The 54,230-nt window shown below is 40.0% G+C and overlaps 2 protein-coding genes and 3 pseudogenes across 4 annotated transcripts; all 5 read right to left on the bottom strand.

Annotated features, from left to right (window-relative positions):
* Positions 1-290: 290 nt before the first annotated feature.
* Positions 291-2,528, bottom strand: LOC143605457 (2-isopropylmalate synthase A-like). The gene is made up of 7 exons (XM_077081556.1): positions 2,005-2,528; positions 1,477-1,690; positions 1,293-1,373; positions 985-1,074; positions 646-732; positions 457-557; positions 291-324 (listed from the first exon to the last, which is right to left on the bottom strand). The coding sequence occupies exons 1-7, from the start codon at positions 2,526-2,528 to the stop codon at positions 291-293; spliced, it is 1,131 nt and encodes a 376-aa protein (XP_076937671.1).
* A 5,584-nt stretch (positions 2,529-8,112) lies between these two features.
* On the bottom strand, positions 8,113-14,044 carry LOC143605458 (kinesin-like protein KIN-12A). The gene is made up of 15 exons (XM_077081557.1): positions 13,745-14,044; positions 13,271-13,405; positions 13,089-13,172; positions 12,865-12,990; positions 12,722-12,781; positions 12,494-12,640; positions 12,280-12,375; positions 12,059-12,201; positions 11,810-11,959; positions 11,365-11,494; positions 10,303-11,055; positions 10,110-10,208; positions 9,868-10,020; positions 8,528-9,244; positions 8,113-8,439 (listed from the first exon to the last, which is right to left on the bottom strand). The coding sequence occupies exons 1-15, from the start codon at positions 14,042-14,044 to the stop codon at positions 8,227-8,229; spliced, it is 3,306 nt and encodes a 1,101-aa protein (XP_076937672.1). The 3' UTR covers positions 8,113-8,226.
* A 13,377-nt stretch (positions 14,045-27,421) lies between these two features.
* Positions 27,422-29,927, bottom strand: LOC143605460 (pyruvate kinase, cytosolic isozyme-like; annotated as a pseudogene). The gene is made up of 3 exons (XR_013148543.1): positions 29,471-29,927; positions 28,949-29,411; positions 27,422-28,288 (listed from the first exon to the last, which is right to left on the bottom strand). The product of XR_013148543.1 is annotated as a pyruvate kinase, cytosolic isozyme-like (transcript).
* Positions 29,928-32,595: 2,668 nt separating this feature from the next.
* Positions 32,596-40,166, bottom strand: LOC143605459 (putative UDP-N-acetylglucosamine--peptide N-acetylglucosaminyltransferase SEC; annotated as a pseudogene). The gene is made up of 27 exons (XR_013148542.1): positions 39,785-40,166; positions 39,556-39,701; positions 39,383-39,481; positions 39,244-39,294; positions 38,611-38,727; positions 38,461-38,517; positions 37,958-38,077; positions 37,803-37,865; positions 37,633-37,711; positions 37,441-37,550; positions 37,316-37,369; positions 37,170-37,237; positions 36,955-37,057; positions 36,671-36,873; positions 36,492-36,588; positions 36,325-36,396; positions 35,515-35,591; positions 35,311-35,427; positions 35,141-35,225; positions 34,902-35,069; positions 34,648-34,758; positions 34,475-34,561; positions 34,207-34,394; positions 33,995-34,100; positions 33,147-33,249; positions 32,926-33,046; positions 32,596-32,852 (listed from the first exon to the last, which is right to left on the bottom strand). The product of XR_013148542.1 is annotated as a putative UDP-N-acetylglucosamine--peptide N-acetylglucosaminyltransferase SEC (transcript).
* A 1,892-nt stretch (positions 40,167-42,058) lies between these two features.
* Positions 42,059-44,084, bottom strand: LOC143605456 (2-alkenal reductase (NADP(+)-dependent)-like; annotated as a pseudogene).
* Positions 44,085-54,230: the final 10,146 nt, after the last annotated feature.

The raw sequence follows: 54,230 nt of genomic DNA, 5'->3' as shown, positions 1-54,230 counted from the left end.
CTTTTTCTAACCCAGTTAGCGTAAAGGACAAAACTTGTAGGAAAAAAAAGTTTAAAGTACACCGCCTGCAAGGAAACTTAGAAAAGGACACGAACCGTAATTCGTCTTATTTTAAAGGACAAAATTTGTAATTCTGTCTTAATCTATAGATATATATATATATATTAAAAAATAAAAATTTTGTTCCCTACACCGAAACCGTGCCTTAAACGGTCGCCGAGCCCAGAATGGGATCTAAGCCGGCCCTGGTTACCTGATGGATCAAAATGAGTCGAGCAACGCATATTACCTTAAAAGAGTTTCATTTTTAAAGCATGGCTTCCACTGCATGCAAAATAACAATATATATATTTGAAATTATAAGTAAATAAAATAAAAGGCAAGTGCTACCTAGCATTAAGAAGTTGGGTCATAGAACAAATACATTAATAGATCAGAGATCAGGTAAATTATAACCTAAGTTTTCCGAGTGTAAGTCCGAACTCGTTAGATCGGTGAAGTCCAATATCTTCAGGAGAAATGAATTCATAGGTGCTTTTGTTCTTTAAGACACCATCCTATATACACCAAAAAGCATGATGCATGGGTGATTAATTATACAAATAATTGAAGCTTATTTGAATTTGTGAGTGACCGAAGAAAGACCTGATGGATCCCACTTTGATGAGCAAAAGCATTAGCACCAACAATGGCCTTATGCGGTTGCACCTGCATCCCAGTGTACTCTTCCACCTAAGTAATTATAATAAACAAAGGCACAAAAATATAGCTAATTAATCATGTTGACACATACACAGCTATACAATATATACACACTGGGGCGGATCTAGGGGGGTGTCCGGATAGTGTAAAATTAGTGCAAATTTTTTTCTTCTTTATTTTATGTATCCGGGATACCCTGAGCAAATGTTATGATACCTCGAGGTCCAAAAATCCTTTTGGGGTACCCCTGAATTTTTCTTATAAATCGGCCACCACACATACCATTTTGCTAGCCATGATGATGTGCTTTGTATTTATTCCCGTGTAGAGATGATCCAATAACTCTCTCTTACATTTTACAGCCATCACTACCTATACATATACACTTAACAAGGTTAGTATAGTTTTTATAAAATAATGTAAGGTCTAATATTGCTTATTATTTATTAACTATTTAATTAATCACAATGAGGATAATTATATTGAGACCTAATTAATTGAATCATATCTAATAGTTTTAAAGTTCGCATGCATGGATCTGGTTACATTATCTTTGAAGAACAAGAACATTCACTGCTCGATCGACCTACCTCTTCCAATGAAGCATTACCAGCTCTCTCTCCGATTCCGTTGATTGTTACTTCTAGTTGCCTTGCACCAGAAGAAGCCCCCTGGAATTGTTAGAAGCTAGGCACATAAGTTACTACTTACTAGAACACAAAGATGGCTAGAAATTAAATTAATAAAAACATATGCATGCATGCAAAATATTACGAGTAAAGTATTCGCAGTGGCAAGTCCAAGATCATTATGGCAGTGGGTAGAAATGATAACATCCTCAATCCTAGGGGTATTGGCTCTTATGTCCTCATTGAGTTGCCCAAACTCGTTGGGCAAGTTGTAGCCGACAGTATCCCCAATGGCAACAGTCGTTGCACCTGCATTAATAACCTCGCCAAGGACCTCATACAAAAATTCTCTTTCCGATCTGCCAATAAGAGTTTAGCCAAGAATCTCATGAATCTCGTGCATAAGTTAACCAATGACACTCTAAACTTTCACTTTCGTTGTCAAGGCCAGGCTAACCCACTTAGATTCGTTCATAATCATTTTTATGAGCAAAATTGTGTTGAAATCAAGTGTAAATCTATGATTATTACGTGAGTTATATTATCCAACGAAAGTGAAAGTTAAGAGTGACTGATTAAACTGTCGGTACGAATTATTATTGATAACTGGCTCACGAATTGCTATAGTAAATGAAAATAAAAATAAGTAAAGTTAATATAATAATGTACGTACCTTGTAGCATCTTCAATGCAAAACTGAATGTCATGACACCCTAAACTCTTGGCATATTGCACCATACCTTTAGCCTTTTCAAGCACTTCAACATTGGTCATATTTAGCTTATACTTCATATGAATCTCACTTGTTGCTATAAACATCATTATTCTTGGATACTTCGCATATTTCACAGCCCCCCATGCAATGTCTATGTCCTTCTTGGTGCACCTTGCTACACAGCAAATCACAGGCACATGATCACCAAAGTTGTTGTCGGCAATGCTCGTATTTCCGACTTCTTGTGCTATCAACTTAACCGCTTCTGCCTCGGATTTAGATGCTACGGGGAACCCTGCTTCAATGACATCTACACCCAATTTGGCAAGTTGACGAGCGATATCAAGTTTTTCTTTTGGTGTTAATGCAACCCCAGATGATTGTTCCCCGTCACGAAGAGTTGTATCGAGAATGCGAATGTATTTAGGGTCAGAGATGCGGTTAGGGATGTAGTTAGGACGACGAGCCGAATTGAAAACCATATTAATTATCGGTGGTGGCGATCAAAGTGAGGAGATTAGGGGCATGCCACAATGACTAGCCATAATTCTAGGAGAGAGATGAGGTTTAATGAGAGGGGGCATGACTATATATATACAAACACTTTTATATTTTCTCACGTGACGGATCTAGAGGGTATCCATGTGGTACTCGGTATACCCCCTAGCTCTTAACTTTCATATGAAGTGCAAAATTAGTGTAATTTTTGTTCTTCTACATGTCATATATGTATTCCCTGGCCAATTTTTATGATACTCCTAGGTTCAAAACTTTTTTGGAAACTCCTGAATTTTCTTCTAGATCCGTCACTACTCACATTAATTTATGCCGACCATAGCATCTTAATGTCGCATTGAAGCTAACTACGGTTGTCCTTTGGAAAAGCTCATGACTTCCAAACAAACAACGTACGATTGCATGACTAGGACAACTGAGGAAAAGCAAAGCAAGAACTTTAAAAAAACACTTTTAAGTGTTACGTACCTGAAATGACAACACAACGCGTAAAACCATACAATGAGACTCTGCATAATGTGTAACACCCCGTCCCAACATGTAACAGTTTACCAAGAAAACATCTAAGTCCAGCTAGATATAAAATAAATCTTCAGCTTACAAAAGCTAAACTAATCCAACAAACACGTTAAATGTTACATGACATTAATGACAATATGCATGTAAATTACCATATGAGACTCTATATAATATATATATATATATATAGGGGTGGGATCTAGAGAGAACTCTTCTTAAAGAGAGAACTAGAGAACTAGTAAACAATTATTTTTAACTATTTTAAAAAAATTATTTTGTGATTTTTTTTCTTTCCTCCTTCTAATATGATGATATTGATACTAAAACAAAAAAAAAACACTTGTCGGTGTAGTACTGTAGTGCATATGTGCACTAATGCCTATTGTATACATACAATAAAATTTTATTGCATATAATACGACACAATTGCATTATCCAATACACACTATTGAATATATGCAAATACGACACTAATAATTGTATGCAAAATACATTATCGCATATATGTAATACAACACTAATGCACATATGCACTATATCGATTTTTTTAAATTTTTGTATATAATATAACACTATTGCAAATAAACAATACAAACAACTATATATATGTTATTCAACACTATTTCAAATATCAAAATGCACACTATTGCACATATGCATTATAAAAAAAGTCGGTGTATTGCATATATGCATTACTCGTTAATTTTTTTTTATTTTTTTTTATATTTTTTTGTTGTGAAGAATAACAACATATAAGAAGGATGAAAGAAAAAAAATTTTAAAAATATTTTTTTAATTAAATTAAAAATACTTTATTATTAGTTCTCTAGTTCTCTCCATAAAATGAAGTTCTCTCATGATCTTCTCCCTATATATATATAGCGTGTAACACCCCGTCCCAACATGAAACAAAATGCAAAGTCTCACCCGCGAGTATATAATCACATAACAAAGTGGAGATGTGGTGAACTAATCACATGGTTACGGAGGTGTCATGTCATTGACATTGCAGTGACATGTATGCGTAACATGCATCCAGATGTCGTTGACTCGGTATTCCTATCTCATGTCTACAAATATAGGATTCTATACGATCCAACGTACGTTCACCAATCACCATGCATAAGGATTTTTAAGATACATGAAATCAAACAATGACACACAAGCGATTTTCAACAGCTTATCATAAACATTGCATTTCTCAAAAGTTTCAAAAATGTTATAACTTGCACACAGCACACGCGACAGTTTTAACTCAACGACGGAAAACAAATCATACGAAGGAGCCAAAAGGATTGAACTTTAATTTTCGAAAGTAGCAATATATTTCCATTAGAGTCTCTCAATAATTTCACTCCACATGATGCATATGACATCTTAAAACGTCCCCACAACTTCTAGTCATCAGGTTTATCACATTTACGTAGTCGTTTATCGTGCCTTTAATTATCAAAAGGCTCTTAAAATCTAGGTGACTGAAAGGATCGCTTCATGTAATTAATGTATCTACTTTCATTCTTGCAACCATGTCGGAGCCATGATTTTTTTTCTTAATTATGGGTTATTTTCCGTTGCTTAGATCGCTAACAAACAAAAGTTTGAACTTTTGTGTTGCCTTAGTTGGATTAAAACACGATATTGTACTACATATACATCGTCATTAGAAAAATACAGAAATGAAATTATGGATAATATTTCAACTTGCTAATTTTAATACTTGAAATATAAGGTACTAATAAATAAATGCATATAATACTTGGAAATTTTTGTTTGTCGGGTACAAATTAAATATAAGTCAGTAAAATCTGAATAGGCCAAAAATTATAAGAAGTCAGTGTAAAAAAGAAAATAACTTAACCAAACGAGTCAGGACAACACATAAGCAAATAGATGGAAAGTAACGTTAATGACGTGGAAAAAAAGTTAAAAAAAATAAATAAAAGAGGATTTAATGCAAAAAGTAGGAAAAAAAATTAAGAGAGACTTTGAGGAAAGCCGAAGGTAGGTTGATTTTATAGAAAACGTGGGGGCCCCAACTACTAAACATACAACATACCCGACTAAAGGTGTACAAACCGGTTTAAAATTCAAAACCGGTTTGGGTTGAAACCAGTTTAAAATGGTTAACAAAAATGAAAACCAGTTTATAATCGGTTTCAGATCATGTTAAAATCGGTTTCTTGACCAGGTTACGATCGATTTAGGTTCGGGTTATGATCGGTTTTGGTTCGGGTTTTGACCTGTTTTTGGCCGGTTAACCGGTTTTTATGGAGAAAATTACAAACCGGTTCCGAAACCTTCGGTTTTAGTCAGTTCCAAACCGAAATCGGTTTCAAACCAGTTCAATTTCGGTTGGATTTTCATGTCGTTCAATTAACTGGTTTATTTGCCCACATATTTCCCTTACTACCCTCAAAAGTACCAGCATTCGAGTTCATAATTATTTTCATAGAATTATTGGATTCAAATTTTATTTTATATTTTAAGACGAGAGAGAAAATTACGGGTCCTTTAGATTTGATATCTTTTTGTTGATTATATCTATAAAAATAAACAATTACATAAACTCTAATTATATAGAAATAATCAGAGTCATAAAGTTAGACATCAAGCTAGAACTAATTGTGGGTAGGGGCGGATCTAGGTAATCGGTACCGGTTCACGGAATCCACTGAGTTTTAGATTTTATATAAAATGCCTATATAAAATATGATAGTGAACTCATATATAAATTGTGAGTGAACTCATAAACAAAGTTTTTATCATGGCCTAGTGGTAGATATCCTGCTTTGTCATGTTGAGAACCCAGGTTCAATTCCCATCGTTGGATCTATGACTATGACATTCATGTTATTAGCTAAGATATGTTTACTCTATGTGACTCTTGTCAACTAAAATCAACTTAATTTGAATAATTGCTATATGTAGTAGCAACTTAGCTAGCATGCAGTTATATGAATCGTGTGATTGTTATGTATTACATGTTATAAGAAAGAGAGATAGACTAGCATTTCTAAAGAACGTTTTGTAATTATTTTGAGGAATCAAAGGTGATCTTTAGTAAAATCTCAATCTTTGTACACGAACCAACCCGATCCATCCATCCGACCTAAACCATCGAAACGATCCAAACAATCGGAACGGCCTGAACCGACAAACCGACCCGAACAGTGAACCCTGTTATAAGAAAGAGAGATAGACTAGCATTTCTAAAGAACGTTTTGTAATTATTTTGAGGAATCAAAGGTGATCTTTAGTAAAATCTCAATCTTTGTACACGAACCAACCCGATCCATCCATCCGACCTGAACCATCGAAACGATCCAAACAATCGGAACGGCCTGAACCGACAAACCGACCCGAACAGTGAACCCACTTGACAAAATTCATGAATCCGCCACTGCTTGTGGGAATTGAAATCTTTGGTGAAGAAGATGATGCCATGTTAATTGAGAAATATTGATCCCGTTATAATGTCTTAATCGATGGAATATTGAGACGAGAGTGTTAGTCTTGTGTTCATATTGTATTCGTAACTCTCAAAATCCAGACATCTAAAGGTGTATCAGTTATATCTTTTAATACTTTCAATTATATCCAAGTTCATACACCATTTATATCTTATTTATGTATGAGTTGAGCACTTTCGATATATTGCTTTCGGTGAAAAACATATGTGTGTGATTAAGTACGATAAAGCAACCAATTAGGTTGGTGGCCTATTAGCAAAAACAAAGCATTTAAAACGCTAAATGGTTGAAAAGTCTCAAGTTCAAATCTTCCAGATGATAAAATTCGCCGTTAAAAGAGTATAACAAAGCAAATGTAGAAAATTGTAGCACTTCAGATATGAAGTCAGATAGTACACGACACATTTAATATGTTGCTTAAGTTATAAATAAAAATATAATATATATGTTGTTATTTTATAACAATAAAAACTATAAAAAGTGATTCTCTTGATAATGTTATATTCATTTTTCTACACATGTAATTTAATGCTAGTGTACATACGTTTGTGAAATAAAAATAGTTTTCAGTTACAACATGATATGAGATACACCGTTATAATTACACAATTCGTTCATACGTTGACATATGTAAATGCATTGGTGTGCGTTACATGCACTATTTTAATTGGTTTAGACACATTGTTATAAATAAGTTGATAATATTTAAATAGCAGCGCTTTTTATTAATCTCATAATCAACAATACAATATACATATGAAAACTGAATAATAACTTAAAATCAAGTTGGTGAAGTAGTTAGGTGTGATGTTGTTAAAGCCTTTGAAAAAGCTACATGGGTTCAACTCTTGTTCTATGCAACTTATTTTTAAAGTTTGCATTATAATGCTGTCGCTTTTATTAAGTCCCCTAAATTAAACAATTTGATTAAATTATTTAAAAACTTGAATTAAGTATTTAATAAGAATAATTATTAACTTTGATTCTTAAATAAAATAATAATAACATTTTCTAATAAGAATAATAATGAACTTTGATTAAAGGCATTATTCCGATAAAAATTTTTATCCAAGGTTCTTTTTAAAAAAATTATATGATTTTTTCTATTTTATTAAAAGAAAAAAAAATCATGATTTTTATATATATTATTTTGATAACATTATGACTTTATTTTTTGAGTTTTCTTATTCATCTGCTTTCATAACGTATCAAACCAATACCAACCGACTTTCCACTACGTCCCCATCACAACGCAAAGGTTTTAGGAACACATTGTTAGATTTTATATGTTAAAGTGTTAGGAGTTCTAAAAGCCATAAACGTAAATTGCATATATACATGCGAATGTAAATTAGATGAATGGTTTATGTAATATACTTATTTATCACTATGTGTCCCCATGGGATATACACATGTAATACTAACTTGTAAAAGAGAATTAGGGCAAGTAATATGTTAAAAGATGTCTAATTTCTTACATACACATGCAAGAGATCAAATGAAAAGGAACTAGAATTAATGCATAAAGTTCACTAGGAATACAACTTAACCACAATAGATTTTGTCCTCACAAATGGTGAGAACACCCCAAAAGACTCAACCCTGAAGGCTATACAAGACTGCTAGTATTCAATTAATAATAATACAACACATAATACTCTAACTTGTCACCTTATTATATGTTGCATGTGTCATAGCCAGATAACCAAGAAGATGGTTCTGATAACTTTTTCAATTCTCCATCTTCATTGTAAAAATTGTAACTTCCACTTTTCCATTGCAGGTCACCATGTGACATGTTAGAAACCGGAGTCTCGTGTTTTTTCTTCAAAATTTCCATCTCCTTGTAAGCTTTCTCCTTTTCTTGTTCGGCTTCTCTTGCGTGCGCCTGCGTTAAAGTATTAAACGTACGTATATTGTTAGTTTAATAATGATCTATCTTTTAAATAAAATCAAATTTTCTATAGCTATAATACCTCAGCAGCAGCAACAGCATCTTCAGCTTCTTTAAGTCTAACAAGTAGCTCACCAGCAGCCACAACCGCTTCATCAGTATCCTTTAACTGTGCTTTAAGCCCGTTACTCTCGTCTCTATAATAACGTCTCTCTTTCTCATTCTCTGCCTTCAAAATCGAAATTTCTTCAGCAAGTGCATTAATAAATTTAGATTCAGGCCCCTTAACACCAGCTTTAACAGCTGCTTTTTTAACATCAATGATCCCGTCTTCGATTCGCCTTTGCGTTGTAAGCAGATTAATATGTTTTTCTTCCAAATCAGCATATTGTTCAAGCATCTTTGCATGTCCTTCCATGGCCATTTGCATTGCATCTTTTAACTCTTTGGCACATTTTCGCTCGGTTTCGAGTTCGTGTTTTTGTTTTTCAATAAGATACTGACTTTCTTGTAGTTTATGTTCTAAATCTTGTACAAGAGTGACCCATTTGCTCTCGGCTTCAAGTCTGTGATCGGCTGACTCAGATGGATAGGTTATTTGCAAGACATTAGTTTTTTTGGATGAAGAATCGATATAAAATTGTAGTTGTGTTTTTAGATCTTGGATTTCTTCCAATAACACATCTCTTTCCCCTAAATCAAAGAAGTTTTGGTATCGTTCTACTTCGTCTTGAAATCTTTGAAACTCTATTTCCGTCCTTAAAACTTCCGGATGGTTCACATAATTTTCCTTCAAAATCTGTAAAAATAGACAGTTTCAAATAAACTTACGCTTGTAAGCGAAACAAACAAACATGAACGGAGCATGTTTGTGATTGTTCTTTAAGAAAATGATTAATCGAGCATGCTCATGTTAGGTTATATCCGTACATAAAAGAACAGATATTACTGCAAATATGACTGAGCATAACTGAGCTAAAACCAGTTCAAAGTAATGTGAAGAACAATGTGTCGGGCTTAAAAAGTTATTAAAACTAGACTAAGTAGTAACTGGCCAAAAAAACTTTAATGAAAATATTAATGAACATTAACGAACGAACTTAAACAAACATAAAATAACAAACATAAATGAATGTAAACGAACAAATTAAAATGAACAAACATAAACCATTCACACGCATAAATGAATGAATGAATGAGACATGTGTTATTGCGTTCTTTCTACTAAATGAACAATTTCTTTGTTCATGTTCATTTATTTATATAAACGAGCATAAACAATGTTCATTCGTTCATTCATAGGAAAAAAGAGTCTTTATTATTATATTAATTAAGTTGTATTGACTTATTGTCTAATCATCTTTTACAGATCACTAATGCAACGTTTACTGTCAAAACAGCTAAACAGAAACGGAATCCCACCTTAATCTCGTTTTTCAAAGAAACCAGTTCATCATCTTTGAACTCCTCGGCAGACAAAATACCATCCATCAAGCTCTCAAGACGAGCAATTTTATCATCCCGAATTTGCCCAATTATTAAATTGCACTCTCGTTCATGTTTGTATTGTTGCAGCTGTTGTAACATATTAGTGTGATTAGAATTCAGAAAAGTAAAATTCATAAATATTACTATTTTGTATTTAGATATGAAAACAAACAAACCAAGCGATTAAGTTGGTTTATTTCCGAGTCTTGTCGGGTGCAGAGCTCTTCTAATGCCATCTCTCTCCTTATTGCTCCTGCCAACACCTTCTCAACTGCCTGCAGAATAATAAGATTTTTAACCCTTTTGTTCAAACGAACATATATATCAAACGAACATAACCAGTACTTTATGTTAATTGAAAACACATACTTTGGGAACCAATTGCTTATTATGATTATTATTAGCCGATTGTGAGCCACCAACAGGAACTAACTGCAAGTTTGAACTATCGGTTCCATCTTTCACATCTTGAGAACTCGAACCGTTGCAGTTACTACACAAATACACAACATGCTTTTCTTCTTCTAACTCATTCTCGTTAACAGCTTGTACACCAATATCTTTTTTAACCACAAATGGCTTACTGTCTAACGGCTTGTATGAAAACCTGAATGAAGGTTGTGTAAAAGCAGAACTTTTTCTATTCTTCTTAATTACTTCAAGACCGCGTTGAAGACTGGTAGTCAAACAGCCATTAAACGATTTAGGAGGAGATTTTTCCAAATGGTCCTTCTGAGAAGCGATTAACATTGAAGAAGTCTTTAAACTTTTTCGGCTGCTGTTAGTAGGTATAGGCGAAACGCTTAAAGGTGGTGACTTTAGGACTGCGGATGGTTCAGATGATTCCAGGGGTAAATTAGTAATAACACATTCCTTAACAGGTTCTTTATTATCTTCATTGTTTTCAAGATTCTGATCTGATATATCTTCTTGCATATTAACATCTTGAATTTGTTCACTTTCTTCAACTATTTCCATTTCTGCGTCCCCGTCATCATCCACGTGAGGTAGAATTAATGGACGGTTGAGACTGAATTTCAAAAGATGTATACTTCTACTGGCATTCCACCCGGCGTTCGGGTCAACTTGGTTTCCAGTTGACTTCATTCGCTGTAATTCATCCTGTGAAATGTTGTTGGTGTTAACACTTAAGATAAAAATATATTAATTCAAATATTTGAATTAATATTAAAGCATATCCTATGCAGAGAATCATGTTTCTATTATAGGCATTAGTTTATAGTTATTATTTCATTTATTTGTACAAAATCGCATCCTTGATTTCAGCCTGTATTTCTAGTATATATTGTAACTTCACAATCAATAATATTCACCTTTAAAATATCAGTTACTATCTTATTGTCTAAAGTTGGTCCACAAAAGTTAGTAGCTGAAGCGAAAAAAGAAAATCTCAAAATTAAGAAAATATACCTTTAGTTGGCGTATCACTTCACGCAATGTGTTGACATCATTTTGTAATTTCTCATTCACGATTGCTTTATTTTTTATAGCCTTGGCTCGCTGGGCAAATCGTAACGTGCTAAATGTCTCGCTTTTACAACTGAAACATTGAATTTACAGTCATGTTAGAAAAGCGGGGCAAAATGGAGGGTTGGTTAACAGATCAAATGGGTAGCTTTTAGAATAGGCCGGGTGGGGCCGGTTTGACTTTGACCCCAAAAGTTTTTGCCTAAACTGTTTATAAACACTTAGTATGCCATATATGATTTTAAAAATTATTACCTTCCAATAACAATCTGTGTATTTGAATAAAATGATTTAGGAGATTATATGTATTAAGCTTTTAGCTTGTCAAACCGTTTGTTCTTTTTTAGTTCTTTTTTTACCCATATAACCCGTTACAAAAAAAAAATACCTTTGAGCCGGAGAAATGGCACAAATCATTGCCAGCTTGGCGTTTCCACCAAGGGATTCCTGTAACAAAAATGTCAATTTGGAATCTCTGTAAGGAATGTGCCTTGGCTTTCCAGTTTGCAAGACTTCAGCTAAAATGTTAATCAAGTTTCTGCAAATCCAATAACAAAAAGAAAAACATTTTATAAATGTAATCAGACAATTACAAAAAAAGAGATCATTTTTATATGTAACAAAATAAATGACTTACCCTAGTTGTGAAAGTGAACGGTTAATATTACCAGCTTCTTTCAAACGCTCTCCTGCTGCACCCGTAGACTTTTGTCGTTCTGACCCCGCAAGGTCAACAAGATTCATTCGACTCGTTTTAAAGCATCTCAGACCATCTACACTCTAATAGCATTGAAAATTCAACTAATGTCAGATTATTTGGTAACCATAATATTTATTAGCTTCTGTAATATATATTACCTTGCAACTTGACTCCACAACACATGTAAACACACTGTGTGAGCGGGAACTCTCAGAGTTTAAACTTGTTGATCCAGTCTTCCGGTTCGATAAACCCTGCATATTTGTTAAGAATCATCAAAAAATATTATACCGGAGTTCAATACTTCTGTTTGACTGTTATTCAAATGCAAGTGATAGTCAAACATATGAATCTGGTTGACCAATTCAATACCTTTTTGAGGAGCTGAGTCACATCTTTCATACTGCAAATAGTTTCCTCAGTCAAATTTTCAATGTACACCCCGGTTTTAGTATCCTCTCTTAGATGAAGATTTCTTTGAGATGGATTCAGCAAGTCAGTGATTTGTTCATTATAGATCTGTATATAAAATGTTTCAGTATCAATACAACAATGACAACAAAAGTTCAGTTATTGATTATAAAAGACCATCCTTGTTACCTCAAGAAAAGAACACCGGCAGTGATACGTAATTTGTTTGTCAGCATGTTTATTTTGCTCCTACAAGATTAAAAAAGTAACTCATGAGACAAATTCACAACTAAAACAATAACAAAAAGGATATAAAAAATGTAAAAAGGCACCTCATTCATGCGAGAAAATAATCTTGAAAATACACGGGAAGTCAATCCTTGTTCATTACTATTTGAGGTTTCTTCTAACAATGTACTCGCCGGTCCCCATATCGTGTAGGTCTTTCCACTCCCAGTCTAAACAAATCAAACTCAAAGAACTTAATTACCACAAATAGCAACAAAAAGTATTTAAAAAAATGAACAAATGGTAATAAAAGTGCATTTATTTATACCTGCCCATACGCGAATATCGAGCTGTTAAATCCCGCAAGACAGTTTTCAACAAGCGGAGCTCCCACAAGCTGGAATATATCAATCTGAAACACACATTTCAACACCGAACATTAACAAACTATACGAAAACTTCATAAAATCTGCAAACATGAGAGCTAACAATGATTAACAATTAACTTGCCTGAGTCGACGATACGTCTGCAACATGATCAAAGGTAAACTGGTGCCCTAGCATCGTCAACGAATCACCCGTAGTCTTCTGGATTATTGTTCCTCCATCTTCATTATTATTCAATGGTCTCATCCTCACTATAACCTAATAAACTCACCACATTTTAAAAAAAAAAATAAAAAATAATAAAACAATGAAAAAAAAAATAAAAAATAAAAAGCCCAACCTTTAGGGTTAGGGTTTGAGTATATGCATTTTAACTAAAAACCCTATTTAAACTCACCACATTCAAATAAAAAAATAAAAATAAAAATAAAAACCCATTTTAGGGTTTGAGTATATGCATTTTAACTAAAAACCCAATTTAAGCTCACCACATTCAAATTATTATAAAACCAATTTTTAGGGTTAGGGTTTGAGTAAAACCCCAATTTAAGCAAAAACCCCCAAATCAGTTCAATTGAAATCATTTAGACAATGTACCTTAACACCCGAATCAGCCGATCCAGGCCCGGGATTTTCAGACCCAAAATCGGTCCCAATCTTCCGTTTGAGAGGGTTCGGGGGTCTCGGAGGAAGCGGGGCCTTGATTTTACCGAAACTAGAAGGTTTTGAATCCGGGGTAATGTTTTCAGAAGGCGGGGGAGAGTTTTCTTTGCTGGGCTTGTGTTTCCGAGTGCCCGATCTGATCGGCTTCATTGAATGAGGATTCGGGGAGTGCGTATCGGGTGAATGTTGGTCTCGCAGAATGCCGGCGGTTCTGGGTTGCATAAAATGCTTCATGATTGTGTATTGCAGAGAGAGAGAGAGTTTAGAAATGTAGCCGTTGGAAGTGAGTTTTGAAATGGAAGGAGCTTGCTTGCTTGCTCTTTAACGTTATTTCTATTTTGAATTCAGTTTATTATTATTATTGTTATTAATTAATAATTTATATGACTTATTAAAAGATATTTATAAGTTGTAATATAATATGTTAAAAGAAGTAAAATGAATGGGTCTATGGGTTTGACCAAATTTTTAAGTGGATCTATAAGTATGAGAATGAATTTAAGCTTTTGATTCAAGTGTTATTTAGAGTTTAATAAGGATTTACTAACTTATTAAAATTGGTTAATTTAGACTTCGATTTACATGGTTCAAAATTGGTTAATTTGGTACAGGATCGATATGCTAGGAATCAGTTAACTCAGTATGGTCAACTCGGTATAGACTAGTCAGCATCGGCATTGGAATCGGTGGCCATGTGCGAGGCCGTTAAAGTCTCGCTGGCGTCGGCTATGACGTGCTCCCACTTGTGCAGGTAAACCGAATGTCCCTATCAAGAAATATTTTGGTTATCAACGACCATGTGCTAAACGATATGCTTTGTGTCTTCTTCCGCATGCTTCTAGAAGTGTTAGTACCATCCTAGCGGATGGTTCCCGCAGATGCTTTTCTATGGCAGGTCCGATCCGCAGGGATGACTTGGTGAGCTAAGAGCTTCTTTGGCCTGGTTGCTGGCTCTCTAGACTCAATCCCTTCAATAATTAATAAAATTTGACATATACATAATCTCCCAAATATTAATTCTTTTATAATTTATCATGTTCGATTATTACTCTCCATATAGGTCAAGTACTTGCAGTTCTCCAGTCGACCAATCTGGAATAGCCTAACAACTTTTGTAACCTAAATGGATTGGTGAGTTCATATTTGATACGCATTAGAGCAGGTTTAGTGGGCGCTTTCCCATCCCCATAACACCATGCACACCACCCTCGGGCCCCATGGATTGATTTGAGATGGGGGCGCTTCCCACATATCACATGATGTGGGGGAAGAATCTACTCAATGATTGATGGGTTGGTTTTAATTATGTTTTAATTTTTATTTGTTTTATTTTTGTTAAAATAATAATAATGATGTAATGATTAGAGCCACATGACGTCTCTCTAAAGACTTCATCCACTGCACATGATCTTAGGGCAATTGATCGAATGAAAGTTTTCTTTTAGTTTCTAACCAAAAAAAAAAAATTGGTTATGTTTGATGTTTAAAATGGATTTGGTCGATTATTCATAATTGGATAAAAATATCGGTGCCTACACATTATGAATCGGTTTTAGATTAGCTGGATCTTTCTAAAGAACACAAGGGCAAAAAGGAGGTAATTTTAATCATTCAAGCAATTTCTTTTATAACGTGTTGGATGATATGGAGAACTCGGAACGATAGGATTTTCTACCGGTGTCGGTGGGAAAGGTAATTAACGACATCAAAGCAACTTCGTTCTTGTGGGTGAAACATCGGATGAGACGGTCGAGCTTGGATTGGTGTAGGTTCAACTTTTTCAATTCGTTATAGTGTGTTTTTGTTTGTTTCTTTCGTTTTGTTTTTGTTCATGTATCTTGTGTGAGCTCTTGCGACTTGTAAGTTGCCCATTCATTTTTCTTGTATATAAATTAGCCTTTCAAAAAAATCTATTTATATATACAATTTCAGTATATAAACAATTTCTATATGCCAGTTTCTTCGTCTGCGCTTGAAAAACAATGATTATGTCCAGTTTCTTCGTCTGCGCTGGCTACCTCATTATTGGTTTATTTATTGTGTTTTGGAATTTCTATATGCCTTTAACATTATGCTTTTGATTTCACTAAGACTATTTAAAGCTGTGACTATGGCCAATGATGTTGGCTGAGCCTTTTTTGTTTCTATTTTTGATGGTTTGAATGGGTTAACGATTGTAACTGGGTTGAATGATCATAGAACATAACCCCTATCAATGATGTATTATTTGTAAATTATCTATTTGGCAATCAATTTGTGCTTATCCTTAGGCGTTACACTGAGGACAGTTGAAGCTACTAGATGGAAACAGAAAGTCTATAAGTTGGAAGTTGAAGTCCAATTAGAAGAGCTGGGAATAGAAAATAAATTAACTTTATCAGTAGAGCACTAAGTGTGGGTACCTATCAATGATGTATTATTTGTATATTATGAATTGATACATCTGTTTTGTATTTTCTTCACATTAATTGCTATCACTTTGTTTACCATTTCAAACCTGAATTTGTATTGTTTCTTGCAGGTATAACAGGTCAGGTGGCAGCTACTCAACAAGCAAATGTTGAAGTTCAGAAACTTTTATAAGGTTAGATTGTATAAATCTTGATTGATTATTGCTCATACTAAAACATTTATCAAGTGTGAGAGTTTTATTCACGAGATCGATCCATATTTTTATCATAAAGTTACTAAGGTATGAATTTGAAAATTTGGTTATAGTGATTTGTCATTCATTTCGAGTGTGAGCTCTACTAATTGTGCATAAGACGTAAGAGTCTAATTTTATAGTTTATAGTTTATTTATTGTAATGTTCAACTTTTGGTTATTGAATTGGATAATAAATCTGTATAGTTTGTAAAGAAGAATTTCTACCAAATCTTGATGCAGCTGATCAAAGCTAATAATCCTTTGTTGGATCATTTGGAGATGGTAAGAAAAATGGAAAACTTTACATCATTTTTAGATCAAACTTTAGTTTTTAAGGCTGTAAGCTGATTATAATCTTCTTTTTGTGTAGGCATGACTGCAATGTTGCTAAAAATTAAGGTATTTTCTTTCTATTTGTAACACTTCTCAATTCCAATCTTACGAATTTTGTTTTATCCTTAACTGTAAACGTTCTTTTTGGTTGAGTTTTTGCTTATATTTGTTTAGATGGGTTGGGGCTCAGTGCTTGACCTGCCCGACCCAAACTCAATTACTGAACCCAACATGAAGCCTCAAGAAACACGAGAAAAAAATTTCACTTACCTGGACCCGACCTACGACTAAAGCTGATTCAATAATACCCCAACAACCTAAACTGTGAAAATCGAAACCTGGGAATAAATATGAGTTTGTATTTACATTTAATATTTTCTTTACCGTAATCGATTACCTAAATGGATCCCGAACCCGAGTTACAAGTTTCTTTTTTTTTTTCTTATTTATTTAACCTGGTGTCGTTCTTAACTATAATCGGTAACTGAAACTGACCCGAACCGGGTTTAGGACTACACCGGGTCAGGTTTGGGTAGTTTAATTTACATTTAATTGGGTTCAAGTATGTTGGATAATTTGGGTTTTGTTTACACGGTTTTTGGGTTACTTTGGTTCTGGCCCGGTAATCAAGTCCGGGTTGGGTGGTTCCGGGTCGGTTTCGATAATTGACTATGCTTAAAAATGACAACGGGTTTAATAAAAAAGTAACAATGAAGATTTTTAAGTATCACATAAGTTGTGGTTTATCTTCAATTACATTCTTTGATGCTAGATAAGCAATTTAAAGTTATATGTACTTTTATGCCTTAACATGTTATAATTTTGTGGACAGCAGCATAATTGCATTTAAAGTCCTTCTGGTGGTGCATGTGATCCGAAAACGCAATCCCAGAAAGGCATGCACAAACTGCTACCATATAGTCAACAATAGTGATGTAAATTTTTATATTCAAAACCATTGTACATTTGTACCAACTCTAGAAATATAAAAATTATTTGTCATGGTTTTGCTTTGTCACGAACTCTATAAGACAAGACATTCAAATAGTCTGCCTCTGCCCGGAGGTCAAATTACTAGTTCAATTACAATTACTACTATATGATGTCTATAGTATATTTTTTTGTATGTGTTTGTTTGTCACATGCTACATACATGATAACAACATGCTCCCTGAAGAAACACTAACCAGACCCCGGGCAGATTACTGGTAACCTGGGGTTAGATAGCTGTTTCCCACGAGGGGTTAGACCCAGAAAAGATGGTTCTTCTGATGACCTGCAAAACAGACACCGTGAGCTTGTCACTGAGAATGGGGGGGGGGGGGGTTCCTCCTTGTGACCACCCTCCGGCGTGAGAATCAGACTAGATTGCTCTTTAAATATAAATGTATATTAAGAGATTGCTAGAGCAGATATCAGGTATAATATGATGATAATATGTTAAGATAAGATGATCATACCATTTGTGGTATTTATAGCCGAAGGTAGGTTTCCAAGGAGGTGTGGCCGGCTGCAACAGTATTCCTGTTCCACCAACAGTGGCCTACGCACGTGCCCTGCTGGTAGTTGGTGGGTAGGCAGCGGCTGATAGTGACCAGGCCTGCTGTGTACTATTCCTTTTCCACCAACTGCCGGCTATGCACGTGGTATGGCAGTAGTTGGTGAGTAGGCAGCGGCTAATAGTGACATACAGTACAGGAGCATGCTGCTCGCCATACTGTTGTCAATAAGCTGTCGTATCTTTAGTCAGATCTTTTGCCCATACCTCGTCAGGTACAGTACAGAAGATCTTCCCGTATCGTACGGACTGGCTTATTTGGGCGGGAGTATTCCCCCTCCCGCCCTTGTGCGGGATTGACCCCGGCTTTGCTCATTCCTTCAGGTGACACTGAGTGATTGAGAGCTAAGTGCCTTGTGCGTGTAGCCTTGCTGCACGGGTGGCCTTCCCTGATGGCTTGTATCCGAGGCTGCGGGGACAGGCGGAGTCCTTCACCATTGGGAGGCATTTCCTGCGGGAACAGCTTGCGTACTGCGCGTAAGGACGTCACGTCTCTGAGCATGGTGGGTCCTGCGGATCCAGTTGGTTTCTGCGCAGACGTTCCTCTTCAAGGTGAGTCTTGCGGGTCCAACTGGGCTCTGCTGGGACCTACCTCTTCAAGTCCCCCCAGTCCAATGTTCTTCTCATGAGTGTTTAATAAAGTGAGGTGAACTTTTGGACTTTAAGCAAAGGGTTTTGAAAAGGGTTTTTCAAGGTTTTCCATGGGGATTCTTCCCGCGGAAGTCCTTGTCACTTGCAGAAATTCCCGAGTTTCCTGCTTGATCTTTGGGTATGATGCGGGTAGGCTGTAACCTCCTCGCAAGTCAGGAGCGTTGAGTCCCACTTGTGTGGATTCTCCCTGAGGTTTTGGTAGTTTTGAACATAGTGATCAATTATATTAAAACCACCAATTCCATCCTGGAGCCTCAAACAATGTAGTTCTCGACGTTCCCGCTATGCGGGGATGTTATTTCCGTTTCCGCAAGCATTGCCCAGAAGATCCTTCTTGGTTTCAATTCCCTGCGGAGCGCTAGGTATGTGAAGGGTTTTGCCTTAAAACTGTACCCGCGCTCGTCTTACGGTTACTTTACTTCCAAGGTACCCCTGGCGTCAATTCCCTGCGGGTGCTAGGTATGTGAAGGGTTTTGCCTTAACACTGTACCCGCACCCGTCTTATAGTTACTTTGTTGCCGGGGTATTCTTGGCTTCAATTCCCTGCGGGTGCTAGGTATGTGAAGGGTTTTGCCTTAACACTGTACCCGCATCCGTCTTACGGTTACTTGGTTGCCAAGTTATTCTTGGCTTCAATTCCCTGCGGGTGCTAGGTATGTGAAGGGTTTTGCCTTAACACTGTACCCGCATCCGTCTTACGGTTACTTGATTGCCAAGGTATTCTTGGCTTCAATTCCCTGCGGGTGCTAGGTATGTGAAGGGTTTTGCCTTAACACTGTACCCGCATCCGTCTTACGGTTACTTGGTTGCCAAGGTATTCTTGGCTTCAATTCCCTGCGGGTGCTAGGTATGTGAAGGGTTTTGCCTTAACACTGTACCCGCATCCGTCTTACGGTTACTTGGTTGCCAAGGTATTCTTGGCTTCAATTCCCTGCGGGTGCTAGGTATGTGAAGGGTTTTGCCTTAACACTGTACCCGCATCCGTCTTACGGTTACTTGGTTGCCAAGTTATTCTTGGCTTCAATTCCCTGCGGGTGCTAGGTATGTGAAGGGTTTTGCCTTAACACTGTACCCGCATCCGTCTTACGGTTACTTGGTTGCCAAGGTAAGGGGTATTTTCCCGCTTACTTTTGAATCTTTTTGAATTTTGAAATTCGAAGAGTTGGTGAAAGGATAAGAACAGTCCAAACCTCTGAAACGTCGTGCGACGGTTTCTTCTGACTGTGTCAGGACGTGCAGGAAGTTATGGTGACGTGACAGTACATGGTCATTCCAGACGCTTTTTCAGGCGCGTGTGCGCGATATTTCGGGCGCGTGGCCGCGAAATTAATGGTACGCGTCCTGTCAACAGCTGTTGCCAGCTTGCTTTTTGCCACGTGTCATAGTTTCATTGCACCTTCAATTCCTCTCTCTTCCGCATTAAATTCATCGCATTAATTGCGATTAGTATATAAAGGGGGAGAGGGTTCTTTGTAATCCACACTTTCACTCTTCTCTTCATCTTCAGAACGATTTCCGGCGAATACTCATCTTTCAGTCGAGCATTCTCTTGAAATCGTTTTCTTCTCTTTTGCAAGATGTCGTCTCGTGATTTCGAAGCTACAGCCGATGACAAGAGTACTGCTGGCGAGTGCCAGTGTGCTCTGCCTGGCGATCTGTACCGGTACGTCGTCAGCAAGTTCATGCTCGAGTCTCTCGAGCCTGAGTTTCCTGAACCCCATCAGACGGTGTACGACGCCCCCAGAGGCAAGATCGGGGTTTATGCTGCATTCTTTGTCTATGGGAATCTTAGGTTCCCATTGACAAAGTTTGTTTACCGTGTCCTTGAGAGGCACGGTGTGCACCTGACCGAGGTGCATCCGACGGCGATTGCAAAGATTCGCCACTTCGAGTGGGTGTGCCGGATACTGGGCATTGAGCCCTTCGTTGACCGCCTGATGACCTTCTACACTTGGAGGTGCATCCAGGGGTGGTATACGTTGATAACCCGGATAAAGGGTTTGAAGATTTGCGCGACCGAGCGCTGTCTTCGCTCGTGGAAGCGGGAGTTCTTCTACATCTCCGCTCGCGCCATCCCCCTTGCCATGAAATTCAAGAACGGGCAAGCACTTCCCAGCCTTCACGCCTCCAACTACGAGGAGGCGGAATGGTTTTCGAAGATATCCCGAGTCCAATCTCCGGTTTACCGGTTTGCGGAGTCCGGGATGGTGATGCTGGGGATGAGCCGGGTGTGGAAGGCTGCGGATGCGTAAAAGATCCCAATCGTCCTCGAATACGGTTCGAACTCTGTTCCTTACGGTATGCTTTGTTTCCTTTTGTTGATTTAGAACTTCTTCTAACTTCTTTCCTGTTTATTTCAGAGGGGAGCGACGTCACGCGGGAGGCTGACGGTCCCGCTTGGATGGGTACTCGCGCTCTAGACGAGAACGAGTTGCCCATCCTAGAACAAACGGCGGATCGGTTCGTGGAGGTCTATCCACTAGGCCACGAGATCCTTAGCGCCAGGCGGCCAGGTAAGGCGCTATTCGACCCTCGACCCCTCAATGTTGAAACCTCTGCTGGAATTCCTCTAATTGTATGTTCTGATGAGGAATCCGCAGATGGTCCTCCGTTGGTGCGGAAGAAGAAGGCTGCCGGCGGGAAGGGGAAGGAGAAGGTGGCCTCCACTGCCGATCCGGCGCCTCGGTCTGATTCGGAGACCGAGAGCGAAGAGGTGGCGGGGAATCCCGGTGGTGATAAGACCACCATTCCGGAGGCTGTGACAACTGTCACCGAAGAGCCCAGGATGACAATGGTGAGCGGCGTGAAGAGGCCGGCTCCATCGGGTTCATCCCCGCCTGTCCGTACATTTAGGCTCAAGAAAACCCGTAAGTACAAACTTCCTTTATCTTTAACTTCATAGCTTTAATATCATTTAACACTTATCTTCTTTGTGCAGGCGTGGATGTTGACGCATTCCAGGGTGGAGCGCAGAGTACTCCGCCCATGACGGTAGGCTTGGTCAGCCTACCTGAGGCGACGACCCAGGCGCCTGCGCCTGCTTCCGCTGGTTCAGTTGCTCACTCCTTTGAGCCGACTGTTCCAGCTGTGATGACGTCACCGCCGGCTGTGAGTGCAATTTTTACTGCATCTTTCACCGAGCCGGCGGTTACGTTTGCTGCGGATTCCGCGGCGGCAACCGCGGCTGCTGCTACCATGCCCCCGTCATCGGCAACGACGGCCGATCCATCAGGTACGCATGGGGCTTCTCGCCAATCTCTGCCACCTTCCCATCTGCCTGACCTCTTGGATGGATTTCCCTTGGGTTCAGGTGATGGGTTCGGCGGCTATAGGCCTGTTATTGACCCTACAGGTGCGTAGGGTTCTTTTGGCCCATTTTATATATATATATATATATATATATATATATTTTTATCATCTTTTCCTAACTGCTTTATGTTTTTTGCAGTGTCGGATTCCAATGAAGTGTATGTTCCACGATGGAACATTCGCCGAGGAACAACCCTTCGCACCCCTGTGGAGTGCGTGGAATGGGCTCGTCACGCTGCTCCCAGTGGTGCGTTGGGGGAAGCCATGGCTAGCTACCAGGAGTGTAGGCTAACCAATGAGCTTCGGGTTCTCCTGGCCCGGATGCAGCCGCGCATCGAGCTGCTTTGTCGTGAAAACGACAAGTTAAAAGCAGCTCGCATTAAAGAAGTGGCTCAGGCGCGGGCTGTCCGGGAGGAGAACCAAAGGCTTTCCGCAGTGGCTGCGGAAAAGGAGAAGGCATTCAAGGCCCTCGAGGTTGAAGTTCAGGCTCGGCTCGAGGCCCGTTCCAAGGCTGCCCAAGCTGTTAATGAACAGCTTCGGCTGGCTAAGGAAACTGCAAGGAACGCAACCGAGAGGGCCACCAAGGCTGAAGCTGTTGCTGAGCCTCTACGCGTGGCGAATGAAGAGCTTAAAGCCAAATTAGAGGCTCTCCAGCAGGCTCATGATGCCTTGGCGATGGAAGACGCCAAAAAGCTCCAGGAGATCTTGGACCAGAGGGGGGTGCTTGACCATACTGAGCGGAAGCTAAAGGGCGTCGAAGAGGCTGCGGCTAAAGAAGTGTTGCTTGCCAACCTCAACAAGAGTGAAGCCGAACGCGCCCGTAACGAAGCTCAAGCTGCCCTCCAAGAAGCTCTGGTTGCCAAGGAATGGCTTCTTCGAGAAGCGTTGTCTCAGGTATGCTTTTCATTTCTTTACGCTTTTCTTTGTAGATAGAAAAGGTTTTGATACTTGTATATTTTCTTGTAGGTTGTGCATCGGGTCTTCTCAGAGACCTCTTATGATGATTCTATGAGCGCAGCCCTCAACGCTTCTCACGAGGATGGGGAAAAGGCCGGCTTCCTGCTTGGTCTAGGGTTCGTTGAGAAAGGCATCCCGCCTTCCAACTTCCCTTTGTACAATGTTGATACTGAAGCTGTTTACGACCAAGCAGTGAATCAGTACGCCGCCTTCCCGCATCCGGTGGTGGAGAAGGTGAATGAAGTTGCTGCAGCTGATGATGGGCTAGCTATCCTTAAAGCTTTCCTTGAACTGCCACGCTATACTGACGGTGCTGGTCCAAGTGGAAGTGGCCCTGAAGCCTGATCCTGAAGATCCCTTCCCACTGCTAGGATAGATTTAGCTTGTATAGATTTATTTTCTTGTAGGCGGGTAGTTACCCGGCCATTCTTGTAATGAATCATTGTGAAATATAAATCTTTGTGCGGGTAAGACCGCTTCTTTTATTGGATTCCTTGCTTTATAAACGTTATATGACTTGCATATTTTAGTTTAAATTAGCAATTTTCCAAGTGTAGAATAAGTTAACCTTTGAACGTGGTAGATAATAGGTTGAAGTTTTGCTTCCTCTTTCGTGATTGTGCGGGTAGGACCGTCACTTGCACTTAGTAGGATGGCTAAACTTTACCTTCGTCTAACCTGCGTGTAGGTTTTCCTCATCTTTTCTGAGGATAAGTTAACCTTTGAACGTGGTAGATAATATGTGTGAAGTTTTGCTTCCTCTTTCGTGATTGTGCGGGTAGGACCGTCACTTGCACTTATTAGGATGGCTAAACTTTACCCATATCTGACCTGCGTGTAGGTTTTCCTCATCCTTTTTGAGGATAAGTTAACCTTTGAACGTGGTAGATAATAGGTGTGAAGTTTTGCTTCCTCTTTCGTGATTGTGCGGGTAGGACCGTCACTTGCACTTAGTAGGATGGCTAAACTTTACCCATATCTGACCTGCGTGTAGGTTTTCCTCATCCTTTTGTTAGAAATTCTGTTTTGAACCGTTCGACGCACGGTTGTCAATAGGTTAGTGTTCAGTTTCCTCTCATGATTCATGCGGATAGACCGGCACTTTCATTTAGTAGGATGACTGAACTTTTCCCCTTTAACTGACCTGCGTGAAGGTCTGCCGTTTTTTGGGTTTATGCGGTTTTTGCCGCCTTCCCCATGCAACGACTTTCACACTTATGTATGCGGTGAAAACCGGCATCAGTGTTGATAGTTAAAAGTATAAATGTAAAATCATCAGCGTCGATGTTCTAAGGAGAATCATTTCCATTAGAAGTGGCTCTTGGCCTTTTCTTTACAAATTTGGAATTGATTTACATGCAAACTGTGTAATTGAGCTCCCTTCCATGTTGTTGGGATGGGAGTGCCATCGAGCCGATACGCACCTGGTTCGGGATCTCGTTCTTTACGCAGCATGTAGTCTCCACATTGAAGCTGGAATTTTTATTCGTGTTTTCCCCAGCTGGGGTTCTACACGCATCAGCCTGCTCAGCGTTCATTGCGCCACGAGATGCGCGAGCGTCCCATCTCTGACGAATGCTTCGACCATGTCCTTTACGTCTATGCATTCTTCGGTGTTGTGGCCTTTTGTCCTGTGAAAGTCACAGTATTTACTCCGATCAGCATTGTGACGATGTCGGATTATTTGAGGCTTTGGCCATGGGAGCTCCTCAGTAGCGAATATCTCGGTGACGCTTTTGGTGAGCGGCGTCCATCTGGAATTCTTGTTTGACTGTACGTTATCCCTTCCGCCTAACCGATGCTGCAAGCCGGATGAGGTGTCAAAGTTTACCCTTGACTGCCAAATGCCTAGCTTCCGCTTTTTGTTTAATCGGGCGGTAAGGACGTTGTCTTCTCTTGTTTTCTGGGTGTAGAGGTTTGTGCTTTGTGGGAGATCTCTACCCAGTTGCTTCTCCGTTTCCGCAAAGCGTTTAGCTGCTGTCATGATGGCATCCCATGTGGATGGCATGCCATCTTTACCCGTTAAGGTGCGGATAAGCTCTGGGTCGTTCGCGCCCTGGATAAAGGCAGCGCGAACAAGATCTTCGCTGATATTACCCAGACTTAGCTTCTTCGAGTTGAAGCGAGTGATGAAGTCTGGCAAAGATTCATCTTTTTCTCGAATGCACTTGAGGATTGTCCATTGCTCCTCGGTATACTTTCGTTGTTGGCTGAAGTGTTGGCTAAACTTCTGTTGGAAGTCTGCCCAGTCGTAGATGTGGTTGACCGGTAGACGATCGAACCACGCTCTAGCAGCCCCGACAAGCGTCATTTGGAACATGTAACACCACGTAGGTTCCGTCCAACTACTGACGGTTGCCCCCGCTATGAACCTGTTCAAATGATCGTCTGGATCAGATATACCATCATAAGTGCCGATGTTGGACATCTGTTTGGCACTTTTTGGGGCAATTGCTTCTGCAATGTCCCTTGCAAATTTGGACGTTCCTGCATTTGCAACATTTGGTCTGAATGTTTTGGAGAAGTCACGTGGACTTCCACCTGTGTTTTTTGGTTTGAAGGCTTCTCCAAAATGCCTTCTCGGTTGGGAGTCCGTTTCCTTACGCTTCCCTTTTGCCCTATGGCGAGGGTTCGCGTCGGAGTCGGACTCCTCCGAGTCATCGTCCAAGTATTCTTCGAATTCGTCAGCCTGTTGGACGGAACGCAAGCGTTCGTCCAACTCAGCTTGGAATTCCCTCTGACGTGCCTCCGCCCATGCCTTAACTTCATCGAGGGTTTGGCGGGGGAGTCTTGCTCGTTTCTCTAACTGGGTATCGGTGAATCCCAGTAAGCTATTATTTACTGCACTTGCCCCAGCTTGGGTAACTGGGGTAGTGTTCGTAAAATTTACTTCACTTGCCCCGGCTTGGGTAACCGGGGTAGTGTTTGTAAAGACTGTGTAGCCGGTATTCCCCCCAGTAGCTGGGGTTGTGGTTACCGGAATTTCTTTAACCATCTTTCCAAAAGTTTGAAAAAACTGGAGAAAAATGAAGTTCTAGCTTTATGCACGGATGGCGCCAATGAAGAAACACTAACCAGACCCCGGGCAGATTACTGGTAACCTGGGGGTTAGATAGCTGTTTCCCACGAGGGGTTAGACCCAGAAAAGATGGTTCTTCTGATGACCTGCAAAACAGACACCGTGAGCTTGTCACTGAGAATGGGGGGGGGGGGGTTCCTCCTTGTGACCACCCTCCGGCGTGAGAATCAGACTAGATTGCTCTTTAAATATAAATGTATATTAAGAGATTGCTAGAGCAGATATCAGGTATAATATGATGATAATATGTTAAGATAAGATGATCATACCATTTGTGGTATTTATAGCCGAAGGTAGGTTTCCAAGGAGGTGTGGCCGGCTGCAACAGTATTCCTGTTCCACCAACAGTGGCCTACGCACGTGCCCTGCTGGTAGTTGGTGGGTAGGCAGCGGCTGATAGTGACCAGGCCTGCTGTGTACTATTCCTTTTCCACCAACTGCCGGCTATGCACGTGGTATGGCAGTAGTTGGTGAGTAGGCAGCGGCTAATAGTGACATACAGTACAGGAGCATGCTGCTCGCCATACTGTTGTCAATAAGCTGTCGTATCTTTAGTCAGATCTTTTGCCCATACCTCGTCAGGTACAGTACAGAAGATATTCCCGTATCGTACGGACTGGCTTATTTGGGCGGGAGTATTCCCACTCCCGCCCTTGTGCGGGATTGACCCCGGCTTTGCTCATTCCTTTAGGTGACACTAAGTGATTGAGAGCTAAGTGCCTTGTGCGTGTAGCCTTGCTGCACGGGTGGCCTTCCCTGATGGCTTGTATCCGAGGCTGCGGGGACAGGCGGAGTCCTTCACCATTGGGAGGCATTTCCTGCGGGAACAGCTTGCGTACTGCGCGTAAGGACGTCACGTCTCTGAGCATGGTGGGTCCTGCGGATCTAGTTGGTTTCTGCGCAGACGTTCCTCTTCAAGGTGAGTTTTGCGGGTCCAACTGGGCTCTGCTGGGACCTACCTCTTCACTCCCGCAACCAAACTTTCGTAAATTATATTTAGGTTCATTGTGTTATATCAACAATACATCCATGCCAAATTATCAACTCTTAACATTATCTCTTAATAATAATATCCATAAACAAAAATGCCTTGAAACAATACCAAAACTTTAGAGAACCATAAATAAACTATTATCACTAATTAACCGCAACAATCTTGACAATAGACGCCATCCCAACCCGATGCAAAGCCACAACCGAATCACCAACCTTACACAACCCATTCTCTTTAGCATGTTTCAACCCGAACCCGATCGCCTCTTCAGTCGACTTGCTACTCGAACCTAGACCCAACCCCGACCCCCCAATTAAAACCAGGACCAAACCCCTATATACCAAACCATGTCGACCCTGCTGACTCATCACTACAAGACAAATCCGTCTCAATTTCCGGGACCACCACTGACAATATCGGCACCCCGGGTCGATAGCCACAAGTTTCGCCGTGGTCCCACCTCGAGTCAAAACCAATATCAAACTCGCCTTTGACGAGATCGTGGTACGAGCCGCGGACGAGGCCAGGCTCTCCAACAGGCTCATTGGCACGGGCACGTTCGCGAGTATACGCTTAAACATAGTTTTGTAATTGGTTGACTTTTTGGCTTCGATGCATACTTTAGCCATGGTTTGGACCGCGAGTTCTGGGTAGGCCCCGGCTGCGGTTTCGCCACTGAGCATGACGCAGTCGGTGCCATCGAGGACCGCGTTTGCCACGTCAGTGGCTTCGGCTCGCGTGGGCCGTGGGGCCTTGATCATGGACTCGAGCATTTGGGTGGCGGTCACCACCGGTTTTCCTTGTAGGTTGCATTTGCGGATCATGACTTTTTGGTTTAGGAATATTTTCTCGATCGGTATCTCCATACCGAGATCGCCACGCGCCACCATGAACGCGTCTGAGTTCGCTAGGATTTCGTCAAAATTCGCGACACCTTCTTGATTCTCGACCTATAAAATAAAATATATTTTTTAGAATGTAGTTATAAATAAAATATATTTTTTAGAATGTAGTTATGAGTGAAATAGAGAGAAAAAAACCTAAATAAGTCAAAACCGTAAAATAATAATAATAATATTTTAAAGTGTAGTTATAAGTGAAGCAGTAAGAAAAAAACTGGGTATGTTTGGCAAAACTAGCTGATAGCTGTAGCTGGAAGCTGTTGGCTGTTAGCTGGAAGCTGATGGCTGGAAGCTGTAGCTGGTAGCTGGAAGCTGTAGCTCTTTAGATATATTTAGATGTTTGGTAGAGTAGCTGGAGCTTTTAATAAAACGTATAAAATTACTAAAATGGGCATAACTAAAATCAATAATAGTAAATGTATTTATTTTGGAAGGTTATTTAAGTAAATTATCATACTAAAAGTTTGTAACTCTTTCTAAACACTACTAGTAGAAGCTTTAAGCTTTTTCTCCTGACCTAAAAGCTTCAAGCTCCTTGAACCAAACAGAGCTTTTAATTGAGTATGAACTTTTTCTTAAAAGCTTGAAGCTTGTAGCTCCTAAAAGCTCATAAAAGCTTCATGCCAAACATACCCTAAATAAGTTAAAACCGTAAAATAATAATAATAATAATAATAATAATAATAATAATAATAATAATAAACTCACCTTAGACATGAGAATGATGTTTTTGGCATGATCTTCCAACAACTTACGAACCTCAACAAGGTCCGAGCCTTTTCTAACAAATGACAAAGCAATGATATCAATCTTATTAGGAACACCCCACAACATAATATCCTCTTTGTCCTTTTCAGTCAATGTCGGGAGATCCACAACCACTCCCGGGAGATTAACGTTTTTGCGTTCACCAAGAACCGCGGTGTTGTCACAACAACAACGAGCCAACCCGTTTTCAGTGTCACAAGACAGGACGGTGAACGAGATGGTCCCGTCAGAACATAGGATGACACTTTGTGGTTTTACATCGTGAGCTAGCTTTTTGTAACTCATACTTGTTGTCTTGTTGTCTCCTTTAAGAGTGTAATTCGGTTGAGATTGTGATTTCTTGACCTTGTGTTAGTTGAACCGGTTTGCTATCTTTTAGAAACCCGGTTCGAATCTCAGGACCCTAAAGAATTTATTAAAACAATTAGCATTCCAATTAATAATAATAATAATAATACTTACTTAGGTGTCGAGCATGACGGCACAGAGAATGCCAGTATTACGCATGCCGGTTCGAAGATTATCAAGCGTCTCTTGATGATACTCGAAAGAACCATGCGAGAAATTGAACCGAGCAACATTCATCCCAGCCTTCAACAGCTTCTCAACCATCTCAATCGAGCGAGAAGCCGGTCCCAAAGTGCACACGATTTTCGTGTTAGGCCTCTTCGTGCCGACGACTTCAAGGCTGAGATCAAGTTTCATGTGATCCATTATGAACAATTGGACGGACGATGGTTGTTTGAGAATAATAGAATGAGGGTTGATTGTTGGGGTATTTATAGTTTTATACCAATAAATTATTTGGTTGCATTGCATGCTTTATTTGTTTCTATAAACAAATTGTTTTTCTTTTTCACCAAGTTAAGTTGTCTTTTGGTTTTAGAAGCTTCTGGAAGGTACGTAGTTGTTTTGTAAGAAAATCTATGATCGTATGTTTATTTCGACAAGAATTGATTGTTTCGAAACGTGTTTTTCAAGTTTGGAGCCATGGATGGTTTTGGAAACCAAGAGAATATAAACCATTCCTTTTTTAATAAAATATTTAGGGATCTTTGGTATAATGGGTGTATATATTAACCGATTTTATATTTCTTTTTATTTTTATTTTTATTTTTCTACTATATGAGCATGTGGATAATCTAACAACCAATCATTATTATTATTTAAAAAATTTTAGAAATAGGAAAAACTAAATGGTTGAAATGGTTTATAGGAGAGAGAAAATGTTTTTGTGTTTTTAGGTGTTCCGTCATTTTAAATGGCGGAACCCATAATGGTTGCAGAGCGTGTCAGAAGTTGTCTGGTGAGCTGGACGTTTTTCGGGTTGAAATGACGGAAATGACATTTTTTCCATGTGTTCTGCCATTTCAAATGGCGGAACCCCACTTTTATCCTTTTATTCACTTCTGCCATTTGAAATGGCGGAAGTGAATAGTAATATTCCTGACATATGACAGACTTGACAAGGTTTTTCTCTCCTTTTAACCTTACTATTCACTTCCGTCATTTCAAATGGCGAAAGTGAACAATACTGACATGTGTCATACACTATACACTGACAAGACTTATCTCTACTTTTTGACCATAGCTAATAATATTTATTATAAAATATGTATTACATATTTATTATATAAAATAAAGAAATTGAAAAAATAAGTTACTTATGAAATATTTAAATTATACTTTTTAAATTACTCATGATATAATTATAAAATATTTAAATTATACTTTTTTTATTTACTTATCACATGAAAACTTAAAAATGTTAAAAAAAAAACTTTGGTTTTATAGTTATCAGAAAAATTAAAAGGAAAATAAAAGTATTAAAATTTAAAACCTTATTTTTCTTTTAAAAAAGTATATTTGTCGTATTTTTCTTTTAGTACTTTGGTTTTCTTTAATTGGTTTTCTTTTAGTACTTGTCGTAGTTTTCTTTAAAAAAAACTATATTTTTTCTTTTAAAAAAATTTTGGTTTAATAATTTTATTTTTTTTTAATTTTTCTGATAACTATAAAACCAAAGTTTTTTTTTTAATTTTTTTAGTTATTATTTCATAAGTAATTAAAAAAGTATAATTTAAATATTTTATAATAAATATCATATGTAATTTAAAAAGTAAAATTTAAATATTTCCTAGGTAATTTATTTTTCAATTTCTTTATTAATTTGTTTACTTTATATAATAATTATATAATACATATTTTATAATAAATAAAAGTATTTTCGGTCCTGTTTCTAATGAAATTTGCAGTTCTAAAAAAACTATGGTCAAAAAGTAGAGGTCTTGTCAGTGTATAGCGTATGTCACATGTTAGTACTATTCAATTCCGCCATTTGAAATGGCGGAAGTGAATAGTAAGGTCAAAAGGAGAGAAAAGTCTTGTCAAGTCTGTCATATATCAGGAATATTACTATTCACTTCCGTCATTTTCCGTGATAGACTTCCTCAGTAATAATGTTAGTGAGTCCAACATGAAACATTAAATTCAATACAGATGATTGACATCCCTTTTTAAAAATACTCACTCGAGGACAATTCCATAATTCCAAACACTATTAAAGAGAAAGCAGTTAGATAAATGATTATAACCGATCCAACACGTGTTTAATCTTATGTAGTGATGGTAATTACCGCCCATGCATGATCTATTTATTGGATAAACATAAACCATCGAACAAATAAACCCAATAAATTAAACTCCTACGATAATTGACAAAAACTTACCGACATTATTTGTCGTGTTCTCCAAAATGCCTTCAAAACGTGGTAGCCATATACCTTGCCACTTCGTCACTACAAGCCACGTGTCCATCACCTAATTCATCTATATATATAACCATGCACTGGATCACTTTCACAAAAAGTGAAACACACTTCACATATTCACATTATCACCATGGCAAACCTCTCAATGGTTGTTATCACCTTCTGAATTGTGATTCTGGTATCGATTTCAAGTTCTACGGCTACTGGAAGGTTAGGAGGGAGGACAAAGATACCCGATGTCGAAACAAACAAGGAGATTCAAGCGATGGGGCGGTATTCAGTGGAGTATAATCGCCTGAGGCGGAGCGAGGCGAGGACTAACGGTGATGAGGATTTTACGTTTTCTCGGGTCGTGGAGGCCGAGAAGCAAGTGGTGGCTGGGATGAAGTATTACTTGAAAATCGAAACTATTTCGGGTAATAGCGATGATCCGAAGGTGTTTCAGGCGGTTGTGGAAGAGAACCCGTGGCTTCACTCCAAACAGTTGCTGAAATTCACGCCGACAAATGGTGTGCCACTACGCGTTCAGTAGGAGTGTGTATGGGTCGGTTTTGGTCTGAAATCGTAATCATAATCCGACTTTTGGTTAAGTCGGTTGTAGTAATTAGGTGTTGAGATGTTTGGGACTGTAAAATGACCCGAAAATAATGTGGGGTCTCTTGAGAGAAAATTTGACCACTAAATAAACTGTTATTACATATTTGGCATGAGTACAAGTCGGGTCTGTTCCACTGGTTATGGACAGTGTTGTAATTGCTAGTCGATTGTATTGATCATACAATCTCGCAGTGTCCTAGTAATAGCTAGGAGTACAATGTTTTGCTTTAACAAACATGCACATAAACATATCATATGTTTGAAAACAAAACCAACATAGATCAATGATCCATAATAATATAAAATCTTTAATCATACCAGGCATAATACTTCAACGTCTCAATAGTAAAATAGTAAATACATTAGTGATCATATGGGTATTCGGAGTCGTTTTCTTTGACTTTAAAGTGTTGTGCTTGTTGACCACCACAGTACAGATTCCACATCTTAAGGTAAGCTCGTTCTAGATTTCTAACCTGTACATTCATCACCAAAATTGAAGTGGAGATGTCAAGAGAGTTGACCATGGAGAAACATAAGTTGACTTACCCATCGTGATGTATCAAACAAAGGATAGGTGAGTCGAGACTTCTTGAGTCTGTTTGTAAGATCTTGAAGCTTGGCTGGATTTAAAGCTAAGTTTACTGCCCTGTCTTCATACTCTTGCATGCTTCATGTCAACAGTCAGAAGTCAAAATAATCAAAACTTGAAAAAGAATTTAATAATGACAGTAATGATAATAAGTTAATAACATAGATGAAATGCTGACCTGTTGACAATCATCTCCTCCCCAAGTCCAGTAGCCAGACAGAGTGAACCAGCAACTCTAGTAGCCATTTTCTCCAGGGGAAGAGTCACCATTGCATAGTGGCCTGTTTCACCACAAACAGACAGATAAACTCACCAACTGTTGTATATAGCAAAATGTTCACTAAAAAAAATAGAGCATTTTTCTTTTAGCAAGCAAAAAGACCACGAGAACCATGTAAGGTGAGAATCGTATAAACACTTCTACTAAGACAGTGAGAATCATATAAACACTTATATTATTAAGATGGGAATAGTATAAAAACTTATATGTGCTCCGAAGTCCTTGACAAATTACAACTTGGTCTAACAGCTTCATAACTATTCTACATTGAATGTCCCCTCCAAAATAAACATTAAACACACATACATAACGCTTCCATATATATATATGTTTAGAACCGTGAAAACCAGATAAACATGCATACATAACGCTTCAATAAAAGTGGTAAAACTGAAAAAAATGGTATATTTCCTTTTTCCACTCTTTGATTTATCTCCTCCAAAATATATTTTTTTAGGTATATCATGCCCGATACAATCTATATGCACATGTATATTTAGACATAAAAATTCACATTTCCATACAATCTATGTATATTTAGACAATCTATATGCACCTGCACTGTTCTACCGTTTTAGAATAAATCTAAAGTAAATCTTAAATATAAAAAAACTATATGCATTCTTGTCAAGAATGAAGTTGGAGACCACACAAACGTGTCATACATTGGTGGTTCATAAGTGTGTCGTGTGGTGTGTGTGGAAAGGAAAGGTTATATATGTATATAAAGGTGTGAAGGACGTTACGTGTCAAGACAGAGATCGGCAAGAGCACAACGTCTGATGTGTTCATTTTTCGTAGCAACGTCTGTGAAAATAATCTGGTCTGGCTTAACACCTTGTGCAGCAGCATCTACATGGGACAAACATGATACAGGTTAGAAGAATGTTACTGGTTTAAACCCGAACCCAATTAAAAGCCTCATAGAAGGAAATGAATTATACAAGATAACACATACAAGCACGAAGTCTCATCTCGCCAGCAGCTGGGAATCTGAGCAGCCAAAGTGCACTGTTTGGAACACGCTTCAGAATATTGCACCTAAAACAAACATATCTGTAAGTTGCTTGAAAAACAAACATCTTCTGGCAACCCGTATGCAGACCACTTCGGCCGACAGTTTGGATCGAGTACATCAAGATTTTTCTAAAAAGTTTTTAGTTCATAAAATTAGTGGTGACAAGTGTCTCACAGTAATCAATGTGTCAATGTGAAATTCAAATTACCTGCTTGTAGTCGTTCACAAAGTAGCAATGAGGAACATGCACAAGTTTCTCTGAGTAAATATGGGCATACTTGAGTGGCGAGACAAACTGTCAATAGATGTTGCAACATATTAGTATTAACAAAAAGATGATCTATGCATAATTACATGGTACTAAAAGAGAAACTTGCTGACCTCATCAGTGACAAGATACTGTATATAGTTGGCCCCAGTTGTCCCAGGAAATCCCATGTATGACACCTGGATAGGTGCAGGTTGCATGGCAGAAATTTCATTTCTAGCCCCCTGTAGCAACAAAGTATCCTGGGACTTAACTTAAGGATTTAGGGATCCCTCAAAGGACCGGGTTCAGGCTCAACCAAGTCTATATGAACACCATGGTTTTTACATTGTCCATATTAATATCTTTTTAAATATGGTATGCAAACCTTGGTATAACCATTGAGGTTGATAAGGATCTGTATCTGATCTTCATTTATTAGACGAGTAATCATATCAGACGTCATAGCTGACACATCAATAAAGTGCTCTGCTTCGGATTGGATACGGATCCGCCATTCGCTACCATCGTTTGGACTCAAAGCATAGCAAAAGACCTAAATACTATAATTTGTAACATCTGGCAAACCAGAACTTTAATCAATATAACATCGAAATCAACAAAAACCTCCATGTTTTGTCTGTCGTGCATGCCAAATACTGAGCCCATTAGATGAGACAGAGGGTGGTTTCCAAAATCGCTGCTCACATATCTACAACAAAATTAATGTATTAATGCTCTAGTTAACAAACATGTTCTTAGCATAACAAGATATTTATTCATGTCAAAACATTTACCCGATTCTAAGGCGCTTGTTAGCCCCTGTACTCTTTATTTTTAAAGGAGAAGGATGGTTGAAAGCAGGAAGAGAAAACCGACTTGCTATAACAGAACAGTGTGCTGCATACTTCCGGCTACAAAGGAAAATAAAATGATAATCAAAACAATAAATTCGAACCAGAAATGTTACACATATTAGCCCATATAAACCAAGTATGTACCTGATTTCAAGTGCAAGAAGTGGATCAAGCGGGTATGCGATTGCATGGAAAGGTTGCACACTTGGAATAACTGATGTCTGAAAGAAAATAACAATCACTTTTATTCACCAACATGCAAAGAACAGTGAACTTTCTGAATGAATGTGCAGTGAACCGTTCGGCAGAAAATTCATTTATTAATAAACGAAGAAACATAAACTTTTTACGTTCGTTTAACAGAACGGACAAAAGCACATGTCTTGTTTATTCATCACTTATGTTCATGAGCGTTTGTTTACATTCATTCATTTACATTCATTAATGTTCGTTAGTTTATGTATGTTCAAGTTCGTTCGTTTATATACTCATTTAAATTGTTTACGCCCATTACAGCTTAGTTAGTTTTATGAAATTAAAATATCACCTCTCAGAGTTTAGTCTAGTTTTAGTAAATTTTTATTAGTTTTATGAAATTAAAATATCACCTCTCACAATTTAGTCTAGTTTTAGTAAATATTTAGGCCCAACATATTGATGTTCACGTTTACTTTTACTTGATATTTGCTCGGTTATGTTCGATATTTTATGTTCAGGTATGTTTTGTTTGTTTTTGTTTACGTTTGTGAACCGTTTGTTTATACGATTAACAAACGAACACGCACATTTTCTTAACAAGCGAACATAAGCAAGAAAACCATGTTTGCTTAATTCTTCATGTGTCATTTTTTTCGGTTAAAGTGAAATGAACACGAACATACTCTGTTAGTGTTCGTTCGATTCGTTTACAAGCCTATGTATACATGATAACTTCAAGAAAATTTTGTACCATACCTTGATCTGCCTTTGAAGAATACTGTCTACTTCAATAAACATTCTCTTTCTGTCATCCCAGTCACACACACACTAGGGAAATGTAACAGAAAGTTCAGAAATGAAATAGAATGAGATACAATGGTAGAGACATGAGTCAAAATATATTGGAAAATTTAAGCCCATACCTGTAAGGTGTGCAACAGATTACAAGTGGCCTCAGGGAAATCAGGGCGTATAGCCAATGCTTGCCTGTAGCTTTTAATAGCTGCTTCCACAAGCCCACTAGAATTTCCACAATCACAGGTTAAAATGTGATCATACATTAACATAACCTAGCTGATATATGTCTCAACATTCTAAATACCTGTCTTTGTAAGCTGAAGCCAGATTCACATGAGCTTCTGCCATGTTTGGACGGATAGCAATAGCATGTGAATAATCTTGAATTGCTTCATTCACTCTCCCTATCTCTTTGTAAGTGTTTCCACGGTTAACAAGACCATCAGCTGCCAACGGGTCAATCCGGAGAACTTCATTTTAGCAAGATATGGCATCAGCGTGATTACCCTGTTGCTCAATTCCATATGCCATATCAGGTCTCAGGTAACACTTTATATGCACATATTAACAGACAATAACCTAAACTACCTGCTACTTGTATATTATTGCAAGATTGTTGAAGGGAGCAGACAACCCTGTGGTTACAGACAAAGTTGCCTTGTAACATTGAGCAGCGGCACTCATCATGTTCCTGAATACCAAATAATTACTCTTGTGTGAATCCTTACCGCCACTTTTATAAAATTTCTACTTAAGAATCACATCTATGATATAACTAACAGATATGAATAGTCACAATGTACCATTCCATGTATATATTCCCAAGGTTAGTGAGTGCCTGAGGATGGCTAGGTTGCAGAGAGAGGCATTGCTGAAATTTAAAAGAAAATCAAATCAATGTAAGAAAAAAGAAGTATGATACTTGAAGCCAATAAAAAGCATAACCTACACGATAGCAATGAATGGCTTCCTCAACTTTGCCAGCATCCTTAAGTGCATTACCCTATTTAACAAAAAGAAATGTTGCATTCTTAGATAAATATGAGTAAAAGTTGGAGAAGAAAACAAACTAACCAGATTGTTATAAGCCTCCAAAAATCCAGTATCATAAGTGATTGCCTGCCTGTAGTGGCTAATTGCTATGTCCAAGTTGCCTTGCTCATAATATATGCTTGCTAGATTCCCTGAAATAGCATGAAAATACAAATAAAGATAAATATTTAGTGAATATAGAAAGTAGAGACAAAATAGAAGACCGGTGCTCACCAAAAGCCATAGCATAATCTGGTTTGGACTGAAGCGCTCGTTGATAACAGACAATAGCTTCAGCAGCCAATCCCAATGCCTGTGAAATGCAATATGACAGTTATTTTAGCAAACATCTTCATCAGAATTCAGAACTGGAAATGTTATAATGAAAACCACAGAAACTTCACCTTGTATACATTCCCCAAATTCAAATAGGCATCAGCAAATGTTGGTTTCAGCTTGACCACCTCCTGAAAGCGACAACAACATTGAAAGTAGATTCAAATATTACAACAAAAAGTTACATACGATAAACTGTGTAGGTAAACAAAGAAGTGCAAACCTTGTAATACTGAAGTGCCCTACTATGATCGCCAGACTCCATGAAAAGGCCAGCAAGATTAGACCAGGCAATGGCAAATGTTGGTTGTATACGCAGTGCCTCCACGTAGCAATTGTATGCCTGTTCAAAAAATACTTCTAGGTATATTGCAAGGAGCAACAAAGGAACTCACCATAACGATGATAAAAAAATGCCCAATTGGTCTTTATATTTACACACAAAGATGCAGTGAATAGACAAACAAAACAACCTACAACTCAGCTATGAACAAAATGATCAGTTCTCTAAAAGCTCTAAAGTCTAAACAACAGTTGACACTACATGATGATGAACATTTCTAGGGTATGAATAAAAACGGTGGAATCTTGTCAGGTTTTGAGTCGGTGAATAAAGATAGGTGACTGAAAATGGATGGCATGAACGATTTCAAGTAAGTGTTTTAACTCCTCCAAGTTATGACTTGTGATATAATAGCCAATGAGATGAAATTAGATATTTCTTACTTCTTGCACCAGTCCTTGAGCTTTCATTAAGTTCCCAAGGTTGCTGTGAGCATCAACCTACAGAAGCATAATAATAAACGAAACCTCACATACCCTTTCGAGTAATTGTGTGTTTATACATACATAGAAAAACGAAGGCCAAAAATCTACCAAATGAGGGTTTAATGAAAGAGCCTGCCGACAGCATTGAGCAGCTTCAGTAAGTCTTCCTTTCCTCATGTATGCACTTCCCAGGTTCGACCACGCATCCGCAAAATTTGGACGAAGCTGCATGATGCATCAATCATAGTTGATGTGAGTTGACGCAACAAAAAAGGTTAAAAGAAACACATAGAAACAAAATGAAATGCGGTTTTAATAAACGTTTTGAATTAAAGAGCATGATGACACATCATCACATCCATGCACGCCACCTTTCACTGATTCATAACCGATGACTTGTACTTCAAGTAGCAATACATAGTATGTAAAACCATTATGGGTGGATGCACGAAGATTTTGTTTACAAAGTGCTTGTTTTTCGCATTTTTCTTTAAATGCTTCATTCTTTTGATTTTTTAAGTGCTTGGTAGTGATTAAAATATCATTCATTTATTAAACTTCCTCTTTAAGGGCACATATTATAACTAGAAAAACGTAAACTTTTATGCTTTATTTCTCCCCTTGTATAGTTGTATATTATTAGAAGTTCCTTCTGGATTTATTTGAAATGCAAGTAATATGGGTAGCCATTAATTCCCATGTAAAACTTATAAATTCAAATACGCTTATAACATAACATACCTCAATAGCAACTAAATAGTAACGGATAGCAACATCAATATTCCCCTTTTCCTGTAAAATCAAAACACATCGCTCAGTTTCACCACGCTCAAACCACATAAACAATAAACACGTCATAAAATCTAAAACCGCAAATCACCTTCCACGCGTTAGCCATATTCCCAAAGCACTCCGCAAACTTTCTATCAATCCGCAAAGCTTCTTCGTTTTTCGCAATGCACAAATCAAACTCATGCAGCTGAAATAACCGAGTTACGTCAATCCCTAAATGCAGAAACTAATAATAAACTATGCAGCAAACAATAACCTAACCTGATAATAAATAGCACCTAGCAGAAGCAAATTATCCAATCTCAAAGGATTCCGATCATAAACCGCCTTACTATGATCCAACGCCTGTCTAAAATCCCCAGACTTATAACTCTGATGGGCCACAGACATCAACATCTCTTCAGTACCTGTAATAAACCATCTCCAAAACCCTAATTAAGCTCAAATCACGTAGAAACAAATCAACAAATATCAAAACATTAATTCAAACCTTCACGTGAGTCCAATCCATGTGAGAGCTTATAATTACCACTCTCCGAAGCCGGAACAATCTCCGTTGACAGTAAATACGAAGCATCACCACGCTCGTTGTTATACGAAACCCTAGCAGCAGCCTGCAACTGATGCTGCTGACGTGGATCGGTCTGTAACGACAGCATAACTGATGAATTACTACGGTAACCGTCGTGTGGCGGTTGTTGAGATTCCGTTAATTAACGGCGGAATTTGACGGAACGGTGGTGGAAATAACGGCTCATAGAATTATCGGCGAGGTGATTGATAATTAGAGAGAAGAAGATGATGAATTTGAGAGCGTGTTTATTGTTAGGGTTTGGTTATTATGAGTCACAGGCGTGATTGAAGATGAAGATTATTAATGAAATTATTTGATTGATTGATTGATTGATATTTGATATATGGAAGGTGTGTGTTATTCAGTCGTTACGTGACACGTAGTTTATTCAACTGGTGGAAGTCAAGGTTGTGATTACGGTGGAGTTTGGTAAACAATCTTGATTCATTAGTCGGGATGATTCCACTATATTCCATAAAGTATTTTTATACAAGACCGTGTGTGTGTAGTGGGACGGTTTTCCATCTAAAACGCCCTCAAAGCGTCGAAAACACTCACGGGGCACCTTGGGGTGTTTGGATGTGGGGGTGCCGGACGCCTCTCACAAATAAAAGTCTAGATAAGTAAATATGAGAGTGAAGAATATCTAAATCTTTTGGAGATGTCACATATCTATAGTCGAAGATATGGAATGTTATTTGGCAAGACGTTGTTGTCAGAAAATCCTCTTTGTTCCCTGTATAACTAGCATAGTGGGAATGTGGAGGTCGATTTGGCGGGACGCGTTGTGCAGGTTGGTTGTCTCCTCTTTGCAAAGTTGTTTGTGTCTGATACGATGGTCTCTGTGTGTACCTTCTGTACAGGCATCTCCCGGTTGGGTTATCTTTCCATGTATAGTTGTTAGGTACTATACATATTGAGGATGTGTTTGCCGGCTTCTCCTTTATCGTTTTCAGTCCAACGGTCTGGGTATTTCTTGCCCCAAATGGTGTGTTTGACCTGGAATCATCCCGAATGCAGGTTCATATCTCTTCATATGCTAATATTGTGTCTCATAAACTGTAAACAGTGATGGGTTTATAAAGTTCTGGAACAACAAAATAAACAGGGTCAAAACAAGTAAGGGCTAATGAGTCGAATAAAACAATTTACTCATTTACTTAAGGATATTATAAATTATTAATACTTGCTTAATAATACAATGAATTTGCTAACATTTTTCGGTAAGACTCAACCAACCATACATATATAAAAAAAATATATAATATCAAAAAAAAAATTGTAAATCAATTGACTAATACATCAACATGGCATGTTACGCGTACACTCAATGTAATTAGTAATGATCTATACCTAAATGTTTTACTTTAAGATTATTTATGAATTTAAATCAAACTAAAAAAATATAGTTTGTAATTTTAGTTGAACTAAAAGGAACTTGTGTGATATTTTCCTTTAATATAATTGAAACCCATGATTTACCTCAAACCATTTCCCCTAAGAAAATGTTGCGGATATCTCCACATATTCATCAAGATGTGACCAACTTGTATGAACTTCCATGTATAAACACGTTCGCCTCTCATGCCATTGTTCTCTCTTCATTTTTGATAAATAGATAATGCACAAACCCTCGAATCATGCTAGGCCCATCGAGCAATCAAACAATGTTAGGAGAGTCTCACAATTCATTAACTATTTAAAATATATTATTTTACTACAATAGTTTTATGTTGTTTATCATTGTCACAATTATCGTTGAATTATTGATTTTTTTTATACGTGATATTAAACCTAAATAGATAGTTTTGTGTAATTTATGTACTTACTTGTACTTCATGTTCTTGTATTGTAAAATTGTTCATGTAAATAAACGTTTCCAGGTTTTATATACTAAACTTGATAGAGTTTATGAGCCTAAATAAGTGTAATATTGGTACTAGTACAAAATCTTTAAATTAATGCAATAAATATAGAATTACATACAAAGTATATTATGCATTATTATGAAATTGACTAAATAACACAGTATGTTATAAATCAATATAAAAATAGTTGCATGTATATAACAAAAATAAACCAAACTTGAACTTGAAAACATACTAAAAAGTCAAGTTCAATGAATATTTAATACACATGCTTCATGCTTGTTAACTATTAAAAACAACACCATATATTTATATAGATAGGCTATAGCCAAAGCCAACTCATTCGCGAGCCACAACAACCAGTTGCTTCCCAACATTTTTGCCATAAAACATCCCAATGAAAGCCGCTGGTGCACTCTCAAGCCCTTCTACAATATCTTCAGTGTAAGAAATCTTTCCTTGTTTGATCAAAGGCATGATCATTTCCATATACTTTGGATACATGTGATAGTAATCACCCACTAGGAAACCTTGCACGCGTAGACTTTTCGTGACCAGCAAAAACATGTTGCGTACTCCCTCCTCTTGCTCTAGATTGTATTGTGAAATCATCCCGCAAACTGAAATTCGACCATTCAATCTCATATTTGAGAGTACCCGCCTCCAACATCTTTCCCCCGACGTTCTCAAAGTAAATATCAATGCCATTTGGAAAGTACCTAACATTATTATACAAAAGAATGTTGTTAGATCAAACGGATTAAAAATGGTCCAAAGTGTAAGTTTAAGGAATAACACTTTCCAAACAAAAAACTAGATAATACTTTAAAACTGATATTTCTTTTTTTTTTTCAAATGTCCAAAAAAAAGTCCAAAGATTAATAATATGACCCAACCATTTTGCAACTTGTAGTCATGGATTCTCATGCTAACCTTTTTAGAGTTGCATTTAGATCTTGCTCTTCTTTGTAATTAAAAGCTTCATCAAATCCATATTTATTCTTCAACAAATCGACCTTTTCTTTTGTACCCGCACTCCCAACGACATAACATCCCGACAACTTTGCAAACTGCCCAACGAGCTGACCAACTGCACCCGCAGCTGCCGAAACAAAGACATACTCGCCTTTCTTGGGAGCACAAATCTCAAAGAAGCCAACATAAGCAGTGATACCAGCAATGCCTAATAACACTCCGAAAGTAAAACAAAATCGGAAATTAAATTAAACACTAAAATACGCTCATCCAATACTTGAATGAAAAACGAGTCAGGATTATCCGAAACTATATTTTTTGGTGTCTCATATGTAAAGACATTCATATGATGAAGAAATTATTGAAGATTTACTTGATAAGAAAGGTTGAATATGAAATGAATGAGAGACGCAACTTATGGTTGTACATAAAGTTTATTTGGTTGTACATAGTCTAATTTACAAGTGTCTAGTACAACCAAAATCAAATTGAACATTATAACATACCAAGAATTCCTGTATAATAAGAAAGAGGCACATCAGTATCTTCAATCTTGCGTAAAAAGTCGGTCGAACTGATAATGCTATATTCCTCCCATCCAGTCAATCCCGAAACACCTTTCTTGAAGTTTGAATGCCCAGAATCAATAACTTTAGCTACTCCAAGTCCCACTATAGGCTACAAGATGATATAAATTACATTAAAACGCAAGCAGAAAAACCCGAACCCAATAGAAAAATCGGAAATATTTGGGGCGTGTATTTAGTTATATGCTTAATTATAAGAATTTTCGTGACAACGGGATGGGATGGTTATAGGTGGCACTTGCTCAATTACACGAAACTATTCGTACATGTATACCCGCATTGAAATTGAATATGCTAATATACTATAAAATATTAAAAAATATACAACATTTTGAAGTTGTTAAAAACTTGAAATTATAGAGATGCCCAATAACTAGAAAATAACTATGAAAGGAGAATATACGATGCGAATGCATGATGAAGATGAAGTTACTGACCGAACCAAGAGCAAAGGGTGGAAAGTAACTGTCTTCAGCCTTGGTCATCTGAATTCGCAAGTAAGGATCGCAAGAGAGATAAAGGTTCTTCACGAGAACCGCATTCGAACCTTCTGGAAGCTTGAGGCTGATGGTGGCGGAAGCATTGAGGAGCATGCCGGATTCCTTCGGGAAGCCATTAACGTAACTCTTCAATACGGTCTGCTTGTTCTTCACTTCTTCCATTTGTGTGTGAAAATGTTGTTGAAGATGAATGGCAAAGGTAATGTATGTATCTACAATGACCACATAACAATGTTATGTAAACCCGACTTTTGCCGGTAACATGTTAGATCATTTCTTAAAACAAGATTATTTTATAATAAGGATTACTTTATAATCAGCTTGTAGGTGCAACAACTTCATTCATGTAACATGTTGAAGAGGTAGGTCCCAGCAGAGCCCAGTTGGACCCGCAAGACTCACCTTAAATAGGGACGTCTGCGCAGAGACCAACTGGATCCGCAGGACCAACCATGCTCAGAGACGTGACGTCCTTACGCGCAGTACGCAAGCTGGTCCCGCAGGAAATGCCTCCCAATGGTGAAGGACTCCGCCTGTCCCCGCAGCCTCGGATACAAGCCATTAGGGAAGGCCACCCGCGCAGCATGGCTACACGCACAAGGCACTTAGCTCTCAATCGTTCAGTGTCACCTGAAGGAATGAGCCAAGCCGGGAGCAATCCCGCACAGAGGCGGGAGGGGGAATACTCCCGCCCAAATAAGCCAGTCCGTATACTGAAGGATCTTTTACTGTACCTGACGAGGTATGGGCAAAAGATCTGATCAGAGATGCGACAGCTCACTGACAGCAGCATGGCAGACAGCACGCCACAGCACTGTGACCAATAGCCGCCGCCTACCCACCAACTCCTGCCATACCACGTGCCTAGCCTGTAGTTGGCAGAAGAGGAAGAGTGCACGACACGCCTGCTCTGTGTCAGCCGCTACCTATCCACCACTCACAGGCAGGGCACGTGCATAGGTTACAGTTGGTAGCGTGTTGGGCCGGCTAAACCCCTTGGAAACCTACCTTCGGCTATAAATACCCCAATGGTATGATCATCTTATATTATCACATTATCATCATATTATACCTGATATCTGCTCTAGCAATCTCTTAATATACTTTTATATTTAAAGAGCAATCTAGTCTGATTCTCACGCCGGAGGGTGGTCACAAGGAGGAACCCCCCCCCCTTCTCAGTGACGAGCTCACGGTGTCTGTTTTGCAGGTTATCAGAAGAACCATCTTCCAAGGGTCTAACCCCTCGTGGGAAACATCTCTCCAACCCCCAGGTTACCAGTAACCTGCTCGGGGTCCGGTTAGTGTTTCTTCATTGGCGCCATCCGTGCATAAAGCTAGAACTACAATTTTCTCCAGTTTTTTCAAAACTTTATACAAAAGATGGTTAGAGAAATTCCGGTAACCACAACCCCAGCTATTGGGGGGAATACCGGCAACACAGTTTTTACAAACACTACTCCGGTTACCGAAGCCGGAGCAAGTGAAGTAAATTTTACGAACACTACCCCACTTACTAAAGCAGGGGCAAGTGCAGTAAATGACCGCCTACTGGGATCCACCGATACCCAGTTTGAAAAACGAAGACTCCCCCGCCAGACTCTCGACGAAGTCAAGGCATGGGCGGAGGCACGACAAAAGGAATTCCAGGCTGAGTTGAACGAACGCTTGCGTTCCGTGCAACAGGCCGACGAATTCGAATACTGGGAGGATGACTCGGAGGAATCCGACTCCGACGCGAACCCTCGTCATAAGGCAAAAGGGAAGCGTAAAGAAACGGAAACCCAACCGAAAAGGCATTTTGGACAAGCCTTCAAACCAAAAAGCATAGATGGAAGTCCACGAGACTTCTCTAAAACGTTCAGACCAAACGTTACAAATGCAGGAACGTCCAAATTTGCAAGGGACATTGCTGAAGCAATTGCCCCGAAAAGTGCTAAACAAATGCCTAACATAGGCACATATGACGGCCTATCTGATCCAGACGATCATTTGAACAGGTTCATAGCGGGGGCAACCGTTAGCAATTGGACGGAACCCACGTGGTGTTACATGTTCCAAATGACGCTGGTGGGGGCTGCTAGGGCTTGGTTTGATCGATTACCGGTTAACCACATTTACGACTGGGCAGACTTCCAGCAGAAGTTTAGCCAACACTTCAGCCAGCAGCGAAAGTATACCGAGGAGCAATGGACAATCCTCAAATGCACACGGGAAGAAGATGAATCTCTGCCAAACTTCATCACTCGCTTCAACTCAAAGAAGTTAAGTTTGGGCAATATCAGCGAGGATCTTGTTCGCGCAGCCTTCATCCAGGGCGCGCAAGACCCAGAGCTTATCCGCACCCTAACGGGTAAAGATGGAATGCCATCCACATGGGATGGCATCATGACAGCAGCCAAACGCTATGCGGAAACGGAGAAGCAACTGGGTAGAGACCTTCCGCAGAACACAAACCTTTACACCCAGAGGACGAGAGAGGACAACGTCCTCACCGCCCGATTGAACAAAAAACGGAAGCAAGGCATTTGGCAGTCAAGGGTAAACTTTGACACCTCATCCGGCTTACAGGACCGATTGGGTGAAAGGGATAATGTAAAGCCGCACCGGAACTCCAGATGGACGCCACTTACCAAAAGCGTCACTGACATATTTGCTACTGAGGAGCTCCCATGGCCAAAGCCTCCAGTAATCCGGCATCGTCACGATGCTGATCGGAGCAAGTACTGTGACTATCACAGAACAAAAGGCCACAACACTGAAGAATGCATAGACGTAAAAGACATGGTCGAAACATTCGTCAGAGATGGGACGCTCGCGCACCTCGTGGCGAAATAAAAGCTAGGCAGGCGAGTGCGTATAGAACCCCAGCTGGGGAAAACACGAACCAATTCCAGCTTCAAAAACGAGACTACATGCTGCGTAAAGAACGAGATCCCGAACCAGGTGCGTATCGGCTCGATGGCACTCCCATCCCAACATGGAAGGGAGTTCAATTACACAGTTTGCATGTAATCAATTCCAATTTGTAAAGAGAAGGCCAAGAGCCACTTCTAATGGAAATGATTCTCTTTAAGAATATCGAAGCTGATGATTTTACATTTATACTTTTCTGGACACTAATATGCCGGTTTTCACCGCATAATTACGTGAAGTCATTGCATGGGAAGGCGGTCCTACCCGCACGAACCCAATAACGTGACAAACCTTCACGCAGGTCAGTTGAAGGGGAAAAAGTTCAGCACCCAAAAATGAAAGTGCCGGTCTATCCGCATGAATCATTAAGGAAACTGAATAATAACCTGTCAACAACCGCGCGTCGAACGGTTAAAACTATCCAACACTGGTGACGACATTCACATTACGAGAAGTCGTTGCGTGGGAAGGCGGTCTTACCCGCACGAACCCAATAACGTGGCAAACCTTCACGCAGGTCAGTTGAAAGAGTTCATCCCATTAAATGAAAGTGCCGGTCTATCCGCATGAATCATGAAAGGAAAATGAACACTAACCTATCGACAACCGCGCGTCGAACGGTTCAAAACAAAATTCTTAAAAAGATGAGAAAAACCTACACGCAGGTCAGATAAGGGTAAAGTTCTGCCATCCTACTAAGTGCAAGTGACGGTTCTACCCGCACAATCACGAAAGAGGAAGCAAAACTTCACCTATTATCAACCACGTTCAAAGGTTAACTTATCCTCAAAAGATGAGAAAAACCTACACGCAGGTCAGATAAGGGTAAAGTTCTGCCATCCTACTAAGTGCAAGTGACGGTTCTACCCGCACAATCACGAAAGAGGAAGCAAAACTTCACACCTATTATCAACCACGTTCAAAGGTTAACTTATCCTCAAAAGATGAGAAACCTACACGCAGGTCAGATAAGGGTAAAGTTCTGCCATCCTACTAAGTGCAAGTGACGGTTCTACCCGCACAATCACGAAAGAGGAAGCAAAACTTCACACCGATTATCAACCACGTTCAAAGGTTAACTTATCCTAAAAAAGTAAGAAAAACCAGCACGCAGGTTAGATAAAAGTTAAAGTTTAGCCATCCTACCAAGTGCAAGTGACGGTTCTACCCGCACAATCACGAAGGAGGAAGCGAAACTTTAACCCACTATCAACCACGTTCAAAGGTTCTTATTCTGAACACTTGGAAAATTGCTAATTTAAACTAAGTATGCAAGTCATAAGTTTATAAAGCAAGGAACCCAAAGAAGGAAATAACAGTCTTATACGCAAAAAGATTAATATTTCAATGATGTATTACAACAGTGGCCGGGTAACTACCCGCCTAAAAGAAATCTATACAAAGCTAAGTCTATCCTAGCGGTGGGAAGAGATCTTCAGGATCAGGCTTCAGGGCCACCTCCGCTTGGACCAGCACCGTCTGAGCGTGGCTGCCCAAGGAAAGCCTTAAGGATGTTTAGCCCATCATCAGCAGCAGCAGCCTCATTCACCTTCTCCACCACTGGATGCGGGAAGGCAGCGTACTGGTTCACAGCTTGGTCATAAGCAGCTTCAGTATTAACATTGAATAAAGGGAAGTTGGAGGGCGGAAAGCCTCTCTCAGCAAACCCTAGACCAAGCAGGAAGCCAGTCTTCTCCCCATCCTCATGAGAAGCGTTGAGGGCTGCGCTCATCGCATCGTCATAAGAGGTCTCTGAAAGGACCCGACGCGCAACCTACAAAAGAATACAAGTTAGAACATTTTCTAATTACGAGCGGAAAGCGTAAAGAAAAAGATAAAGATACCTGAGGCAACGCTTCTCGAAGCAGCCATTGGAGGGTAGCTTGACTTTCTTTGTAAGCACGTTCGGCTCCGTTTTTATCAAGGTTGGCAAGTTGAACTTCCTTGGCGGCAGCCTCTTCGACGCTTTTGAGTTTCCTTTCAGTGCGGTCAAGCACCCCCCTCTGGTCAAGGATCTCCTGCAGCTTCTTGGCATCTTCCATTGCCAAGGCGTCATGAGCATGCTGAAGAGCCTCTAATTTGCATTTAAGCTGCTCATTCTCTTCGCGAAGCGGCTCAACAACAGCTTCAGCCTTGGCAGCCCTCTCAGTTGAGTTTCGCGCAGTCTCCTTGGCCAGCCGAAGCTGTTCATTCACAGCTTGGGCAGCCTTGGAGCGGGCCTCGAGTCGCGCCTGGACTTCAACCTCGAGGGCCTTGAATGCCTTCTCCTTCTCGGCTGCGGCAGCGGCCAACTGCCGGTTCTCCTCCCGAAGAGCCCGCGCTTCAGATACATCTTTGGCGCGAGCTGCTTTTAACTTGTCGTTTTCACGACAAAGCAGCTCGACGCGGGGCTGCGTCCGGGCCTGGAGAACCCGAAGCTCATTGGTTAGCCTACCCTCTTGGTAGCTAGCCATGGCTTCCCCCAACGCACCATGAGGAGCAGCGTGGCGAGCCCAGTCCACGCACTCCACAGGGGTACGAAGGGTTGTTCCTCGGCGTATGTTCCATCTTGGAACATACACTTCATTGGAATCCGACACTGCAAAAGAAACAAAGGCAGTTAGGAAAAGATGATAAAAATATATAAGGGAAAAAGAACCCTACGTACCTGTAGGGTCAATAACAGGCCGATAGCCGCCAAACCCATCACCTGAACCTAAAGGAAATCCATCCAACAGGTCAGGCAGACGGGAAGGTGGCATAGATCGGCGGGAAGCCTGGCGCATACCTGATGGTCCGGCCGTCGGTGCCGGTGGTGCAGGTATAGTGGCAGCCGCTGTGGTAGCCATGTTTGGCGCCACCTCCTCAGCAACAGTAACCACCGGCTCCGTGAAAGATGCTGTAAAAATTGCACTCACGGCCGGCGGAGACACCTTCTCAGCAGGAACAGCCTCAGGAAGGCTGGAACCAGCGGAAGCAGGCGTAGACGCCTGGGTCGACGCCTCGGGAAGGCTGACCGAGCCTACCGTCATTGGCGGGGGAATACTTCCTCCAACTCCACCCTGGAATGCGTCAACATCCACACCTGCACAAGCAAAAGTGTTAGAAAAATTTATTTGAAACAACAAATCTAGACAAGAATTATGGGGGTACTCACGGGGTTTCTTGAGCTTGAACGCACGGACGAGCGGGGGCGAACCCGATGGAGCCGGCCTCTTGACACCGGTAACCGTCGTCGTCGCTGCCCTCCCCGGAGGTAACACCTGCAGCCTCCGGAGCGGTGGTCTCCTCACCACCGGGCTTCCCCGCCACCTCTGCATTATCTGACTCCGAGTCAGATAGGACTACCGGGTCGGCCGTAGAAGCCACCTTCTCCTTGCCCTTCCCGACGGCAGCCTTTTTCTTCCGCACCAGTGGAGGACCTTCTGCGGATTCCTCAGAAGAAGAAATGTCATGAACTCCAGCAGCAGGCACAGCATTGAGAGGTTCAGGGTAGAAGATAGGCTTACCTGGCCGTCGGTGGCTCAGGATCTCTTGGCCTGGCGGGTAAACCTCCACGAACCGACCCGCGGTCTGCTCTAAGATGGGCAACTCGTTCTCGTCCAGAGCACGAGTACCCATCCGCGCGGGACCATCTTCCTCCCGCGGGTTCAGGAGCGACTGAAGATCGTTCCCCTCTGAAATCAACAAGAAAGTTAGTAAAAATCGAAGTCAGCAAAATGAAACAAGACGTACCATAAGGGACAGAGTTCGAACCATATTCAAGGACGATCGGAACCTTATCCGCATTCGCCGCCTTCCACACCCGGCTCATCCCCAACATCACCATCGCCGACTCCGGAAAACGGAAAACCGGGGACTGGACCCGGGAAATCTTCGAGAACCATTCCGCCTCCTCGTAGTTGAGGGCGGGAAGGTTCGGAAGCGCCTGGCCATTCTTGAACTTCATGGCGATGGGGATGGCGCGAGCGGATATGAAGAAGAACTCTCTTCTCCATGAGCGAAGACTCCGCTCGGTGGTACAAATCTTTAAACCCTTGATACGGGTTGTAAGAGTGTACCACCCTTGGATGCACCTCCATGTATAGAAGGTCATCAGGCGATCAACGAGGGGCTCAAGGCCCAGTATCCGGCACACCCACTCAAAGTGCCGGACCTTGGCAATGGCCATGGGGTGCACCTCTGTCAGGTGCACACCGTGCCTCTCTAGGACACGGTACACAAACTTTGTCAACGGAAACCTAAGGTTCCCGTAGACAAAGAATGCAGCATAAACCCCGATCTTGCCACTAGGGGCATCGTACACAGTATGGTGGGGTTCAGGAAACTCAGGCTCGAGAGACTCGAGCATGAACTTCCTGATGATATACTGGTACAGATCGACAGGAAGAGAGCACTGGCATTCGCCAGCAGTCTTCTGGTCATCAGCATCATGAGAAGACATGGTGGAAGAAAGACGAAAAGAGATTCCAGGGTAATGCTTTACTGAACAGAAAAATTCGCCGGAAATTACTTGAGAAGAAGAGATGAAAGTGGAAAGTGTGAATTGCAAATAACCCTCTCCCCCTTTATATAGTAATCGCAATTAATGCGGTGAATTTAATGCGGAGGAGAGAGAAATCAAATGTGCAATGAAACTATGACACGTGGCAAAAAGCAAGCTGGCAACAGCTGTTGAAAGGACGTGTGCCAGTAATTTCGCGGCCACGCGCCCGAAAAATCGCTCCCACGCGCCTGAAAAAGCGACTGGAATGACCATGTTCTGTCACGTCACCATAACTTCCTGCACGTCCTGACACAGTCAGAAGAAACCGTCGCACGACGTTTCAGAGGTTTATCTTTTCACCAACTCTTCGAATTTCAAAATTCAAAATTCGAAAGTATTAAAAAGTAAGCGGGAAAATACCCCTTACCCCTTGGCAAGCAAGTAACCGTAAGACGGATGCGGGTACAGTGTAAAGGCAAAACCCTTCACATACCTAGCACCCGCAGGGAATTGAAGCCAAATAAACCTTGGCAAACAAGTAACCGTAAGCCGGCTGCGGGTACAGTGTTAAGGCAAAACCCTTCACATACCTAGCACCTGCAGGGAATTGAAGCCAAGAACCTTGGTGAACAAGTAACCGTAAGACGGATGCGGGTACAGTGTTAAGGCAAAACCCTTCACATACCTAGCACCCGCAGGGAATTGACGCCAGGAATACCTTGAGAGTAAAGTAACCGTAAGACGAGCGCAGGTACAGTGTTAAGGCAAAACCCTTCACATACCTAGCGCTCCGCTGGGAATTGAAACCAAGAAGGATCTTCTGGGCAATGCTTGCGGAAACGGAAATAGCATCCCCGCATAGCGGGAACATCGAGAACTACGTTGTTTGAAGCTCCAGGATGGAATTGGTGGTCTTAACATAATTGATCACTATGTTCAAAACTACCAAAACCTCATGGAAAATACATACAACTGGGACTCAATGCTCCTGACTTGCGAGGAGGTTACAGACCTACCCGCATCATACCCAAAGACCAAGCAGGAAACTCGGGCATTTCTGCAAGTGACAAGGACTTCCGCGGAAAGAATCCCCATGGAAAACCTTACAAAACCCTTTGCTCAAGTCCAAAAGTTCACCTCACTTCATTAAACACTCATGAGAAGAACATTGGACTGGGGGGACTTGAAGAGGTAGGTCCCAGCAGAGCCCAGTTGGACCCGCAAGACTCACCTTAAATAGGGACGTCTGCGCAGAGACCAACTGGATCCGCAGGACCAACCATGCTCAGAGACGTGACGTCCTTACGCGCAGTACGCAAGCTGGTCCCGCAGGAAATGCCTCCCAATGGTGAAGGACTCCGCCTGTCCCCGCAGCCTCGGATACAAGCCATTAGGGAAGGCCACCCGCGCAGCATGGCTACACGCACAAGGCACTTAGCTCTCAATCGTTCAGTGTCACCTGAAGGAATGAGCCAAGCCGGGAGCAATCCCGCACAGAGGCGGGAGGGGGAATACTCCCGCCCAAATAAGCCAGTCCGTATACTGAAGGATCTTTTACTGTACCTGACGAGGTATGGGCAAAAGATCTGATCAGAGATGCGACAGCTCACTGACAGCAGCATGGCAGACAGCACGCCACAGCACTGTGACCAATAGCCGCCGCCTACCCACCAACTCCTGCCATACCACGTGCCTAGCCTGTAGTTGGCAGAAGAGGAAGAGTGCACGACACGCCTGCTCTGTGTCAGCCGCTACCTATCCACCACTCACAGGCAGGGCACGTGCATAGGTTACAGTTGGTAGCGTGTTGGGCCGGCTAAACCCCTTGGAAACCTACCTTCGGCTATAAATACCCCAATGGTATGATCATCTTATATTATCACATTATCATCATATTATACCTGATATCTGCTCTAGCAATCTCTTAATATACTTTTATATTTAAAGAGCAATCTAGTCTGATTCTCACGCCGGAGGGTGGTCACAAGGAGGAACCCCCCCCCTTCTCAGTGACGAGCTCACGGTGTCTGTTTTGCAGGTTATCAGAAGAACCATCTTCCAAGGGTCTAACCCCTCGTGGGAAACATCTCTCCAACCCCCAGGTTACCAGTAACCTGCTCGGGGTCCGGTTAGTGTTTCTTCACATGTGTTTCTATTTTATTTTTTTGAAAGGTACATTCATCTAATATATATATATATTGTTTGAAAGCATATTCGTCTAACATATATATTTTTTTACTTTTTTTTTGAAAGGCACATTCACCAAACATACTGACCTTAGGCGTCATAAGTCAAGCTACTTTGCGTTGATTAAAACTAATTAATATTTAATTAAATACCCAGCTTTTATCTTCTCCAATAATCATTCACGTAGTACCATATACATTTGAAATTAATTTGGTAGCAATTATTTCACCATTAAGTAATTATTTCATACATTTGAAATTACACAAGTAGCACTTACTTTGGTGTCCTACATAAACATATGTAAATAAAAAAATTTTGAACGAAAAAAATAATAATAAAATGCTAAAATACTCATGAAACAATGATGAAGGGGAGTTGGTTCCGCATTACCGAATCGGCAGTCATACCAAAATACAAAATTGAGTAAAACACAATCGAATACCATACCGACTGTGGTGGTGTTTGGAACCGATAATGAAAAATAGTGCGTATACCAAGACCGGAGACCACAAAATAAATACCGAACCGGTATTGAAAAATAGCGAAACCGACGCATACCGATACTAGAAACCACAAAATGAATATCGTGTTGGTGTCGATGTAGTTCGGTCGATATCAGTTCAGTATGTCACACCCCGTCCTCGGGTGGTGGGACATTTGGAGATGCGAAACCTGTTGATTTCAATTTCTTAAGGTTGCTGAAAAAGATTAACAACTTTAATACAAATGACTAATATCATAACTTAGTCAACCGTGGATTTTATGTTTAAAATCAGCACAACCAGAAGATACATGTCTTAGTTCAAGCTTCTATAACATCATCAAAATCTAAATATGAATTCAAAACAATAAGGCTTTTGTGTC

The sequence above is a fragment of the Bidens hawaiensis genome, unplaced genomic scaffold (genome assembly GCF_021521415.1).
Source record: "Bidens hawaiensis isolate Kalapana, Puna unplaced genomic scaffold, B.hawaiensis_p1.1 tig00069552_1, whole genome shotgun sequence".
Classification (NCBI taxonomy): domain Eukaryota; kingdom Viridiplantae; phylum Streptophyta; class Magnoliopsida; order Asterales; family Asteraceae; genus Bidens; species Bidens hawaiensis.
This window is presented reverse-complemented; position numbering and strand designations above follow the sequence as displayed.

What these genes read in the sequence shown, in the direction of transcription:
- LOC143605457 (XM_077081556.1), bottom strand. Translation starts at nt 2,528, where the DNA reads ATGGTTTTCAATTCGGCTCGTCGTCCTAACTACATCCCTAACCGCATC. An exon ending in TGCATTGAAGATGCTACAAG is followed by an intron (nt 1,691 to 2,004) that starts GTACGTACATTA and finishes TCTTATTGGCAG; the next exon opens with ATCGGAAAGAGAATTTTTGT. An exon ending in CCACTGCGAATACTTTACTC is followed by an intron (nt 1,374 to 1,476) that starts GTAATATTTTGC and finishes TAACAATTCCAG; the next exon opens with GGGGCTTCTTCTGGTGCAAG.
- LOC143605458 (XM_077081557.1), bottom strand. Translation starts at nt 14,044, where the DNA reads ATGAAGCATTTTATGCAACCCAGAACCGCCGGCATTCTGCGAGACCAA. An exon ending in AAGTGATACGCCAACTAAAG is followed by an intron (nt 11,056 to 11,364) that starts GTATATTTTCTT and finishes AACATTTCACAG; the next exon opens with GATGAATTACAGCGAATGAA. An exon ending in ATGCTGTTGCTGCTGCTGAG is followed by an intron (nt 8,440 to 8,527) that starts GTATTATAGCTA and finishes ACTTTAACGCAG; the next exon opens with GCGCACGCAAGAGAAGCCGA.